Source organism: Muscardinus avellanarius (assembly GCF_963383645.1).
Source record: "Muscardinus avellanarius genome assembly, chromosome: 18".
In the NCBI taxonomy this organism is placed as follows: domain Eukaryota; kingdom Metazoa; phylum Chordata; class Mammalia; order Rodentia; family Gliridae; genus Muscardinus; species Muscardinus avellanarius.
In genome coordinates this window covers 39,136,706-39,207,241 of record NC_137804.1, presented here as the reverse complement: position 1 = coordinate 39,207,241, position 70,536 = coordinate 39,136,706, and the positions used below count along the sequence as shown (strand labels likewise).

General features: G+C 46.2%; 2 protein-coding genes and 1 pseudogene across 3 annotated transcripts; 1 reads left to right on the top strand and 2 right to left on the bottom strand.

Moving 5' to 3' along the window:
- Positions 1-18,808: 18,808 nt before the first annotated feature.
- LOC308276572 (adhesion G protein-coupled receptor E2-like) lies at positions 18,809-50,692 on the bottom strand (the record flags this gene model as incomplete). Its single annotated transcript, XM_080715398.1, has 24 exons — positions 18,809-18,947; positions 19,071-19,132; positions 29,560-29,670; positions 29,744-29,912; positions 31,362-31,453; positions 32,146-32,212; positions 32,854-33,089; positions 34,578-34,775; positions 35,337-35,516; positions 35,687-35,889; positions 36,064-36,171; positions 37,600-37,777; positions 38,079-38,156; positions 38,245-38,291; positions 38,372-38,518; positions 39,215-39,361; positions 41,409-41,564; positions 41,778-41,883; positions 45,356-45,436; positions 45,839-45,994; positions 46,272-46,467; positions 46,580-46,630; positions 46,688-46,694; positions 50,662-50,692. 24 exons carry the CDS (start codon positions 50,690-50,692, stop codon positions 18,809-18,811), a joined length of 2,946 nt encoding a protein of 981 aa, XP_080571524.1.
- A 6,065-nt stretch (positions 50,693-56,757) lies between these two features.
- On the top strand, positions 56,758-57,726 carry LOC308276571 (olfactory receptor 7A17-like; the record flags this gene model as incomplete). The annotated part of the gene is made up of 1 exon (XM_080715397.1): positions 56,758-57,726. One exon carries the CDS (start codon positions 56,758-56,760, stop codon positions 57,724-57,726), a length of 969 nt encoding a protein of 322 aa, XP_080571523.1.
- A 3,039-nt stretch (positions 57,727-60,765) lies between these two features.
- Positions 60,766-65,375, bottom strand: LOC308276570 (olfactory receptor 7A10-like; annotated as a pseudogene). The gene is made up of 2 exons: positions 64,443-65,375; positions 60,766-60,926 (listed from the first exon to the last, which is right to left on the bottom strand). The product of its transcript is annotated as an olfactory receptor 7A10-like (transcript).
- Positions 65,376-70,536: the final 5,161 nt, after the last annotated feature.

Below are 70,536 nucleotides of genomic sequence, written 5' to 3'. Positions count from 1 at the left end.
GAGGCCTTTACTTCATTAATTGCATCCTTGATCTCTTTTTGGCTCTCTCTGAATTCTTTTCGAAGCACCTCTATTATTTCTACAGTTATTTTCCTGATTTGATCTTCTAGAAATCTCTAATTTTCTGTTTTATCGGGTTCTGATGTTGTGGGGTTGTGGGCATTCATTGCTCCAGTGTTATTCCTCTTTCCCATGATTTTGGAAGTTTGTGCCTTCTCTGGGTTCTTCCCTTGGGTCACTATGACTTCACTTTAGGTGCTCTGGATCTCGAGTCTGTAGTATCTCTGACCCCACTACTCCTTTACTGGGTTGTATCACAGAGTCTCCGACCCAGAGAGTCGATAAAGGCTGCTTTAGACCGTGGGGGGTGCCAGGTTGCACGTTCTCCTATGGTGTGATATCTCTGCCACCACCACTCCCCCACTGGGTCAAGTCCCAGGGAGTACAGTACTTGGATTTCTCCTCTGTGGCCCGCAATTTGACTCACTGTTCTTGAGTACGAAGATGTAGCTGTACTGGACTCTGTGAATTCACTGCTGCTGCTGCCGGTGGCAATCTGGCGCTGCTGCCACACCCTCGGCCATGAGGCTGGCGTATTTTTTCTTCTCTGGTTTTGAGTTCCACTCTGAGTCCCTGCAGCGTGTGCTGAGCTCAGCCACTGGGAGCTTTAGATGCTCCCTGCGCCGAAAGATCCCACCTGGCTGTTCCTCAGCGGCTCACCTCGGCTTGCTGTAGCCATCCGGTGAACTCGCCGCTGCCGCCGGCAGTATGGCATTGCTGCCGCATCCTCGGGCGTGAGGCTGGTGTATCTCCTCTGTGGCTCTGAGCTCTGTTCTCAGTCCACTTTCTCTGGAGCCTGATGATTTTTTTGTTTCTCTGGTGATGGTGTTTTCTGGCTATGAAAGTCGCTGATTTTGTGGTAATGGAGATTGGTTCTTAGCGGGGCTCTTAAGCCCCGCTTTTCTTGGTCGCCATCTTCCCGGAAGTCTTTAAGATTGATTTTGTATCCAGATATATTGCTGAATTTGTTAATCAGTTCTATAAGCCTTTTGGTTGAGTTAGTTGGGTTTTCTAAATATAGTATCATGTCATCTGCAAATAGTGAAAGCTTGAATTCTTCTTTTCCTATTTGTACTACTTTGATTTCCTTTTCTTGCCTTATTGCTCTGGCTAGAGTCTCTAGTACTATATTGAAGAGAAGTGGTGATAGTGGACATCCTTGTCTCGTTCCAGTTTTTAGGGGGAATTCTTGAAGTTTTTCCCCATTTAATATGATGTTGGCAGTGGGCTTATTGTAGATTGCCTTAATAATGTTGAGATATGTTCCTTCTATTCCAATTCTCTTCAGTGTTTTTATCATAAATGGATGTTGAATTTTATCAAATGCTTTTTCAGCATCTATTGAGATGATCATGTGGTTTTTGTCTTTGATTCTGTTTATATGATGAATTACATGGATTGATTTTTGTATATTGAACCAGCCTTGCATCCCTGGGATGAACCCTACCTGGTCATGGTGAATGATTTTCTTGATGTGGTTTTGAATGCGTGTTGCTAGTATTTTGTTTAATAGTTTTGCATCCAAGTTCATCAGAGATATAAGCCTGTAGTTTGCCTTCCTTGAACTGTCTTTATTCGATTTGGGTATAAGTGTCATGTTGGCTTCATAGAATGTATTTGGGAGAGTCCCGGTTTTTTTTATTTCCCAAAATAGTTTGAGTAGTATTGGGATTAGCTCTTCTATAAAGGTTTTATAGAATTCACTTGGGAAACCATCTGGTCCTGGGCTTTTCTTTGATGGTAAGCTCTTTATTGCTGTTTCAATCACTTTGATTGTTATTGTTTGGTTTAAGTGTTCTATATCTTCTTGACTCAGTTTAGGAAGGTTGTATTTATCTAGGAAGTTGTCGATTTCCTCCAGATTTTCCATTTTGTTGGAGTATAGTTTTTCAAAGTAGTTTCTGATAACCCTCTGGATTTCTACGCTGTCAGTTGTAATGTCTCCTTTTTCATCCCTTGTCTTCATAATTTGGGTTGATTCTCTCTTTTTTTAGTTAGGTTGGCTAGTGGTTTATCAATCTTGTTAATTTTTTCAAGAAACCAGCTTTTGGTTTTGTTGATTTTCTGTATTGTTTTTTTATTCTCTATTTCGTTAATTTCTGCTCTAATATTAATAATTTCCTGTCTTCTGCTGGCTTTGGGGTTCAATTGTTCCTACTTTTCAAGGGCTTTGAGGTGTGTCATAAGGCTATTTATTTGAAGATTTTCTGTTTTTCTTATGTGAGCACTCAGTTCTATAAATTTTCCTCTTAATACTGCCTTCAAAGTGTCCCAGAGGTTTTGATATGTTGTTTCTTTATTTTCATTTATTTCTAGAAATTTCTTGATTTTACCTCTTACATCTTCTATGACCCATTCTTCATTCAGAAGTGTGGTGTTCAGTCTCCACATGTTTATGTTGTTTCTCTGGGTCTTCTTATAGTTGATTTCTAGTTTCATTCCATTATGGTCTGAAATCACACAGGGAATTATGTAACATTTTTTAAATTTGCTAGTGCTCATTTTGTGTCCCAAGATGTGATCTATTTTGGAGAAGGTTCCGTGAGCAGCTGAGAAAAATGTAAACTCTGCTGTAGTTGGGTGAAATATTCTATATGTGTCCAACAGGTCCATTTGGTTAATGGTGTTTTTTAGTTCTGAGACATCTTTACTGACCCTTTGTCTGGAAGATCGGTCTAGTATTGTGAGAGGTGTGTTGAAGTCTCCCAGTATTATTGTGTTGGGATTTATGTGTGACTTCATGTCACAAAGATTTTGATTTATGAAAGTAGCTGCCCCTATGTTTGGGGCATAGATGTTGATTATTGTTATTTCCTCTTTCTGGACTAATCCTTTTACCAGTAAAATGTGACCTTCTTTGTCTCTTCTAATAAGTTTGGGTTTGAAGTCTAACTTGTCTGATATCATAGTTGCTACTCCTGCTTGTTTTCGAGTACCATTAGCATGGATTACCTTGCTCCAGCCCTTTACCTTGAGTTTGTTCCTATCTTTACTTGTAAGGTGTGTTTCTTGTAAGCAGCAGATGGATGGATTCTGGCTTTTAATCCATTTTGCCACTTTGTCTTTTTATTGGGGAGTTGAGGCCGTTTACATTCAGTGTGATTATAGAGAGATAATTTTTAATTTCTAACATGTTAAGATCTTATTTCTCTTTGAGATACTGTTTATTCTTCTTTGCTTAGTTGTCTGATGGATGGGAATTCTTGTTTCTTTGGTTCTGGCGTGTATTACCCATTTCCTCTTTGCAGTTAATCTCCTTGAGTATTTTCTCTAGTGCTGGTTTTGAAGACATAAATTCCTTCAGTTGCTGTTTGTCATGGAAGCTTCTTATTTCCCCATCTAATTTGATAGAAAGTTTTGCTGGATAGGAAATTTTTTGGCTGGAAGTTGTTTTCTTTCAGAGTTTGGAATATGTTACTCCAAGCCCTTCTGGCTCTCATGACTTTGTTTGGGAAGTCTGGAGTGATTCTAATTGGTTTGCCTCTGAATGTCACGTGGCCTTTTGTTTTTGTTGCCTTTAAGATTCTCTCCTTGGCTTCCACATTAGTCATTTTGACAATTATGTGGCGTGGGGACCCTCTTCTCTGATCCTGTCTAAAGGGAGTTCTATAAGTTTCCTGGACCTGTGTATCAACCTCTTGCTCTATGTTTGGAAAATTTTCTGCTATTACTTCCTTGAAGAGATTGTTGATCCCATTAGTTTCACCTTCTTTTCCCTCCTCTATTCCAATTATTCTTAGGTTAGCTCTCTTGAAATGGGCCCATATTTCTTCAATGTCAGATTCCTGCTGTCGGGTTTTTTTTTTCCTAAATTAGAAACTATGCATTCATTTTTGGAATGATCATCTTCAAGAAGCAAGATTCTATTCTCCACGTGGTCTAATCTGTTGTTTATACTTTGAATTGAGGCCTTTACTTCATTAATTGCATCCTTTATCTCTTTTTGACTCTCTCTGAATTCTTTTTGAAAGTCCTCTATTATTTCTAAAGTTATTTTCCTGATTTGATCTTCTAGAGATCTTTGAATTTCTGTGTTATCAGATTCTGATGTTGTGGCGTTGTGGGCATTCACTGCTCCATTATTATTTCTCTTTCCCATGATTTTGGAAGTTTGTGCCTTCCTGGGTTCTTCCCTGGGTCACTACGAGTTCACTTAAGATGCTCTGGATCTTGAGTCTGTGGTATCTCAGTCACCACTACTCCTTTACTGGGTTTTATCACCAAGTCTCAGACCCAGGGAGTCAATCGAGGCTGCTTAGACCGTGACGGGTGCCAAGTTGGGCATTCTCCAGCGGGGAGTTGTGACTATGATATGATATCTCTGCCACCGCCACTCCCCCACTGGGTTGCACTGCTAAAATTCCGACCCAAGGAGACTATCTGCGCAAGTCCTGGGAGTGCAGTACTGGGATTTCTCCCCTAGGGGCCACAACTTGACTCACGGTTGTTGAGTGCGCTGATGGAGCTGTAGTGAACTTGGTGGATTCGCTGCTGCCACCACTGGCAATATGGCACTACTGCCACGCCCTCGGCCATGATGCGGTGTATTTCTTCTCTGGTTTTGAACTCCGCTCTGAGTCCCTGCCAGGTGTGCTGTGCCCAGCCCTTGGGAGCTTTAGATGTTGCCTTTGCCGAACTGCTGACTGCCGTTCGGCTGTTCAGCACCTGCTCACTTTGGCTCGCTGTCCACCCCTCCTCTCTGGAGCCTGGTGGCTGGTTGAGTGCATTGGTCTTCAGCCATCCGGTGAACTCACTGCTGCTGTCGGCAGTAATGCGCTGCTGTCGCGTCCTCTGCTGTGAGGTTGTTGTAATTCTTCTCTGGTTTTGAGCTCTGCTGTGTCCCTGTGGGGTGTGCTGATCCCAGCCCTTGGGAGCTTTAGACGCTCCTTGTGCTGAAGAAACTGCTGACTGCCACCTGGCTGTTCAGCAGCGTTTCACCTCGGCTCACTGTCCACCCCTCCTCTCTGGTGCCTGGTGTCTGGTTGAGTGCATTGGTCTAGGGCCATCCGGTGAACTCGCCGCTGCCGCCAGCAGTAAGATGCTGCTGCTGTGTCCTAGGCCACGAGGCCAGCGTACCTTCTCTCTGGATTTGAGCTCCGTTCTGAGTGTCCCTCCTCTCTGGAGCCTGGTGCTGCTAGGGAAGATGTAGGCCACGTTGCTCCTCATGGCTCTGGCCGCTCCGGCCACTCTGCGCCATGGCTCTGGCTGCTCCGTGCCACGGCTCTGGCTGCTCCGGCTGCTCCGGCCACTTTGCACTGCAGCTCCAGCTACTCCGCGCCGCAGTTCTGGCCACTCCGGCTGCTCCTGCTGCTTTTTGCCGCGGCTCTGGCCGCTCTGCACCACGGCGGGCACGGCACTTCGGGCTGGTTTCTTTCTGGTGTCTTGTTTTTCCACCCCTTTTACTCTGTCCCTTGTATTTACAGTTTTTATTTCTTTGCTGGTGGTGTTTTCTGGCTCTGAAAGGCGCTGGTTTTGTGGTAATAGAGTTCTATTGTTAGCGGGACTTGTAAGTGCCGTTTCCTCCGTCGCCATCTTCCCGGAAGTCCTGGTTTTGGTTTTGTTTCACTTTGTGTGAGTGTGTGTGTGTGTGTGTGTGTGTGTGTGTGTTTTGCTGTAATGAGGATTAAACCCAGAAGCATTCTACCTCCAAGTCATACTCCCAGCCCTGTTTTATTTTTTATTTTGAAACAGGTCTAGCTAAATTGCTGAGGCTGACCTTGAACCTGCAATCCTCCTATCTCAGCCTCCCAAAAATGGGAGTATAGGCATGTGCCACCACTCCTGGCTTTTTTTTTTTGGAACAGGTTCTCACTACCTTGCTGAGGCTGGCGTCAAAACTTGGCTCCTCCTATCTCAGCCTCCCAAGTTCTAGTCTTACAGCCATGCTCCACTGCACCTGGCTCTGTCTGTATTTTAATTCTTTCTTATTTTACTGGTTCTCCCTCACCTGTGCCTTTCAGCCATTTGTGTCCATTCTCCGCTCTGTGGGTGTCTGAGATACCCAAAGGGGGTTGCTTCATGACCATCTTCCTCTTGTCTTCAGAGAACAGAGTGTAGTAAGAGGGCAGGAAACACCCCCAGTGCTTCAGCCTCTAGCCTCTCTGGCCACTTCCTCACTCCCCGCCCGGGACCCACTCTGATGAGAGGAGATTCCCCGAGAGATGGAGACAGAGTCTCATGGTCACACACTTAGTGTGGCCTTGAAAGAGCCGTCGGTGTCACCCACACTCTGAGTATGGCCTTGGGAGTGAGGGGCGCCTGGTGGTGGTTGTGGGCTGCACTTGGGCGCCTGTGAGGATGGGCGGCAGGGGTGGTACAGAGAAGCTGTCTTGTCCTTACTGCCGCTGCTCGGCACAGACTGGTCTCAGAATCCTGAAGAAATGGGTGCTCTGTAAAGTGGACCACTTCAGCCAGGTTCCAGTGCTGGGCTCTGCAGCATCAGGGACATTTCTGTTGAGGGCAGCCATTGCGGCCCTCCTTCTCTAGAAATCCTGTCTGCTTTCTCCTTCCTTCCTCTCTTGAACTGGCAAGTATAAGTAGAATGGTATAATGACATTTTGCTTTTTTTTGTACTGGGGATTGAATCCAGGGGATATCTTGGATTGAACTCTGAGCTACATTCCCAGCCATTTATTTATTTATTTATTTATTTATTTATTTATTTATTTAATGGTGTTGGGGAGTGGATCCAGGAACATTCTACCTCCAAGCTACACCCCCAGCCCTTTGTTATTTTATAGTTTGAAACAAGGTCTCATTAGATTGCCAAGGCTGAGACTCTAAGTTGCTGAGGCTGGCCTTGAACCTGTGTTCCCCCTGTCTTAGTCTCCCAAGTACTGGAATGACAGGTTTGTGCCACCATGCCTGCCTTAGGATGATTATATATATATAACTGGGGGTGGAACCCAGTGGCTTTTCTACTTCCAGACTATACTCCCAGACCTATTTTATATTTTATTTGGAAACAGGGTCTCACTAAGTTGCTAAGACCCTCACTCAGTAGTTGAGGCTGGCTTTGAAACTGTGCGATCCTCCTGTCTCAGCCTCCCAAGTGCGGGGATTACAAGCATGCACCACCACACCCAGCTAGGATGATATTTTAAAATATGCATCCATTGGTGGACTGGCTAAACTGAGCTGACTGCCATATGCATCACCTAACATACTTATTCTTTGGGTGGTAAGAATACTTTCAATCCAATCCTTGGTGATTTTTCAAAAACACCACACACTGAGCCATATAATTTTGTTCTCCTTTATGGCAGTGCCAAACTCCATTGTGTGTCTACGCCACATCCTCTTTGTCCATGTATCTGCTAATAGCTCAGGTGATTCCTAGGCCATGTGAGCTGAGCTGCTCTGAACATAGCTATTTGTGGATCACTGCTGAAACGAACTTGCTCAGTCCTGGGGGGCAATAAATCTGGCACTGAGTCCGTTTGGGACCAAGATCCTCAGAAAGATGGACAAGGGCTTAGGTTGCAGTTCTGTAGCCACTTATCTACAGCAATTTTTTTCCCTTTTATGAAATAAACTCCTTTAAGTTCCTGTTCACGGCGCTAAAAGTGAAGATTCCTCCCCAGGAAAAAATCTGAAATAATTGACATGGACAACTGCCTTCTGTGAAATTGACAATGTTTTAATTTCCATCACCAGTATTTATCCCCTATACCCTGTGTAAGCACCAAAGGACAATAGTGAGGCAGTAAGTGTAAACAAGATAAACAGGATAAAAGAAAATCCATGGCGTCACGGTTTAAGATTCGTCTGGGACTAGGTAATTGAAGTCAGCCCCCTTGGCCTTTGTCTTTGGAATCAGGTTTCTGGCCTCAGGTGAGCCTTAGGGGGCAAGGTCTGGAGTCCCAAAGAGCATCCGGGACAGGCAGGTGTCCATAAAGGCGGGGGTCACACCCAAAGTCCGTTTTGGGGAAATTCAGTCTTCTAGGATCTCCTTTGATCATTCCAGAGTCTTTTTGTCTCTAGAGCTTAGTCCAGGCCCTCCTTTATCAAGATCCATGGGCTGCATTGCAGATTTGTCTGGTCCTGTTTGCTCCGCCATCCCCTATAAGGCAGTACTTATTTTACAGTTAGTAGACAGGGAAAAAACATTATAACACAGGTGATTGGATTTCTATAATTGTTCTTTAATGCATGATTTTGAGACAGACTTTTGAGTTTTTTGCTGTCCTGCTGCTGAGTCACAAACGGTAGGCCTTTTAAGGCCAGATAAGAGCTTATTAGCATCTCTTAAGAGGAAAAACAAATGGCCCAGGTTCCAGAGACAGTTTTACATCTCTTTGGGAAATGGGGCAAGAGGTGGGTTTGCAGCTTCCCCTGCTGGGAGAGAGGTGCTGGGAGCTAATCTTTATTATTTTATTTTATTTATTTTTTATTTATTTATTTTTATTTATTTTTTAAAAAATTTTTTTATTGGTGCACTGTATTCATACATCATAGTGGGAAACAAACTTTTGTAGACATACATCCACAAATCGCCCAGTCAGCCCCCACCCAATCCCCACCCCATTCTCTCCCCATCCCTCCCTCCCATGCTTGGCTTAGTGGTTGACATCTAGTATTATAGCAATTTATCCAAAATTAAAAATGATAATCTCACATAACAGTTTCATTTGTCTGATACCAAGCTTTTGATGACTTAAAGATAACATTTCAATATTTCTTTTTACTTTCTTTCTTACCAGAGAATATTTTTTTCTATTTTTTTAGGTGAAACTATCATATATTTATATATTTATTTTTCAGAAAAAAAAAATCTATCCTAATATGGAAAATGGACTCTAGATACCCAAAACAATCTTGAAAAAGAACAAAGCTAGGAGATATATATTTTCTGATTTCAAACCATATAAAGCTACAATAATTGAAACAGTGTAGTACTGTTCTAAAGGCAGATATATAAACCATTGGAGTTAAATACAAGCCTAGAGTTAAATTCTTCCCTATATTGTCAAGTTATTTTTGACAAAGTTTCCATGAACATTTGGTGGTGGAAATAATAATCTTTTAACTAAATATTGTTGAAACATAATAATTACATGGAAAAGAATAAAGTTGGACCCTTACCTAATCCCATATACAAATATTAACTCAAAATAGATAAAAGACCTAAATATAAATCTTAAGACTATAAGCTTTTAGGAGAAAATCTGGATCATAAAACCTCACAACATTGAAATTGGCAGTGATTTCTTGGATATGATTTCAGTGGCACAGGCAACAGAAGAGTATACAAACTCCCTAAAAGAAATAAAATATTGTATACCCAAAGACAATGTAAACAGAGTAACAGTTACTAATAGAATCAGATAAAATATTTCCAAATGCTATATCTGAAGGTATATTAATATTCCAACTAGAAATCCTAAAAATTAACAACAATAAAGGCAAACAATACAATTTAGAGATAGGTAAAAGACTAACATAAATAATGAATCTCCACAGATAACCAATCTTAGTTGTCTGTTGGATGGAAAATCTTGTTTCTCTGGTTCTGGTGTGTGTTACCTATTTCTTCTTTGTAGTTAATCTCTTTGAGTATTTTCTCTGGTGCTGGTTTTGAAGACATAAATTCCTTCCGTTTCTGTTTGTCATGGAAGCTTCTTATTTCTCCATCTAATTTGATAGAAAGTTTTGCTGGGTAGGAAATTTTTGGCTGGAAGTTGTTTTCTTTCAGAGTTTGGAATATGTTACTCCAAGCCCTTCTGGCTCTCATGACTTGGTTTGGGAAGTCTGGAGTGATTCTAATTGGTTTGCCTCTGAATGCCACTTGGCCCTTTGTTTTTGTTGCCTTTAAGATTCTCTGCTTGGCTTCCACATTGGTCATTTTGACAATTATGTGGCGTGGGGATCCTCTTCTCCGATCCTGTATAAAGGGAGTTCTATAAGTTTCCTGGATCTGTGTATCAACCTCTTGCTCTATGTTTGGAAAATTTTTCTGCTATTACTTCCTTGAAGAGATTGTTGATACCTTTGGTTCACTTTCTTTTCCCTCCTCTATTCCAATTATCCTTAGGTTAGCTCTCTTAAAATGGGCCCATATTTCTTCAATATCAGATTCCTGCTGTTGGATATTTTTTCCTAGATTAGAAACTATGCGTTCATTTTTGGAATGATCATCTTCTAAGAGCGAGATTCTGTTCTCTATGTGGTCTAATCGGTTGTTCATGCTTTGAATTGAGGCCTTTACTTCATTAATTGCATCCTTTGTCTCTTTTTGCCTCTCTCTGAGTTCTTTTCGAAGCACCTCTATTATTTCTACAGTTATTTTCCTGATTTGATCTTCTAGAAATCTCTAATTTTCTGTTTTATCGGGTTCTGATGTTGTGGGGTTGTGGGCATTCATTGCTCCAGTATTATTCCTCTTTCCCATGATTTAGGAAGTTTGTGCCTTCTCTGGGTTCTTCCCTTGGGTCACTATGACTTCATTTAAAGTGCTCTGGATCTCGAGTCTGTAGTATCTCAGACTCCACTACTCCTTTACTGGGTTGTATCACAGAGTCTCCGACCCAGAGAATCGATAGAGGCTTTTTTAGACTGTGGGGGGTGCCAGGTTGCACGTTCTCCTATGGAGTGATATCTCTGCCACCACCCCTCCCCCACTGGGTCAAGTCCCAGGGAGTACTGTACTGGGATTTCTCCTCTGTGGCCTGCAATTTGACTCACTGTTCTTGAGTATGCAGATGTAGCTGTACTGGATTCCGTGTATTCTCTGCGGCTGCCGCCAGCGGCAATATGGCGCCACTGCTACTCCCTCGGCCATGAGGCTGTCGTATTTCTTCTTGGTTTTGATTTCCACTCTGAATCCCTGCAGCGTGTGCTGAGCTCAGCCACTGGGAGCTTTAGATTTTACCTGCGGCAAGAAATCCCACCTGGCTGTTCCGCAGAGGCTCACCTTGGCTTGCTGTAGCCGTCCGGTGAAGTCGCCGCTGCTGCCGGCAGTATGGCACTGCTGCCGCGGTCTCAGGCATGAGGCCGGTGTATCTCCTCTGTGGCTCTGAGCTCTGTTCTCAGTCCGCTTTCTCTCTGGAGCCTGGTGATTTTTTTTGTTTCTCTGGTGATGGTGTTTTCTGGCTATGAGAGGCGCTGATTTTGTGGTAATGTAGATTAGTTGTTAGCGGGGCTTTTCTCGGTCTCCATCTTCCCGGAAGTCCTCGGAGCTAATCTTTAGATCAAAGGACCTGCCTGCAGAAAAAATCAAAAGGAATTTTTCAGCCCCTGAATTCTGGTTACCCTTTACTAGAAAATTTATCTTTCATGTACTCAACTTCTTTCACAGTCCTAATTCTTGGGATCCTGTTTTAGATCATTGGATCTTATTAGAGTAGAAATCTAAGAGCAGGAAGTATTTTTTTCCAGAAATGATGCCTCCTTCCTCAGGGCGTGGCCTCCTTGGACCTTGCTGATTGATACAAGCATTTGTCACGCTCGTATATGCTGAGGGGTGCCGGTGGCAGATCACTATAGTATCCTGCCTTCAATTCTTGTGGAAAGATACAGAGGAGCCGGGCATGGTGGCGCACGCTTGTAATCCCAGCATTTGGGAGCTGAGACAGGAGGGTTGCAGTTCGCAGACAGCCTCAGCTACTTAGTGTGGCCCTTTGCAACTCAGTGAGACCCTGTTTCAAAATAAAGAATAAAAAATAGGGCTGGAGGTGTAGCTCAGAGGTAGAATGCCCCTGGGTTCCATCCTCAGTACCACAAAAAAAAAAAAAAACAGAAAGCAAGCAAGCAAGCTACACGAGAGTGGTATAGCGAGGTCGTATGGTGGGTCCATTTCTAGTCTTTTAAGAAACCTCCACACTGATCTACATAGCAGCTGTACTACTTTACAACCCCACTAACAGTATATGAGTTCCAATCCCTGTATCTTCACCAGCATTTATTATTGTCTGTATTCTTAATGAATACAAATCTAACTGGACTTAAATGGAATCTCAGAGTAATTTTGATTTGTATTTCTTTGATTGCTAATGATGTTGAACGTGTTTTCATATATTTATTGGCCACTTATATTTCTTCTATGAAGTATCTATTTGGTTCAACTGCCCTTTTTTATTGGGCTCTTTGTTTTTTTTAGTGTTAAAATTTTTAAACTCTTTATATATACTAGATATTGGTCCTTTATCAGAGAACCAACTCTACAACATATAGACGCTGGCAGAGAGTTCGTCATTGAGACCCCCCAAACTCAGGAAATACATCCAATGAGATGGTATCAAGTTAAAAAGCTTTGCTAGGAGCCAGGCATGGTGGTGCAGGCCTGTAATCCCAATACTTGGGAGACTGAGACAGGAGGATCCCAGATTCAAGGACAGCCTCAGCAAGTAGTGAGACTCATCAACCTAGTGAGACCTTGTTTCAAAATGAAAACAAAATAGGGCTAAGGGTGTAGCTTGAAGGTAGAATGTCCTGGGTTTAATCCCCAGTACCATATGCACATACACACAAAAAAAAAACTTCACTAGGCATGGTGGTGCAAACCTGTGATCCTAGTACTTGGAAGGTTAAAAGAAGAAGACTGCAGGTTCGAGGGCAGCCTCAGCAACTTAGCAAGACCCTGATTCAAAATGGAAAATAAAATAGGGCTGAAGATGTAGCTCAGGGATAAAATGCCTCTGTGTTTAATCCCAGCATCACGAAAAAAAAAAAGAAATTAAAATTTTTCTTTCCAGCAAAGGAAACATCAAAAATATGAAAAAAGAGCACACAACGCAGGAGAAAATCTTTGCCAGCAGCTCTTCTGATAGAGGACTAGTACCTAGAATACTCTCAGGGTTGAGGAGGGTCATCCAGGCTGGCACCCTCTTTGGCACCAAGAGTGATCGATCATCAGTGCTACTTTCCCCTTAATGGAGCCTGCCCTTAGCATCCCACACAGGAAAGATCAGCCCTGGGAGGGTCCAGGAACCAGGTCAGCACCCCTCTACCTCTCAAGGATGAAGAGGGGATGCGGATCTCCTACAAAGCCCCATGTGGGACAGCATCTGAACCTAGGCATTCTTGGGCTCAGGGGCAGAGATGAACAGAGGGGTCCCTCAGGACTTCAGAGCAGCCCGGCCCAGCTCAGGAGGGCCCTGAGGTCTGCTGTGTCCAGCTGTTACAGCAGAGTCAGCTTGGAGACCCGGGTCTCTTCCCTGAGAGAAGTCACACCTGCGGGGGTGACCCTCTGTCCCACTGTATTGCAGACATCAACGAGTGTGTGTCGCCCTGGTCGGTGTCCTGTGGAAGACTGGCAGACTGTGAGAATGTGGAGGGGGGCTACTACTGCACCTGCGCCCCGGGATACGAGCCCAGTTCTGGGCCAAGAAACTTCAGGAATGAGAGTGAAAACACGTGTGAAGGTACGAGCCGCCCCAGCCTGTCCCCACCGTGAGGCCCCTGGTGACCAGGGTGCTGGTTGCACTAGCGGCACTGGCTCTGAGATGGGACAGGCATGCACAGGCCTGTCCACCACACACATACAGCGGAGCTCGCAGGTGCCGCTGGCTCCATGGTCCCGCCACAGAAGGTTGCAGCTTTCCACAGCTCCCTGGAAACTGTTCTGTGGTTCCTGCCACGGAAGGTCGCCACTCAAGGCAGCTTCCTGACAAAACTAGTCCCCCACAAAATTGACATGAAGGACTGGAAAAAAGATAGCCTCTTCAACAAATGGTGTTGGCAAAACTGGTTAACCATATGCAGAAAATTGGAAATTAATCCCACTTTTTCACCCTATACAAAAGTCAACTCACAATGGATCAAAGACTTGGAAATTAAACCAGAGACCTTGAAGCTCCTTGAAGAGGGCATAGGTCCAACACTACAACACATAGGCACAGACAAACATTTCCTCAGCAAGACCCCAAAGGCACAACAAATTAAAAGGAGAATCAATACATGGGATTGCATGAAACTGAAGAGCTTCTGCTCAGCAAAGGAAACTATCAAGAACCTCAATCAAGAGCCAACAGAATGGGAGATTTTTGCCACCTACACCACCAATAGAGGACTAATAACTAGAATATACAGAGAACTCAAGAAACTCAACACTAAGAAAACAAACCATCCAATAACAAAATGGGCAAAGGAACTAAATAGACACTTCACAAAAGAAGAAACTCAAATGGCCAATAAATGCATGAAAAAATGCTCAACATCACTGGCAATCAGAGAGATGCAAATCAAAACTACCCTGAGATTTCACCTAACTCCAACTAGAATGGCAATCATTCAAAACACAAACAACAACAGATGCTGGCGAGGATGTGGAGAAGTGGGAACTCTAAGACATTGTTGGTGGGATTGCAAATTAGTGCAACCACTTTGGAAAACAGTATGGAGAATCCTCAGAAGAATAGGAACAAACCTACCATTTGATCCAGCAATATCACTGTTGGGTATCTACCCAAAAGAAAAGAAACCAAACTACCAAACTAATGCATGTGTATCTATGTTCATAGCTGCACAATTCACCATAGCCAAACTATGGGACCAGCCAAGATGTCCATCAACAGATGAATGGATTACAAAACTGTGGGATATGTACACAATGGAATTTTACTCAGCCATCAAACAAAACTCAATTATATCATTTTCAGGGAAATGGATGGAACTGGAGGACATTATGCTAAGTGAGATTAGTCAGTCACAAAAAATAAGAAATCAGATGCTTTCTCTAATATGTGAGAGTTAGGGAGAAATGGGTCATAGGAGGAACTCTTGAAAGAGGAAATCCTATAGAGGAGCAAACAAGACAACCTAAAGGAGGAGAAAGGCGGGGGGAAGAGGAAAATCTCTAAAACACACAATGTACTTAAACATATCGAAGTCAATCACTAAGCCAAGCAAGGGAGGGAGGGACGGGGAGGGAATGTGGTGGGAACTGGGTAGGGGTTAAATCAGCGATGAGTACATGTTTGTACACACAAGTTTTTTTACCCCAATTAGTTGTATGAATATAATGCACCAATAAAAAAATTTTTTTAAATATAATAAAAGCTGGGCGTGGTGGCGCACGCTTGTAATCCCCGTGCTTGGGAGGCAGAGATAGGAGGATAGCACAGGTTTGAAGCCAGCCATGCATGCTGGCTTAGGAGACCCTGTTTCCAAATAAAAATGTAAAAATAGGACTGGGAGTGTAGCCCGGAGGTAGAAGGGCTTCCAGGAACCTCAGTAACACCAAAAAAATAGAATAAAAAATAGGGCTGGTGGTGTTACTTGGAGGTAGAATGCCCTCAGTTCCATCCCCAGTACTGAAGGAAGAAAAAAAACATGAACAACAACAAATGCTGGCAAAGACGTGGAGAAGTTGGAGCTCTAATACACTTTTGGAAGGGTTGCAAATTGGTGCAACCACTTTGAGAAACAATATGGAATATTCTGAAAAGAATGGAAACAAAACCACAAGACCACATCTGGGTATTTACCCCAAAGAATGGAAACCAAACTACCAAACTAATGCAATTGCAGCATATCTATGTTGATAAGTGCATAATTCATAGTTGCCAAACTATGGAACCAGCCAAGAAGTTTATCAGCATATTCATTTTAAAGCTGTGGGTCATATATGCAATAGAATTGTACTAAGCCATAAATAAGAACAAAATTATGTTATTTGTGGAGAAATGAAAGATACTGTAAAACATTATGCTCAGTGAGATTACTCAGCCACAAAAAGTAAGAAATTGGATATTTTTCCTAATATGCAAAAGCTAGGGAGAAAAAGGGTCATAGGAGGAACTCTAAATGAAGGAGAAAATGTAAGTAAGCAAATAAGGAGACCTAACTGAGGGGGAGGAGAGGAGGAAGGGAAATTCCCAGATGTACATGACATTCACAAACATATCAAGGTCAATCACGAGGCAGGTTCTGGTTCGAAAAAAAAAAAAAACGGTTGGACAAGAAAAAACAGCTAAACCAGAAAAACAGGAAAAACCGATTCAACCAGAAAAAAAGGTTTGACTAGTTCAACTGGAAAAACCGGTTCAACCAGAAAAAATGGTTCCACTGGAAAAACAGAAAAAACTGAAACATCTGGAAACACCGGTTCGACCGGTTCAACCAGAAAAACCGATTCAATCAGAAAAAACGGTTTGACCAGTTCAACCTAAGCTCGCTGTCCGCCATTCCTCTCTGGAGCCTGATAGGCTGTAGAGTGCGTTGATCTGGTGCTGTCCGGTGAGGTTGCTGCTGCCATCGGCAGTACAGCACAGCTGCCACATCCTCGGCCGTGAGGCCGATGTATCTCCTCTCTGGCTCTGAGCTCCGTTATGAGTCCCCCTCCTCTCTGGAACCTGGTGCTGCAAGGGAAGATGGCGCCCGCACTGCTCCGCGCCACAGCTCTGGCCACAGCACTGCGTGCTGGTTTCTTTCTGATGTCTCGTTTTTTCCAGCCCTCTTTTTCTCTGTCCCTTGTATTTACATTCTTTGTTTCTCTGTCGATGGTGTTTTCTGGCTATGAAAGGCGCTGGTTTTGTGGTAATAGAGATTGGTTGTTAGCGGGGCTCGCAAGCCCCGCTTTTCTCCGTCGCCATCTTCCCGGAAGTCTCCAAAGGCTGGTTCTTAATCAAAACCAGTCTTGAAGAGCCTACCTACTGATTATCAGTAATCTAAACCTAAGTTATTTAGGTTTCGGTACCTAGAAAATATTTTCCTAAATTTTGGTGTATATCTATTCTTCTGTGTTATCTTACCCTGAATGTTTGAACTCTGCATATGTGATACAGGTCCTGGTATGGATAGTACAACTCAAGAATTAGTTTTAATTTAGATTTTTTAAATTGCAACTGTAGCCGGGCATGGTGGGGCATGCTGTAATGCCAGCATTCGGGAGGCTGAGACAGGAGGATTGATGTTTGCGGACAGTCTCAGTTACTTAGGGAAGCCCTTTGCAACTCAGTGAGACCCTGTTTCCAAATAAAGAATGAAAAATAGGGCTGGGGTATAGCTCAGATACAGAATGCCCCTTCGTTCCATCCCAGAACCACAAAGAAAAAGTAACTGTAGCCCAGCCCCAATTTGTGTGTCTGCTGGTAGTATATTTTTCATGCCTTGGTAGTAACAGCCTAATCTCATGCTGTTGCCTCCAAAAAAAAAAAAAAAAAATCTGGAGTCATAAGGATTAAATTAGTTCAGGTAAAATGATTGCTCATATGCAGTGCTACTTGGAGAAATTCTTTACTGACTTGTATTTGATGTGGAAATTGTATAATTTCATTGATTTGACTACATTTTATCTAAGACATAGAAGCGGTCCTCAGCAAATCTCGTTTGATTTTTTTTTATTTTATCCTGTTGTTGTTGTTGTTATACTCTGGTTCTCAATACCCAGAAAGAAAATAAAATGTTTGAATCTAAACAGGAGGTCGATCAGTTGTCCCTGTGGCACGAGGTCGACCAGTTGTCTCTGTGGCACGAGGTCGACCAGTTGTCCCAGTGACAGGAGGTCGACCCGTTGTCCATTTTGTAGGAGGTCGACCAGTTGTCCTTATTAAAGGAGGTTGACCAGTTGTCCCTGTGGCAGAGAATATTTTTTCTTTTTTTTTCCCTTTGGGTGAAACTATCATACATTTATTTATTTATTTTTCAGAAAAAATCTATCCTAATATAAAATATGGAATCTAGATACCCAAAACAATCTCGAAAAAGAACAAAGATAGAGGATGTACATTTTTGACAAGGTTTCTACGAACATTTGGTGGAGGAAATAATAATTTTTTAACTAAATATTGTTGAAAAATAATAATTACATGAAAAAGCATAAAATTGGACCCTTACCTGCTGAGATTACTCGCTTCTCCTCAGCATCTGTGTGATGGTCTCCCATGCAGTTAATTGGCTGAGCCTCAACGTGAGCAAAAGCCCTGAGAGAAAGTGTTGTCTCTGGCCAAAGTACTCCTCCACTCTCGATTAAATGAGTTCAGGTAAAATGGTTGCTCGTATGCAGTGTTACTTGGAGAAATTCTTTACTAACTTGTATTTGATGTGGAAATTATATAATTTCATTGATTTGACTACATTTTATATAAGACATAGAAGTGGTCCTCAGCAAATCTCATTTGATTTTGTTTATTTTTTCTTGTTGTTATATTCTGATTCTCTATACAATGCTCTAAGTAATACCCAGAAAGAAAATAAAATTTTTGAAATCTAAACAGGAGTTCGACCAGTTGTCCCTTTTGGAGGAGGTTGACTAGTTGTTCCTATTAAAGGAGTTCGATCAGTTATCACTGTCAGGAAGTCAACCAGTTGTCCCTTTTGGAGGAGGTCGACAAGTTGTTCCTATTAACAGAGTTTGATCAGTTGTCCCTATTTTTCTGTTAGAACCGTTTTTTCTGGTTTAACCTGTCAATCCGAATTTTCCAGTCGATCCTGCTTTTCTGGTCGAACCGGTTGAACAGGTATTTCCAGTTGAGTTGGTCAAAAACGGTTTTTCCTGTTGAGCCAGTCAAATCGGTTTTTGTGATTGGACCGGTTTATCCGGTTGAACCAGTAAAACCAGTTTTTCCGGTTGAACTTGTCGCACCTGGGTTTCCAGTCAAACTGGTTTTTCTGGTCAAACCAGTTTTTCCAGGTAAACCGCTTTTTCTGGTTGAGGTATTCGAGCCAATTTTCCGGTCAAAACGCTTTTTCCAGTCAAACCGGTTATTTCAGTTTTTCTGGTACAACCCTTCGAGCCAGGGTTTCCAGTCAAACCAGTTTTCCGGTTTTTCCAGTTGAACCGGCCAAACCGGTTTTCTTGTTGAGCCAGTCAGCTGATTTTCCGATCGAATTGGTTTTTCCGGTTTTTCTGGATGAACCGGTTTTTCTGGTTGAACCGGTTGAACTGGTTTTTCTGATAGAACATGTTTTTCCCATTGAGCAGGTTTTTCTGGTCGAACGGGTTTTTCCTTTAAACTGGTTTTCCGGTTGAACCGGTTTTTCCGTTTTTTTCTGGTTGGACCGGTTTCTCTGATTGAACCAGTTTTTTCGGTCGAACCATTTTTCCAGTCGAACCGTTTTTCCAGTCGAACCGGTTTTTCCAGTTGAACTGGTCGAACCATTTTTTCCAGTTAAGCCGGTTTTTCCCATTTTTCTGGTTGAGCCGGTTTTTCCGGTCAAACCGTTTTTTTCCGGTCAAACCAGACCCTGCCTCTTGATTGGCCTTGATATGTTTATGAATGTCATGTACATCAGGAAATTTCCCTTCCTTCTCCCCTCCCCCTCAGTTAGGTCTCCTTATTTGCTTACTTACGGTTTCTCCTTCATCCAGAGCTCCTCCTATGACCCTTTTTCTCCCTAGCTTCTGCATATTAGGAAAAGCATCCAATTTCTTACTTTCTGTGGCTGACTAATCTCACTGAGCATAATGTTTTCCAGTACCTTTCATTCCCCCACAAATAACATAATTTTGTTCTTATTTATGGCTGAGTACAATTCTATTGTGTATATGTCCCATAGCTTTATAATGCATCTGTTGATAAACTTCTTGGCTGGTTCCATAGTTTGGCAACTATGAATTATGCAGTTATGAACATAGATACGCTGCAATTGCATTAGTTTGGTAGTTTGGTTTCCATTCTTTGGGGTAAATACCCAGATGTGGTCTTGTTGTTTTGTTTCCATTCTTTTCAGAATATTCCATATTGTTTCTCAAAGTGGTTGCACCAATTTGCAACCCTTCCAACAGTGTATTAGAGTTCCAACTTCTCCACGTCTTTGCCAGCATTTGTTGTTGTTCATGTTTTTTTTTTCCTTCAGTACTGGGAATGGAACCCAGTGCATTCTACCTCCAAGTAACACCACCAGTCCTATTTTTTATTCTTTTTTTGGTGGTACTGGGGTTCCTGGAAGCCCTTCTACCTCTGGGCTACACTCCCAGACCTATTTTTACATTTTTATTTGGAAACAGGGTTTCCTAAGCCAGCGTGTGTGGCTGGCTTCGAACTTGCACGATCCTCCTGTCTCTGCCTCCCAAGCACGGGGATTACAAGCGTGTGACCCCACACCTGGCTTTTATTCCTTATTTTGAACCAGGGCCTCACTAAATTGCAGAAGGCCTCATTAAGTAGCTGAAGCTGTCTGCGAACCAAGGTCTTCTTGTCTCAGCCTCCTAAATACTGGGATTACAAGCATGTGCCACCATGCCTGGCTACTTGCCCATTTTTTGATTGGGTTGTTCTCTTTGCACTGTTTCCTGAGTTCTCTGTATATTCTAGATATTAGTCCTTCCTCTATCGGAGGAATAATTGGCAAAAATTGTCTCTCATTCTGTCGGCTCTCTGTTGAGGTTTTGATAGTTTACTTTGTTGTACAGAAGCTCTTCAGTTTCATGCAATACAGCATATGGATCCTTTGAGTTTCTTCTGCCTTTGGGCAAAAATCTTTTCTTTCACCTTTTGACTAGTACTGCCTGGATTCTCCCAAACACTAGACGCTGGAGTACTCTGGTCAGCAGGGAAGTTCAGGCTCCAGGATTCTTTCCTCCCTTTCTCTTCCTCCTCCACCACCAGTGAACCCAGGGCATTCTACCTTTGAGCTGCACATCTAGTCCTTTTAAATTTTCAAACAATCCTTCTGTCTCAGCCTCCCATGGGCTTGGATTGCAGATGTGGGCCTCTACACCTGGCTCTGATGCTTTTAGTCTTGCGATTCCTGACTTTTGAACCTCTTGTCCCACAATATACAGGCACCTAACTTCTGGGTTCTGGCTTCCCGGAGTTTCTAGTTATGGCTTTCCAGTTTCCCTACCCTGTGTCCCCAAAGAGAGGTAATTCCTGAATAAGAAAGGTTCGTCAGGTGTTTGGTGACTGTCAGGTTCGGTGGGAGCCCCTGGGAGCCAATGAAAGAAGCTACTCACCACGGACTGGCCAAGGGGGAAGGAGGGACGACCCCGACTTCCTGGCTCTGCCCCTCATCTTTGATAGGCATGGATTTGCACTAGAAATCCAGTGTGAAACTGGGCATGGCTTGTAATCCCAACATTCGGGAGGCTGAGACTGGAGGATCGCGGTTCACGGACAGCCTCAGCTACTCAGTGAGGTCCTCTGCAACTTTGTGAGATCCTGTTTCAAAATAAAGAACAAAAATAGGGCAGAGGGTGTAGCTCAGAGGTCGAATGCCACTGGGTTCCATCCCAGACCTGAAAAAAAAAATCCAGCATGAAATGCAGGACTTAGAGGCTTGTTTCATGGGCTTTCTTCTTTGATGATATAATTCTAGGGAAATGAGCTGAGACACCCCCAAGCCCTCTTGCATGGGTTACCCCCATTCCTACTTAACTCTTTACTACATTCCTACTTTATCTTTGGGGTTCTTGCTAAATACCAGACCTTAATCTTTATTTTCTCATGGACTACTAAAAGACAACCCACAGGAAAATTAGTATTGTTCTTGTTTTATAAATGAGAATTTTAGCCAGGCATGGTGGCGCATTTTCGTAATCCCAGCATTTGGGAGGCTGAGACAGGAAGATTGCAGCTCATGGACAGCCTCAGCTACTTAGGCCCTTAGCAACTCAGTGAGACCCTGATTCAAGATAAAGAATAAAAAATAGGGTTAGGGGCGTAGCTCAGAGGCAGAATGCTTCTGACCTCTATCCCCAGTACCTCAAAAAAAGGAATTTTTTGGGAGGCTTGAACCTGGGGACTAAGCCACACCCCCATCCCTTTTTTATTTTGAAGCAGGGTTTAACTAAGTTTCTGAGGCATATGTTTATGGAGTACAATGATTATATATATATATATATATATATATATATATATATATAATGATTATATTATTACTATATAATATATAGTTGTATATATTATGTATAATACAATATATAATATATTGGTATAATAAATACAGACAGGTTCCATATATATTATATACTATTTAGTAAATATAGGTATCATACATATGTCAATATGTATTACATATATGTTAATATCTTATAACTATATAATTATAATATATATTATGCAATATATAATAGTATAATATAGATATATATGGAACCTGTTTCAGTATATCTGAGATATTTCTCAGATGGAATATATATATATATATATATATATATATATATATATCCTTAATATATATTGAAATACTTAATATATATGTTAAGGGAACCTGCAGTCCTCCTGTCTTAGCCTCCCAAGCACTGGGATTACCAGAATGCACCACCATGCAGGCTGATTAGGAGAATAGGTTTGGAATGTTAAATTAGAAAGGATACTATTGGTCATGGTTTACATCCAGAATGTTCGCATCCAGAGGCGGGGTTTCAGAAACTGATGGATCGTGAGGGCTCTGGCCCCTCAGTGTCCATCCTTGTGATGATTAACAGTTTGAGTGGACTCCTGGGTTGTAACTGTAGGCAGGTGGTGTGTCAGCCCCTCCATCGCTCTCTCTGCATCCGGACTCCATGATATAAGGGCAGCATCCCTGGGCACTCCCTGCCCCCACTGACACCCTGTGCACCAGCTGCTCTGAAACCAGGAGCCCAGGTCAGTCTTTCTGCCCTAAGCATCATGCATGGTGGATGCTGACTGCAAGTCTGCCTAGCTCAGCTCTCTCAGCTCAGCATCATGACCTGCCTAAAACTATTTGGCGCTCACCAAATACCAGATGAGGCCCTCCATGCCCCAGGTGGCATAGACTATGACAGACCAGAGGGTCACACTGGGCCCACCACCTGTTTGTGCACATTCCCCAAGCTAAGAATGGCTTTTACATGACTTCCAGGAAGATGGCGACTGAGAAAAGCGGGGCTTAAGAGCCCCGCTAACAACCAATCTCCATTACCACAAAATCAGCGCCTTTCATAGCCAGAAAACACCATCACCAGAGAAACAAAAAATTCACCAGGCTCCAGAGAGAAAGCGGACTGAGAACAGAGCTCAGAGCCACAGAGGAGATAACTGGCCTCACGCCCGAGGATGCAGCAGCAGCGCCATACTGCCGGCGGTAGCGGCAAATTCACCAGACGACTACAGCAAGCCGAGGTGAGCCGCTGCGGAACAGCCAGGCGGGATTTCTCGCCGCAGGAAAAATCTAAAGCTCCCAGTGGCTGAGCTCAGCACACGCCGCAGGGATTCAGAGTGGAAATCAAAACCAAGAAGAAATACGCCAGCCCCACGGCCGAGGGCGTGGCAGCGGCGCCATATTGCCACCGGCGGCAGCAGCAGTGAATTCACCGAGTCCAGTACAGCTACATCTGCGTACTCAAGAACAGTGAGTCAAATTGCGGACCACAGAGGAGAAATCCCAGTACTGTACTCCCTGGGACTTGACCCAGTGGGGGAGTGGCAGTGGCAGAGACATCACACCATAGGAGAACGTGCAACCTGGCACCCCCCCCCATAGTTTAAAGCAGCCTCTATCGACTCCCTGGGTCGGAGACTCTGTGATACAACCCAGTAAAGGAGTAGTGGGGTCTGATATACTACAGACTCGAGATCCAGAGCACCTTAAGTGAAGCCATAGTGACCCAGGGAAGAACCCAGAGAAGGCACAAACCTCTGAAATCATGGGAAAGAGGAATAATACTGGAGCAATGAATGCCCACAACCCCACAACATCAGAACCCGATAAAACTGAAAATCAGAGATTTCTAGAAGATCAAATCAGGAAAATAACTGTAGAAATAATAGAGGTGCTTCGAAAAGAACTCAGAGAGAGCCAAAAAGAGATCAAGGATGCAATTAATGAAGTAAAGGCCTCAATTCAAAGCACAAACAACTGATTAGACCACATGGAGAACAGAATCTCGCTCTTAGAACATGATCATTCCAAAAATGAACGTATAGTTTCTAATCTAGGAAAAAATATCCAACAGCAGGAATCTGATATTGAAGAAATATGGGCCTATTTTAAGAGAGCTAACCTAAGAATAATTGGAATAGAGGAGGGAAAAGAAAGTGAAACCAAAGGGATCAACAATCTCTTCAAGGAAGTAATAGCAGAAAATTTTCCAAACATAGAGCAAGTGGTCGATACACAGGTCCAGGAAACTTATAGAACTCCCTTTAGACAGGATCGGAGAAGAGGATCCCCACGCCACATAATTGTCAAAATGACCAATGTGGAAGCCAAGCAGAGAATCTTAAAGGCAACAAAAGTAAAGGGCCAAGTGACATTCAGAGGCAAGCCAATTAGAATCACTCCAGACTTCCCAAACCAAGTCATGAGAGCCAGAAGGGCTTGGAGTAACATATTCCAAACTCTGAAAGAAAACAACTTCCAGCCAAAAATTTCCTACCCAGCAAAACTTTCTATCAAATTAGATGGAGAAATAAGAAGCTTCCATGACAAACAGAAACTGAAGGAATTTATGTCTTCAAAACCAGCGCTAGAGAAAATACTCAAAGAGATTAACTACAAAGAAGAAATAGGTAACACACACCAGAACCAGAGAAACAAGAGTTTCCATCCAACAGTCAACTAAGATTGGTTATCTGTGGAGATTCATTACTTATGTTAGTCTTTTACCTATCTCTAAATTGTATTGTTTGCCTTTATTGTTGTTAATTTTTAGGATTTCTAGTTGGAATATTAATATACCTTCAGATATAGCATTTGGAAATATTTTATCCCATTCTATTGTCTTTGGATATACAATATCCAAAGGGAGTTTGTATACTCTTCTGTTGCCTGTGCCATTGAAATCATATCCAGGAAATCACTGCCAATTTCAGTGTTGTGAGGTTTTATGACCCAGATTTTCTCCTATAAGTTTATAGTCTTAAGATTTATATTTAGGTCTTTTATCTATTTTGAGTTAATACTTGTATATGAGATTAGGTAAGGGTCCAACTTTATTCTTTTCCATGTAATTATTATGTTTCAACAATATTTAGTTAAAATATTATTATTTCCCCCACCAAATGTTCGTGGAAACCTTGTCAAAAATAACTTGACAATATAGGGAAGAATTTAGCTCTAGGCTTTTATTTAACTCCAATGGTTTATATATCTGCCTTTAGAACAGTACTACACTGTTTCAATTATTGTAGCTTTATATGGTTTGAAATCAGAAAATATATATCTTCTAGCTTTGTTCTTTTTCAAGATCGTTTTGGGTACCTAGAGTCCATATTCCATATTAGAATAGATTTTTCTCTGAAAAATAAATATATAAATATATGATAGTTTCACCTAAAAAATAGAAAAATAATATTCTCTGGTAAGAAAGAAAGTAAAAAGAAATATTGAAATGTTATCTTTAAGTCATCAAAAGCTTGGTATCAGACAAATGAAACTGTTATGTGAGATTATCATTTTTAATTTTGGATAAATTGCCATAATACTAGATGTCAACCACTAAGCCAAGCATGGGAGGGAGGGAGGGGGAGAGAATGTGGTGGGGATCGGGTGGGGGCTGACTGGGCGATGTGTGCATGTATGTCTACAAAAGTTTGTATCCCACTATGATGTATGAATACAGTGCACCAATAAAAAAAAGAATTAAAAAATGGCTTTTACATTTTAAATGTGGAAAAATCCAGAGAAGGTTTTTTGTGTCACAGATAATTTATTTGTTGAAAAATAAAAAATACATTCCAATTCCTTTGGATGTTGTTAATACACTTTTGGAGGCCGGTATTGTTCCATACACAACAATCCTGATTCTTTTTTTGTGTGTGTGATACTGGGGTTCCTGGAAGCCCTTCTACCTCTGGGTTATATTCCCAGACCTATTTTATACTTTTTAGTTGGAAACAGGGTCTCTTAAGCCAGCACGGCTGACTTTGAACCTCTGTGATCCTCCTGTCTCCGCCCCCCAAATGCTGGGAATACAAACGTACACCACCAAGCCCAGCAACAATCCCGATTCTGCAGGAACTGGAATCAGTCTGCACTCCACAAATAACTAACTCCATGACCAATACCACGGACTTCTTAAAACACACAACTCAAAGGCTTTTTTTGTTTTTTTTTTTCCTCTTTCTGGATGGTTCCAAGAATGGCAGTGCAGATTTTCCATAGGAAAAAGGATGTAGCTCAGAGAATCTTTCTAATTAACCTGAAATCATAATTATTTAGAAGTGATACATAAGACTGTAGAAAGACAGTTTACAAATTCCATTTGTAGGCTGGGTGTGGTGGCACATGCTTGTATTCCCAGCATTTGGGAGGCTGAGACAGGAGGATTGCTGTTTGAGGACAGCCTCAGCTACTAGTGAGGCCCTGTGCAACTCAGTGAGACCCTGTTTCAAAATAAAGATTAAAAAATAGGGCTGGGGGCGGGGGGTGTTGCTTGGAGGTTGAATGCCCCTGGGTTCCATCTGTCACAGACTAAACTCAGTCGGGTCGTAATTGTCCGCTCCCGGTCAAATCCTCAGAAAGATGGGGCAAAAGGCAGGTGGAGTTCTGCAGAATCTTATCTGCAGCGGTTCTTTCCCCTCTATGAATTCCTTAAGTTTTTAGGAACGACGCTTTGGAAAAGAACCTGAGATGGACAAAGGCTTCTTGAGCCAATGACACTTTATTACAAAAACCCCAAGAAATTTATACCCTTCACCAGTAAAGTTAATAATAATAGAAAAAGGGGGGTGGGTGTCCTTCAGCTGGCTGTTGACCTTCGAGAAATTCCTGATCCTCTCCAAGGTCTTGCAGATAAGCAGTTCCAGGTGGCACCCTCCCAGAATAAACAGGCATAGTCAAGGCTTGGGTGCTTCTCGGGGAATCTTCTTTAACTTTTCCTGGAACTTTCCATCTTTTGGGCTCAGTTCATATAGCAAGTGTGGGGAGATGTGGTGATTCAGGTGGAAGTGATGGAGTTTCTTCAGGTGTTGGCATCTTATCTTCTAAGTCTGAAAGCTTAAGCATACTCACAACACAGTTTGGCAGACAAAATACCACAAACAACACCACAAGTTTCTTAGTTCTAATTGTCAGATGTATTTCCTTAACTGCTGAGCACTCTTCTTTAGACAACAAGCCTATTAAAAGCCTACTCGTCTTTAATAATCCACTTCCCTGTCACAAACTCTCTGCAGCCTGCTTCTAACTTTCTAATTCCTTTCTTTCCCAGTTGGGACTTTCTTATGATAAGCTCTTCTTCATGCAAAAATGCTTTTCCTACTCTTACGGTATTTCCTTTCCTTCATACATATATATTTAGAACGTCTGTCCTTTATTTTGTCATAATTATTTCTAACCATGCAGCCAGTTTTCCTATCTCCAGGAATGCTCACACTGAGGTAAAAGTCAACAATCTTTTTCCTTGGGTCTATTGTATTTGGGCAGCTAAGTTGTTTATCAACTAAATTGCTTTAAGGCCACACACAAGGTCTTCTCTGTCTCTAGGCAGGATTTCAAGGGTAGGAATGAGGGTCGGAGGCCATTTGTGATTGCTGCAGCTGGAATGCTTATCACAGCGTCTGAGTTCTGGCCAGTTTTTCATTATTATTGAGCAGAGCCAAGGACGTTTAGACAAATTATTAGAGAATTTATTCATAGTCCTGTTCTCACATCACTGGAGCAATTCGTGTAGAGAGTTAAAAGGAATCATTACCAAGAAAATAATAGTCATGAAGGGTATCTAAAAGTGGGGGGTACTTTGGCCAGAGACGACACCTCCTTCTCGGGGCTTGTTGCCGATTAACTATGTGGAGTGGGGTCTCAACACATAGATGCCGAGGCAGCAGGCAGTCTCGGCATCCATCCTTAGTAGTGCAAAAAAAATTCATTTGTGTATGTGTCTGGCCCTGGGCATGAACTCAGGGGCATGCTACCTCTGAGCTGCTCTCACAGCCCTGTTTTTTATTCTTTATTTTGAAACAGGGTCTCACTGAGTTGTACAGGTCCTCGCTAAGACTAATTTTTAAGTATTCTTTTTAAAACTGAGTAGTATATACATATACATTGTCTTAAGGATACACATTTTCTTAAAGATCCCTTAAAGTATATATATTCATTGTACCCCATAAATGTATGATAATCATTTGTCAGTTAAAAATAAAATCCAGGGAGCACAAGGGGAGCTAAGATGCACCAGTGGTCATCTCCCTACAGGCACAAGTTGGACAGCTGCGATAAAATAATAAATTTTATTGTGTGTATTTGAGGTTGTGACATGGTGTTATGGGATAGCTGTAGATAATAAAATCATCACTACAGTGAAGCAAATTAGCTCATCCATTATCTCAGCTATTTTTTTACATGAGAAACTAAAATCTACTTCTCTAACTTATTCCTTATTTCCTTTACCAAAAAGGAACTTGTAAAGCCATGTGTTGCTATGCACCCTTGTAATCCCCATGCTTGAGAGGCTGAGACAGGAGGATCGCACATATTCGAAGCCAGCTTCAGATGGTTTAAGAGACCCTGTTTCCAAATAAAAATATAAAATAGGTCTGGGAGTGTAGCCTGGAGGTAGAAGGCCCCTGGGTTTCATCCCCAGTACCACCAAAAAAATTTTTTTTTCTTGAATTTTTCCTTGCCAGATGGATTTTCCAGCATGTGACCAACATGCCATATCAGATTTTATTTTTCTAGAGTCTGATCTTTCTCAAAAGTCCCTCAAAAGTCTCTCTATCTTCTCTCAAGTTACAAAGATAAGAGCAAGAAAATGTGTTACAAATATATATATATATATTTTTTTTTTTTTGCAGGGTCTAGGGATGGAACCCAGGGGCATTCGACCTTCAAACTACACCCCCTGCCCTATTTTTTATTCTTTATTTTGAAACAAGGTCTCACTGAGTTGCAGAGGACCTCACTAAGTAGCTGAGGCTGTCCCTGAACCACGATCCTCTTGTCTCAGCCTCCAGAATGCTGGGATTACAAGCATACGTCACCGTGCCTGGATATATATATATATATATTATATATATATATTATATATATATATATTATATATTATATATATATATAAAATATATATATATCCACAGACTATATATATATATATATATATATATATATATATATATAGTGTGTGTGTGTGTGTGTTACCAGGGATGGAACCCAGGGGCATTGTACGTCTGAGCTACACCCCCAGCCTTATTTATTTAGTTTTCTTATTTTCTGAAACAAAATCTCACTGAGTTGCAAATGGCCTTACTAAGTAGCTGAGGCTGTCTGCGAACCACCATCCTCCAGTCTCCGCCTCCCGAGTGCTGAGATTACAATCGTGCTCCACCACGCCCAGCAGATCTATCTTTTAATACACATTAACTTCCACAGGGCACGGCAGCACATGCCTGTAATCTCAGTACTTGGGAATCTGAGACAGGAGGTTGCAAGTTTGAGGCCAGCCTCAGCAACTTAACGAGTTCCAGAGCAACTTAGGGAGACCCTTTTTGAAACCAAAAATAAAATAGGGCTGGGGGTGTAGCTCGGAGATAAAACACCCCTGGGTTCAATCTTCCAGTACCACAATAAATTTTTTTTTAATGAAAGAAAATTAAAACCCCCATGCATTTAAACAGAGACCATTGCTAATGGTTGATGAGTGAGACCCAGCGTGAGCCCTGCAGGGTGTCCCCATGTCCCCAGCCAGGGGGCTCTTGGGACTGTGAAGGACCTTACCATGCCAGGGCTGCCAGTGTCAGAGGCAGCCTTGATGGACAGTGTGTATGACTCTGGCTCAGCTGTCCATTTCCGGATCCTTTTGAACCAGTGCCTGTACTGCTCGCGGACCTGCAGAGGCAGAGGGCCCAGGTGGGCGCTGGGAGGGCCAGGCTCGGGGAGCCGGGGTGAGCCTCTGTGGTACCTGCTGGCTGAGGATGCAGTACACCAGGAAGATGAAGGCTCCTTGGGTGGTGTTGACGATGGTGAAGAGATAGGCCATGACAGGAGCAGCTGAGCCCACCTGCAGGATGCCCAGACCCCAGGTACACCCCAGGATGAAGAGCTGAGCCGTCGCCTTAAACGTCAGCATCCTGTGTGGGATGAGAAAGGGAGGCAAAACGTGAAGAAGCAACAGGACCGGGCTGTTCTGTCTCCGCCTATGATGCCCCTACTCCCTGTGATGGAGTCTCGACGGGGCTGTGTTCACTGCTGTAAACGATGCCCCCACACAGAAAAGCCAATTGGGCCCAGGAGAGGATTTTGACTTCAAACAAGAAGGGACAGTGACATCTGTACTTTAAGGGTTTTTTTTTTGGGGGGGGTACTAGGATTAAACCCAGGGGTGTTCTACCTTCAAGTGTCACCCCCAGCCCTATTTTTTACTTTTAAACAGGGTCTCGCTAATTTGCTAAGTTGCTGAGGCTGGCCTCAAACCTGTGATCATCCTGTCTCAGCCTCCCAAGTATTGGGGTTGAGTCTGTATTGATTGGTAATAAAGGCTGTATTAATTGCTAATAAGAACAAGCTTTCATACTTAGGTGGAACAGTAAAATCCTTTTCTTTTTCTCTAAGTTGTCAGTCAGCTAAAAGTTGCCTGTTAGCCCAGCCAAACACTGAATGCTGATTTTACAGACACCTACACTTGGAAAAGAATTATGCAAACTCTCACAAAAGTTTGGACTAAAATTAAAAGATGAAAAGCAAGCTGTCTTAACCCAATATTAATTACTAATAATACAAAATAGTTAAAGCCCTAAAACCTCTATACTTAAAAAGGCTTTTAAGTATAAAAGCTTTGCCTTTTCTTTGCTATAAAACAGGCTTTTAACATAGTAACTTCTAGTAGATAGAGATAAGAGAATGCTGAGAACTTACTAAGGACACAGATGTACAACAAGCTTTAAACTTTAAGAGGAAATCTGGGCTTGGTGGCGCATGCTTGTAATCCTAGTACTTGGGAGGCTGAGACAGGAGGATTGCAGCTAATTAGTGAGGCCCTCTGCAACTTAGTGAGATCCTGTTTCAAAATAAAGAATAAAATATAGGGCTGGGAGTGTAGCTCGGAGGCAGAATGTCCCTGGGTTCCAACCCCACTACCACAAAACAAACAAATAAACCACCTTTAAGGGTAAAAGTAAACAAAGGACAGAGTGGGCCTCTACCCCGCAGCACCTGACCTTGCCCACTGAGTGGTGCCTTTGGTTAGTGATGTCAGACCTGGAAGCTAACCCAGGGGCCAACATGGAAGAGATAACTAATGGGCCAGCACGGTGGGAAAAGATTATTGGCTAGCAGGATAGGAGGGATAAGATAAAAAATTCGTATAAAAAGGCTTCATTCTCTAGGGTGTCAACTTAGTGAGACCCTGTTTCAAAATAAAAAAAAAAGGTCTGGAGGTGTAGCTTGGAGGTAGAATGCCCCTGGGTTCAATGCCCAGTACTACCAGGGGAAAAAAAAGGCCCCCAAGGTAGGACATGTGGGAGGGGCGCTGAGCGCATCCTTTGCTCTGGGGATCAAGTGTGTCTGTGGGTCCATCTCACCTTGTGTTCTTGAGGGTGGACACATCGCCACTGAGGGAGGAGAGTTTGCTTTTCACAATCCAGAGGGTCATGAGAAAGAGACCCAAGTTGACCTTCAGGACAACACAGAAATTTATTAATACTTTCTTTTCTTTGCAGTGCAGATGAGACCCAGGCCCCTGAGCCTGGCAAGCAGTCTACTGTGCCCCACTCACCGAAGGTTCACTGAATACAGTTTTAAACCTGTTCCAGCTCTCTCTCTTGTAGTACTGAGGACTGAACCCAGGGGAATTCTACCTCCAGGCTACAGACCCATCCGTATTTTTCTTTTCTTTTTTGGTGGTACTGGGAATGGAACCCAGGGCCTTCTACCTCTGGGCTACACTCCCAGACCTATTTTATATTTTATTTGGAAACAGGGTCTCTTAAGCCAGCTGTGCGATCCTCCTGTCTCAGCCTCCCAAGCGCGGGGATTACAAGTGTACACCACGAGGCCCGACCACCCATCCCTAAATTGCTGAGGCTGGTCTTGAACCTGTGATCTTTCTGCTTCAGTCTCCCACATACTGGGACTACATGCACCTGGTTTGTCATCTTTTGATTCTAGCTGGTCTTACATAAATTCTCCACTTTTGTAGCTTCCACCGTTTGGCAATAGTGTTAGAATTGGTGAATTCAGGGGAAGCCCTGGGAAACCCAACCTGACCCGGAGCAGGGACACTTCTGCTATCATCGCCACCTATATAATCCTGCTCTTGTAACGACCCTCAGACGAATGGCAAGGACTTCTTACAGCTTCACTCACAAGGATGATGGCGTAGACAGGCCCGAGGAAGCCCCACACAAACCCCTCTTCTGGGTTGAGCCAGCAGCTGAGCAAGAGAGAGAGGAGTCATTGGTCTCTGAAGATAAGAAAGGTTATTTAAATCTCTTCCCTCCCTCCTTCTGTCCCCTCCTCCTTTTCTCAACAAACACTGAATACCTCTGTAACAGGCTCTGTGTCTGGCTATGAAGAGGCAGAGGAAACAAACACAGTTTAATGGTAAATGATACACACCATCCATCCTTTTCTGATCACACATCCTTCCTATCACAGAGGTCAACGCAATCCTGAATCTTTTTTTATTTTTTGGTGGTACTGGGGTTCCTGGAAACCCTTCTACCTCCGGGCTACACTCCCAGACCTATTTTATATTTTTATTTGGAAACAGGGTCTCTTAAGCCAGCGCGATCCTCCTGTCTCTGCCTCCCAAGCGCGGGAATTACAAGCCTGCGCCACCACGCCCAGCTTTTATTTTATTTTTTAAAATTTAAAACAGGCCACTCTAGGTTGCTGAGGCTGACCTCCAGCCTGCGAGCCTCCGGTCTCTGCCTCCAAGTCCTGGGATTGCAGGCGTGGCCACCACACGGGGCCCCTGTCTGTATTCAGCTTGGAAATCCTGGGCATGCTACTCTGGTTCTAGCAGTGGCCGCAGGCAGGCTCCGCGGGCAGGACGGTCGAATCTACACTCACCGGGCCCGAGTTCCATAAAGGTGAGGCCTGCAGGCGGCAGAGACGGCCACAACGACGGCCGGGGCCCCATAGCCCAGCGGGAACATGAGCCAATTCATGGGTCTGTTTCTGCGGGAGTAGCTGAGCACCGTGAGGTTCCGCGCGGTGAGGAAGAGGTGCAGCCCCTCCAGCAGCATCCAGCAGAAGGCGGCCAGGTAGAGGTAGTGCAGCGCGCCCGCGGTCACCGCGCACAGCACCTGCGGGGAGGGCGTGCGTGCGGGCGGAGCGGCCTCCTCCGAGGGCCACTCGTCGGGGCAATTCTGATCTACACGCATGCGCGCACAGTGAGTCACCAAGGGTGGGCTGCACTTGCGACGGTGGGTGGGTGAGATTACAGCACAGAGCGTGCAATCCCTGCTGCCTGGGGACGGTACTGCCAAGAAAGCACAGCCCCAGGCCTCACCCACCTTCGGGATGCGGGCAGAAGCGAAGCTACTGCCAGTCCTATGGTCCTGTGCCGGTGTAGTGATAAGGCTAAGTACAGTAGGTGGCAATGATAACATTTGCTGTGCCTCTGTACCCTTTTCATGATTTTATTCAGTTATTTTTGGTACTGGGGATTGAACCCAGGAGCATTTCCCCAAGCTACATCCCCAGACAGATTTTCCTTTATTTGGAAACAGTATCTTTCGTCACTAAGTTGCTGGAAACCTCTCTAAGTTGCTGGCTTCAAACTTGCACTTCTCCTGTCTCAGCCTCCCAGGTACAGGGATTACAGGGGCGAATGGTCACATCTGGGGGTTTTATTTTTAGTAGGTTTAGTGGTGCACTGTAACCGCACATCACAGTGCGGTTCAAAGGGATGCCTTCATACATGCACACAGCACCGGGTGTATCCCCTTTGCATCCCTCTCAACTTCTGCCTCCTCCCTCCCGGTACAAGTTAGTGAGACTAGCTTCATACCATGGACATGACATTTGAACTGTTCCCTTCCTTAGTCCCCACATCCTCACCAGCATTTACTATTATTTGTATTCTTGACGATGCCAATCTAACTGGAGTTAGAATCTGAGTGTAGTTTAGTTTTTGGTTTTTTTTTGCATTTTCGTAATTGCTAGTAATGGCAAACATTTTTTTTCATATATCTGTTGGCTAATCTGTATGCTTTTGAGAAATGTCTATTCAGTTTTTTGATGTGGGTTTCTTTGTTATTTTAGTATTTAAGCTTTTGAGTTCTTTATGTACACAAGATACTAGTCCTCTATCAGAGGAGAAGTTGGCAAAGACTTTCTCCCACTCTTTAGGCTCTCTTCAGACTCGTGGAAATTTCCTCTGCTCTGCAGAAGCTCTTTCTGCTATATGAACACATTTACTCTAAAATATTCTGCTCTGTGACACCAGCAGCAAGCTCGTGTTTACTGTGTCTCTTGATGGCATCAGGAGGCCGTGTCTCACGACTGAGACACGTGTGAGACTGAGCGTGTGTGTATGTTCTGCAATGTTCACATATGATTACATTCCCTGACAATGTGATCTCTGTTGCTAAGCAACACATGAGTGTATCCAGTGGGGTTGTGGACAGAGGATTTGTTTTCTAGTTGAATCAGTTGATGTCAGATTGGCATCTGTCCCCTCTAAACTTCCCCAGGACCCACGGCCATCTTATTAAGGAATCTGACCAGCCCGGCTCCATAAGCCTCGCATCTCTTGGGGCATACGGGCTTCTTTGAGACACCATCAGTACCTGGGGTTGTGTGCGGTCGATGGCCGTGAGGAAGAGGAGGTGGGCCAGGAAGAGGCAGAGCGCGAGCTGCAGGTGCAGTGAGGTGCTGGTGTTCTGGATGGTTCTGCAGAGGAGGAAGGTGGCGGCCGCCAGGGCAAGGCACAGCAGAGAGAGGCCCAGCCCCACACAGGTGACGACGTGCAGCGCGGGGTCCTGCTCCTGCGCCCAGGGAGTCACGGTCACGCTCCCTGCGCTGGAGCAGTGACCTCCCCAACATTTTTATCATTTGACTTAGCAGATTCAAGAATGGAGGGACCACGTGTAGGGGTGGCAGTACTTGGGAGACTGAGGCAGGAGAATTGCAGCTCTGTGGGTGAGGCAAGACGAGCCCCTGTGTGGGGCAGGAGGTGGGCGACTCCTTAATGTCCCCCTTCTTCCGTTTGAATTTTTATTTTTTTATTATTTATTTATTTACTTATTTTGCGGGTCTGCGGGTAGAACCCAGGGGGCATTCGACCTCTGAGCTACACCCCCAGCACTATTTTTTATTCTTTATTTTGAAGCAGGGCCTCACTAAGTAGCTAAGTCCGTCCAGTCTCAGCCTCCCCAATGCTGGGATTACAAGCGTGCGCCACCACGCCCGGCTCTTCAGAAGGATTTTGCAGGTGGAATTTAGGTCCTTATCTGTTGACCTTCAGCTAGGGAGTTTGTCCTGGTGGCCAGACCTGTTCACGCCATCCTAAAGGGATGCTTGCTGGAAAAACACTCCTGGGCCCTCACCTGTCCGTCCCAGTGGGCCATGAGGACGGCAAAGCTGCTTAAGTGGGAGCAGCGGCACGTGGTGCTGGCGTCTCTGGTGCCTGCCACCTGGCAGCCGGCGGTGGTCCAGTGACCACAGCCATGTTGGCTGCGCTCCCAGAAGACACAAAGCACCTGGAGCCTGGGGTCTGCGGCCACTGGCTGGAGAAAGAGGGCCCAGGTGGAGCGGGTACATCCTGGCGCTGACCCGCAACTAGGTTAGGGAGGGCTGACTCCTAGGAGAGGTGATTTCCGGGGGGGGGGGTGTCCCACTGAACCCCAAGGTTATGCCTGGGACTCTTCCCCCGCCATGCCCCTCCCCCAGCACTCACACGATGGGAGAAGGTAAAGGTGACTGGGGAGTCGAGGCTCCGTGTGTCTTGGCTGCTTAGAAAGGCTGAGGTGACATCAGACAGCAGGACAGGGGAGACGCTCTGCCCGGGGGCCGCCTGCCTCTCGGGCTCCAGGATGAGGGGGGCCCCAGCCAGCAGCCTGCCCATCCCTGGGCTGGAGACGAAGCCCACCACCGAGGGGCCTGCGGGCCAGGCCAGGGTGAGTCTCGGACCCATGCCAGGCTGGTTCCCAAGGCAGACTCGCCCTCTGGCCTCGGCCCTCCCAGCCTCCCGAGCCTCTGATGCTCCACTGTACGTCCCTGGGCATCGGTCCCACCATGAGGCCTCGGCGACCTTCTCCCCATCTCAGACACTACCTATGTGGCCAGGGTCCTGCGCCGCAGTCCAGTCCAGCTCCATCTCTGCCCTGGACAGATTCAAGGTGACGCTTCCAGTTCCGTGATCCTGCACCTCCAGGGACAGTTCTGTGAGTTGTGGGAATTACGTAAGAGGAGTTAGGTTAGCACTCCTACACTTGCAATGGATATATATAATCTATAACATATATGTAAAATAGATAGCCGGGCATGGTGGTGCATGCTTGTAATCCCAGCATTTGGGAGACTGAGACAGGAGGATTGGGGTTCTCGGACAGCCTCAGCTACTTAGTGAGGCCCTCTGCAACTCAGTGAGACCCTGTTTCAAAATAAAGGATAAAAAATAGAGCTGGGGTGTAGCTCGGAGGTCGAATGCCCCTGGGTTCCATCCCCAGACCCGAAAAAATATAAATAAATAAATAAATGTATATTATACATATAGCATATGGATGGATATGTCATATAACATACAATATATACATATAGCATACACATATGCACATATTGCACACATGACTTATACATGTACATGTGCACATTTCATATACACATAGCATACATGACACAGACAGCAATATGACACCCAAAGGTGGGAACAACCCAGATATTCATCAGTGGATGGGTGGCTAAACAAAACATCCATACAATGGAATAATAGTCAGCCATGAAAAGGGCGATGTGTCATACATGGATGAACCTCAGAAACATTATAGCAGGTGGAAGAAACTAGAATAGGTCACATATTGTATGATTCCATCTAAACTAAGTATTAGGACTAGGAAAATCCATGGAGGCAGAAAGCAGGTTAGTGGATATTGGGGCTGGGGTGATCGCTTAGGAGGTACCTGCTTACTTTGGGGGGTGGTGAAATGTTCTAGAAAGAGAGGTGACGGTCACACAAGTGTGTGAATGTGCTTCACTCCACAGACGTGGAAAGAGTGAGTTTTAAATGGTGTGTTAAAAAGGCAAATTGTATGTTAAGTGCATTTTGTGCACGTGTGGTTCTGGGAGTCCAAGCCGGGGGCACTCTACGTCCTCAGCCCTTTTTGTTTAGAATCAGTGTCACGCAGCCAGGCGTGATGGCGCAGGCTTGTAATCCCAAAAAATAAAAAAAAAGTAAAAAGAATTAGTGTCGCGCTAGGCTGACGTGAGCTCGCTTTGTTGCTGAGGCTGTCCCTGAACCTGTGATCCTGCTGTCTCATCCTCACAAGTACTGAGCTTACCGTGTGCACCACCACTCCTAGCTTGTTAGGTGGGTTTTAAAACAATAAAACCATTAAATAGGATGAATTCATATTCTTTTCAATTAAATTGTTTTTGAAGCAGTTTCTATTGTGCAGTGTGAATTTCCTCATTGATTCTTCACTGCTGATAATTTATTACAATGAAAATGTTTATTATTTTTATGCATTTGTCTTAAATATTTTGACGTCCTTATGAGAGTAACACAGGTGCATGTGGGTCTCTGCTCTGGAGGGCTCTGGAGAGGAAGGAGCCGGGAACGTGGGCCGGGAGCCTGGGGAGACTGGGGCTCACCAGTGCTTGCAGAGTAACTGAAGGTCGGTGAGCCCTGGGGCAGAGCCTGGCTCAGCGCTCGCAGGGCATCCTCCAGGCCCACGAGCAGGTGGGTGGCCACGCAGTGCTGCTGTGGCTGGGGCAGGGTCTCCAGGTCCCCGGGGGTCTCCAGCAGCTCATCCAGACTGTGCACAAGCCCCTGGAAGGAAGGGGATACAGAGCCAGCGGCTGGCCAGAGGGGCGGCAAGAAGAGACTGACCCTGAGAACAGGCCCCAGAGAAGCGCAGCTGGGGAGGAAGCATCCAGCCGAGAGGTCCTGCCTTCAGTGAACTCCTGAGGACCCTGGTCAGAGCAGGGGAGAGGAGAGGAAATGCGCTTGGGTGTGTCACTCTAGGACCACCGGGGTCCTCTCCCTCAGCCCTGGGAGGGGCGGGGCGAGCGCGGGACCCCAGACCCATGCTGCACGGAAACCTCAGCCTGGCCCCTGCGGCCGCCCTCACCTGGATGGTGTCCCTGGCCTCGCCGGGCTGGAAGTCTCTGTGCAGATCCTGGACTTTGTCAAAGAAGCTCGAGAGACTCTGGGGGAGGGAGACGAGGGCCACGGGTGGGCGGGGGCTCAGCGCAAGGGGCGAGGGGTTCCCGGGCTGCGGTCAGGGCACCACTCACCTGGCTGAGGATTCCGGGCGGCAGGGGCCAGGTGAAGAAGGGTCTGGCTGCGGGGACAGGGCAGGGGCTGGTCAGGCTGAGTGCCTGCGGGGCGGGGCGGGGCGGGGCGGGGCAGGGCCGTCGGTACCTTTGCAGCTAGTATTCTTCTGGCCATCCACAGACCCGGGAACCAGCTCCCAGCCCGATCCGCATCGGCACCAGAAGGAGCCCGGGGTGTTGACGCAGACCGCGGAGCTGTGGCACCCAGGCTGCCCCGGGCCGCACTCGTCCACATCTGGGGAGCGAAGACCTGGTCAGTTCCAGCCCCAGCAGGGTCAGCGACCTCCCTCCTGTCCGAGCCTCGCCCTTTCTAAGGGGGGTGGGGGGTGCTGGCCGCATGTGCCTGTACCCCCCACCCCCACCCCGTAGTGCTGGCCCTAGGTTATGGAAGCGGGTGGTGCACGCCTGTAACCTCAGACTTGGGAAGCCGAGACAGGAGAATGGCAGGATGGAGGCCAGCCTCAGCAGCTGATCAGGATCCTCAGTATCTTAGTGAGACCTTGTTTCAAAATAAAAATAGAATATGGCTGGGGGTGAAGCTCAAAGGGGTTCAATCCCCAGTACCAAATAATTGATGATGATGACGATGATGAGGATGAAGGAGGAGGAGGAGGAGGAGGAGGAGGGAGAGGAGGAGGAGGAGGAGGAGGAGGAGGAGGAGGAGGAGGAGGGAGAGCAGAGCCAGCAGGTCTGCCCTACACAGACGCCCAGTGTGAAACCCAAGCCACCTTCCTCTCAGGCGTCAGCACAAACAGCTGACCCATCCTGAGCCCTGCCTGGGGTCCCTGGAGCCAGCGCTGGCTCCCAGCTCCCTGCGGGCCCAGGTCTTCACATCTAGCCCTCAGGCCTGGCCCAGCAGGGCGCTCCCTGTCTCGGTGTTGGGGGGCAGGCTTGGCACTGTGGGTCCCTGGGCGCGGCCTGGGCTGCGGACCTTCGCAGACGGTGCTGTTGGGGCCGTGAGGGGACCCGGGAGCCGGCCTCCAGCCGGGCCGGCAGCGGCACTGGTAGCTGCCCACGGAGTTGAGGCAGTGCGTGGAGTTGTGGCACGGGCTCTGTCCAGACCTGCACTCGTTCACATCTGAGGACGGAGCCGAGGGTCAGGGCGGCCCTGACCAGCTCGCCACCACCTCCCGTCTCCTCTCCACCCCTAACCCAGGACCTCGGCGGCCCCACTGCCCTGGCGACCTCATCTCCACCGCGAGGTGGCGCGGCCAGGCCACTGAGTCACGGGGGCGGCGCCCGCGGCTCCCTCCTGGCCACCGGCCTTCTCAGAACTACACGTGCCACCTCCTCTCTGCTCCTTCACGGGGTCTGGGCGCTCGACCTCGCGGGAGGCCGGGATGCTCGGCGTCCCCGCCCCGCGGCCTCCTCTTCCCGGGCCTCTACCTGCGCACTGCCTCCGGTCCTCCGGGTCGGGCTGGAAGCCGGGCGCACACTCGCAGGTGTAGTTGCCCGCCGTGTTGATGCACGTGCCGCGGCCCCTGCAGATGTGGGGGCTCCGCTCACACTCGTCCACGTCTGCGGGAGGAAGCAGGGAGGCTGAGCAAGGGGCCTGTGTCCCACCTCACCCAGCTCATCTGAACCTCTGCCCACCCACCCAGCTGAGCCCCACCCAGCCCCGACTCAAGGTAACCACAGGCCTTCCGGCTAGCAGGAGAATGGTCCCTGAGCGCCACTGGAGTGGTGGGGGCTCCTGCATCCCAGGGCGAGCCCCAGGTGAGGAGGGGCTGAGGCCAGCCCACTCTTCACCCCCAATGCACCCCCACCCTCAGCTCAGCCTCCTTACCTCTGGCGTTTGCTGACCTTTCATATTTTGGACCCCAGGGCCCGACCCCAGAAGCATTGCACCTCTGAGCTATGCCCCAGCCCTTTTTTAGGTTTTTTTTTTTTTTTTTTTGAAACAGGGCCTCACTAAATAGCTGAGGCTGTCCATGAACCTGCAATCCTCCTGTCTCAGCCTCCCAAGTACTGGGATTACAGGCATGTGCCACCACCATGCCTGCATTCTGGAATAATATTTTAAACACAGAGGTGCATGCAACACCTACTCTGTGCCGGGCTCTTGAAGGCTTAGACTGTTCTCGATCCTCCTAGAAGATGCAGGAGGTAGACACTGTGATTATCATCGTGTGATTTTGCGAATGCCGTGCAGCTGGCAGGTGGCAAAGCCAGGATGTGGGTCCAGGCAGCTGGCTGAGAGCTCACCCTTGGTTCTCAGGTTCTCTCTCCTCCCTCCCTCTGTGTGTGTTGAGGGAATCTTTTTTGTTGTTGTTGTTGTTTAGTGGTACTGGGGATGGAACCCAGAGGCTTTCTACCTTTGGGCGACACTCCCAGACCTATTTTCTATTTTATTTGGAAACGGTCTTACTAAGTAGCTGAAGCTGGCTTCAAACTTGTGCAATCCTCCTGTCTCAGCCTCCCAAGCATGGGGATTACAAGCGTGCGCCACCACACCCGGCTTTCCAGGGTTTCTTAGGACGTACACTGAGATTGTCATCTTGGACCGGCTCAGTTTGGATACATGGAATTTGTCTGGGTGGGATTTGTCCACAAGAGGACAGATTGCAAGGGACCTGGTGTAATCTCTGAGGTGCGGTCGGTCTTTGGTGTTGTCTGTACTAAGTAATGTTTAATCTGTCCTTCCTCCAAGCTTGCCACGTGCCTGCCTTATCGTAACCTGTGACAAGTGCTAGCTTCTGTGTTTGATTAACTTTTATGATGCGTTGTCTAAAGTTTCTATAAAAGTAAGGTGCTGGCTCCAGATGGTCAAGGCAGATTTGTCATCTATCTCCTGCCCGAACCCCCCAATTATTAAATACATGTTCTCAAAATTATTATGTCAGACTCCTTCATGTCAATTTTGTGGGAGACTAGTCTTGTCAGGAAGCTGCCTTGAGCGGTGACCTTCCGTGGCAGGTACCACAGAACAGTTTCCAGGGAGCTGCGGAAAGCAGCAACCTTCTGTGGCGGGACCACGGAGCCAGCAGCGCCTGCGAGCCCCGCTGTATGTGTGTGGTGGACAGGCCTGTGCACGCCTGTCCCGTCGCAGACCAGGTGCCGCACGTGTAACCCGTCCCCTGGCCACCAGGGGTCTCACGGTGGGGACAGGCTGGGGCGGCTCATACCTTCACACGTGTTTTCACTCTCATTCCTGAAGTTTCTTGGCCCAGAACTGGGCTCGTATCCTGGGGCGCAGGTGCAGTAGTAGCCCCCCTCCACATTCTCACAGTCTGCCAGTCTTCCGCAGGACACCGACCAGGGTGACACACACTCGTTGATGTCTGCAACAGAACAGGGCGAAGGGTCACCCCCGCAGGTGTGACTTCTCTCAGGGAAGAGACCCGGGTCTCCAAGCTGACTCTGCTGTAACAGCTGGACACAGCAGACCTCAGGGCCCTCCTGAGCTGGGCCGGGCTGCTCTGAAGTCCTGAGGGACCCCTCTGTTCATCTCTGCCCCTGAGCCCAAGAATGCCTAGGTTCAGGTGCTGTCCCACATGGGGCCTCGTAGGAGATCCGCATCCCCTCTTCATCCTTGAGAGGTAGAGGGGTGCTGACCTGGTTCCTGGACCCTCCCAGGGCTGATCTTTCAAATGTGGGATGCTAAGGGCAGGCTCCATTAAGGGGAATGTGGCACTGATGATCGATCACTCTTGGTGCCAAAGAGGGTGCCAGCCTGGATGACCCTCCTCATCAACCCCGAGAGTATTCTAGGTACTAGTCCTCTATCAGAAGAGCTGCTGGCAAAGATTTTCTCCTGCGTTGTGTGCTCTCTTTTCATATTTTTGATGTTTCCTTTGCTGGAAAGAAAAAATTTAATTTCTTTTTTTTTTTTTTTTTCGTGATGCTGGGACTAAACACAGAGGCGTTTTATCCCCGAGCTACATCTTCAGCCCTATTTTATTTTCCATTTTGAATCAGGGTCTTGCTAAGTTTCTGAGGGTCTCCCTAAGTTGTTGAGGCTGCCCTCGAACCTGCAGTCTTCTTCTTTTAACCTTCCAAGTACTAGGATCACAGGTTTGCACCACCATGCCTAGTGAAGTTTTTTTTTTGTTTTGTTTTGTTTTTGTTTTTGTTTTTTTGTATGTGCGTATGGTACTGGGGATTGAACCCAGGGCATTCTACCTTCAAGCTACACCCTTAGCCCTATTTTGTTTTCATTTTGAAACAAGGTCTCACTAGGTTGATGAGTCTCACTACTTGCTGAGGCTGTCCTTGAATCTGGGATCCTCCTGCCTCAGTCTCCCAAGTATTGGGATTACAGGCCTGCACCACCATGCCTGGCTCCTAGCAAAGCTTTTTAACTTGATACCATCTCATTGAATGTATTTCCTGAGTTTTTGGGGTCTCATTGACGAAGTCTCTGCCAGCATCTATATGTTATAGAGCTGGTTCTCTGATATCTAGTATATATAAAGAGTCTTAAAATTTTAACACTAAACAAAACCAAAGAACCCACGAAAAAAGGGCAAATGAAACCAAATAGATAGTTCATAGAAGAAGAAATATAAGTGGCCAATAAGCATATGAAAACATGTTCAACATCATTAGGAATCAAGGAAATACAAATCAAAATTACTCTGAGATTCCATTTAAGTCCAGTTAGATTGGTAATCATTAAGAATACAGACAATAATAATAAATGCTGGCAAAGATACAGGGAAACAGGAACTCATATTCTGTTAGTGGGGTTGTAAATTAGTACAGCTGCTATGTAGATCAGTGTGGAGGTTTCTCAACAGACTAGAAATGGACCCACCACAGGACCTCGCTATACCACTCTCGTGTAGCTTTCTCCCTCCCTCCCTCTCTCTCTCTCTCTCTCTCTCTCTCTCTCTCTCTCTCTCTCTCTTCCTTCTGGTTTTTTTTTTTTTTGCAGTACTAAGGATGGAACCCAGGGGCATTGTACTTCCAAGCTACACCTCCAGCCCCATTTTTATTCTTTATTTTGAAACCGGGTCTCACTGAATTGCAGAGGGCCTCACTAAGTAGCTGAGGCTGTCCTCGAACCGCGACCCTCCTGTCTCAGTCCCAAATGCTGGGATTACAAGTGTGCGCCACCACGCCCGGCTCCTCTGTATCTTTCCACAAGAATTGAAGGCAGGATACTATAGTGATCCACGAATAGCTATGTTCAGAGGAGCTCAGCTCACATGGCCTAGGAATCGCCTGAGCTATCAGCAGATACATGGACAAAGAGGATGTGGCGTAGACACACAATGGAGTTTGGCACCACCATAAAGAAGAACAAAATTATATGGCTCAGTGTGTGTTGTTTTTGAAAAATCACCAAGGATTGGATTGAAAGTGTTCTTACCACCCAAAGAATAAGTATGTTAGGTGATGCATATGGCAGTCAGCTCAGTTTAGCCAGTCCACCAATGGATGCATATTTTAAAATATCATCCTAGCTGGGTCTGGTGGTGCACCCTTGTAATCCCAGTGCTTGGGAGGCTGAGACAGGAGGATCGCACAGGTTCGAAGCCAGCCTCAGCTACTTAGTGAGGCTCTCAGCAACTTAGTGAGACCCTGTTTCCAAATAAAATATAAAATAGGTCTGGGAGTATAGCCCGGAGATAGAAAGCCTCTGGGTTCCACCCCCAGTAATATATATAATCATCCTAAGGCATACATATATATAATCATCCTAAGGCAGGCATGGTGGCACACACCTATCATTCCAGTACTTGGGAGGCTGAGATGGGAGGAACACAGGTTCAAGGCCAGCCTCAGCAATTTATAGTCTCAGCCTCAGCAATCTAATGAGACCTTGTTTCAAACTATAAAATAACAAAGGGCTGGGGGTGTAGCTTGGAGGTAGAATGTTCCTGGTTCCACTCCCCAACACCATCAAATAAATAAATAAATAAGTAAGTAAATAAGTAAATAAATAAATAAATAAATGGCTGGGAATGTAGCTCAGAGTTCAATCTAAGATATCCCCTGGATTCAATCCCCAGTTAAAAAAAAAAAAAGCAAAATGTCATTATACCATTCTACTTATACTTGCCAGTTCAAGAGAGGAAGGAAGGAGAAAGCAGACAGGATTTCTAGAGAAGGAGGGCCGCAATGGCTGCCCTCAACAGAAACGTCCCTGATGCCGCAGAGCCCAGCACTGGAACCTGGCTGAAGTGGTCCACTTTACAGAGCACCCATTTCTTCAGGATTCTGAGACCAGTCTGTGCCGAGCAGAAGACAGCTTCTCTGTACCACCCCTGCCGCCCATCCTCACAGGCGCCCAAGTGCACCCCACAACCACCACCAGGCGCCCCTCACTCCCAAGGCCACACTCAGAGTGTGGGTGACACCGACGGCTGTCTCAAGGCCACACTAAGTGTGTGACCATGGGACTCTGTCTCCATCTCTCGGGGAATCTCCTCTCATCAGAGTGGGTCCCGGGCGGGGAGTGAGGAAGCGGCCAGAGCGGCTAGAGGCCGAAGCCCTGGGGGTGTTTCCTGCCCTCTTACTACACTCTGTTCTCTGAAGACAAGAGGAAGATGGTCATGAAGCAACCCCCTTTGGGTATCTCAGACTCCCACAGAGTGGAGGATGGACACAAATGGCTGAAAGGCACAGGTGAGGGAGAACCAGTAAAACAAGAAAGAATTAAAATACAGACAGAGCCAGGTGCAGTGGAGCATGGCTGTAAGACTGGAACTTGGGAGGCTGAGATAGGAGGAGCCAAGTTTCAAGGCCAGCCTCAGCAAGGTAGTGAGAACCTGTTCCAAAAAAAAAAAGCCAGGAGTGGTGGCACATGCCTGTACTCCCATTTTTGGGAGGTTAAGATAGGAGGATTGCAGGTTCAAGGTCAGCCTCAGCAATTTACTTAGACCTGTTTCAAAATAAAAAATAAAACAGGGCTGGGAGTTTAACTTGGAGGTAGAATGCCTCTGGGTTTAATCCCCATTACAGCAAAACAAAACACACACACACACACACACACACACACACACACACACACACACAAAGTGAAACAAAACCAAAACCACAACAACAATAAATCAAAGCGACTGGCAGAATGGCCCTGTATGGTCCAGTGAGGGATCAAAAACTCTTAGAAACCACAGGAACTCACCATCACGATGGGGCCGTGCAGGCCCTGGTCTACCTGATCAATTCTTCGCACCCTGGAGCCCCTGCTGGTGCCCTCCCCTGGCTGTACAAGTCAACAGGAGGACGGCAGGGCGGGGGTGATGCCCGCCTCAGCGTCAGGCGCAGCCACCTGGTGAGGGGACACTTCCTCCTCTGTCCCCAGGACGGGGCCATGGCTGGAGAGTGTCCTCGAGGCTGGGAGGTGGGTGGAGCTGAGTAGGGGCTGGTTGGAGTGAGGCACAGCAGCACCCCAGGGCCCCCAGGCACTTTACCCGGGGACTGTGGGCTCCCGTTCCCCTCCCCATCTCACTCGACTCCCCAAGAAGTCAGGCCCCAAGAGACACCGCCCATGTGGGGTCCCTGGGCTCCAGGCTCATGCAGAGGAAGTGTCTGGCTGATTCCAAAGGTGAGCAGGTGGCCAGGGTGGAGTGGACCCGACCTGACCCAGCCTCCAGCTCGGCCTCACCTGCCTCTCTTTGCTGCTGGGATGGACCACGCTCGGCCTCTGTCTCCGTGTGTAACCAGGGCCCTGCCCCGGGACCACTGTTGGCCCCAGGCGGTGTGGGGAAGGACGTGGGTGCTCCCACTCATCTGTCTGCCAGCTTGGACACAGCGGGCAACGCTAAGGTGGGGCAGGCTCAGCACCCGGCCCCAGTCCCAGGGACAAGCTGAGGCCTGGCGTGCCCCCGGGAGGCCACGCTCCTTCCTACTCCCCACCTTGAACCTGCGATCCTCCTGTCTCAGCATCCCAAGTACAGGATTACAGGCGTGAGCCACTAGCCAGCTTCCCCTCTCTTTTCCTGTCTTTGATGAGGGTCTCAGGCCGGGGGGCTGAGGCCTCCAACCTCCACCCGCCCGGCCTCTTTACCGACCTCCACCCGCCCGGCCTCTTTACCGACCTCCACCCGCCTGGCCTCTTTACCGTCACAGGTCTCCTGGTGGCTGGTGATGGCCTCCACCTCCGTGTAGGTGCTGAATCCCGGCTTGCAGCGGCAGGCGGTGGCGTTGATGCATTGGGAGTTTGGGGGGCACCATGGGGCGCAGCCTGGGGGCGAGACCGCGGCAGGTGAGCCGGGCCAGGGGCTGGGGAGGGCCCTGGGTCCCCAGAGGAGGGGAGGGGCCCGCGGAGCCCTCCATGGCCTCTCCCCTCGGGGTGAGGGCGCTGAGGCCCTTCCTGGGCTCAGGGGCCACCCTGCCCTGGACTCACCGCCGGGGCTCTGGGTTCTGACTGCGAAGACACTGAGGGAGACGCAGAGAGCTGCGGAGAGAGCAGAGAGGGGGTCGGCAGGGCAAAGGGGGCACAGGCCCCACCCACTCTATTCCTGCAAGAGCGGGGACCAGCAGGCTGTCCTGCGGACTAGCCTCCACAGGTCTAGGGACTGGGGGTGGGGGATGAACCTGGGGCTGGAGCCTGGTCACCTCTGTCCAGGCCCTGCAACGCTGCAGGTGGCCTCACCACTCCTGCCTCAGTTTCCCCTTCTGTGGAATGGGCACGGTAATTGTACCCACTGGAGCAGCAGTGGAGTGAACCTAGTTTGCACATATGACATCTCCTTCATGTTTTGGGCAAATATAAAGGCCTAGTCCAGGTGCTCACCCTGTACCCTGGTGAAGAGTACCCTGCCCCTGGGCCGGGATGTAGCTCAGTGGCAAAGCACAGGTGTGGCGCGCTGGGTTCGATCCTCGGTCCCAAAAAGAAAAAAAAAACTTCTTTAAAAGAGTATCCCCCTACACACACACAGAAAGACACCCTGTGCTTGGCTGGAGCAGGCTGGTGTCGCCTCTTGCTGTTCCTCCTGCTCAGGGTCCCTCCCTGGCTCATCTTGGGGGCCGCGCCTCAATTCACCTGGAGCCTCAGACTTGGGGCCTCCCTGTAGTCACCAGAAAGAGTCAGGTCAGGAGACAGGTGGAGAGAAAGTAGAGATGAGAGAAAGAAGGAGGGAGGGAGGGAGGGTGAGGGAGGGAGAGAGGGAGGGAGAGAGAGAGATAGAAGCTAGGTATGGTGGTCCATGCCTGTAGTCCCAGTACTTGGGAAGCCGAGACAGGAAGATCCAAACTTCTTTGAGGTCAGCCTCCGCAGTCTGGTGAAGCCCGCCGTAACTTATGTAGCTCAGAGGTAGAATGACCCTGGGTACACACACACACACACACACACACACACACACACACACACGAGAGAGAGAGAGAGAGAGAGAGACAGACAGACAGACAGACAGACAGACAGACAGACAGACAGACAGACGGATGAAAGAAGAGAAGGTAAAGATGAGGAGAGGGTAGACATGAGGGATGAGACAGAGGTGAGGGAGAACAGGAGGAGAAAGGAGACAGCTAGAGAGAGAGATGGGGAAAAAGAGAGAGAGGTCAAAGATGGAGAGAGAATGAAGAGAGAAGAGAAAAAGAAACAGGGAGAGAAGGAGTTAAAGAAATAGAGAAACAGAGGGAGGCAGAAATTAAGACAGGGCTGAGAGAGGGGAACCAGGAGGGCACAGACGAGAGGCAGAGGCAGGAGGCGGGGAGCTCGGAGAGAGAGCATCCCCGTTCATTCATGACAGGGAGAAACTGAGGCCTGGTGCCAGAGAAAAAGATCAGGATGAAGCCAGGCGTGGTGGCGCACGCTTGTCATCCCAGCATTCGGGAGGCTGAGACCGGAGGTTCGCGGTTCGTGGACAGCCTCAGCTACTTAGTGAAGCCCTCTGCAACTCAGTGAGACCCGATTTCAAAATAAAGAATAAAAAATAGGGCAGGGGGTGTAGCTCGGAGGTCGAATGCCCCTGGGTTCCATCTCCAGACCCGCAAAAAAATATATATATATCAGGATGAGTCCAGTGAGCAGAGGGACTGGGAGGGTAGCTCTGAGAGGTGGGTCCCCAGGTCCCCCGCCTGGGGAGGGCCACTGTGCACCCATCCCGTCTGCCCAGCCTGAAGTGCCAGGCCAGGCCGCCTCCATCCAGGGACCTGGGACTTCACCAAAAAAGAGCCAGAGGGGAGCTGCTGGGCCCCGAGGACCTGGGGTGGGCAGTCCTCATGCCTCCTGCTAGGCACTCCCAGACTTGCCAGTGTCTTTTTTGTGTGTGTGTGTGTGGATCTGGGGATGGAGCCCAGAGGCTTTTCCACCTCCGGGCTACACTCTCAGACCTATTTTATATTTTATTTGCTGAGAGCCTCACTAAGTAGCCGAGGCTGGCTTTGAACCCATGCGATCCTCCTGTCTCAGCCTCCCAAGCTCAGGGATTATAAGCGTGCGCCACCACGCCCGGCTGCCAGTGTGTGTGTGTGTGTGTGTGTGTGTGTGTGTGTGTGTGTGTGTGGTTGGTACTGGGGACTGAACCCAGGGGCGTTCTAGCTTTGAGCTACACCTCCAGACCTTTTTTAGTTTTTGTTTTGAATCAGGGTCTGGCTAAGTAGCCATGAGTCTCATCAAATTCCTGAGGCTGGCCTCCTGTCTCAGCCTCCCAAGTACTGGGATGATAGGCATGTTCCACCGAGGCAGCTTCACTAATATTTTCCTCAGACAGAAATGAGTAATTGTCATCACAATAATAAAATATCACTTACTTAATTCTTACCATGCACTGAGAAAGGCAGGCCTCAGTGCCCAGCTGTCCCCACCCAGCGGGCTCTGCAGGACTCCTGCTCTTGCTCCCCAGCGCAGGGGGCACCGAGCTGCCACCCGCCCCCGAGGATGGCACAGCCGGCCCCTCAGGTCCCCAAACCACTTCTCTCTGTTGCTGATAACAGAGCCACCGTGGGCGGGCGGGAAGGGAGGCCCCAAGGGGAGTCACCGACTGCCGAGTGAAACCCACAGCCTGAATCACTCTGATTTTCTGACTTTAGATCTTTACTGTTGTTAGTGCCACAACTCATAATAGCCAAAGGATGGAACCAACCCAGGAGTCCATCGACAGAGGAACAGGTATAAGGAATGTGCTCCATACACACAGTGAATGCTACTCAGCCATGAGGAAGAACACAATTGTCATCTGCAGGACAACGGATGGAACTGGAGGATATTACGCTAAATGTGATCAGCCAGTCTCAGAAAGTCAAGGGCCGAGTGTTTTCTCTCATTGTGGAAGCCAGAGAGAAAGAGAAAGCAGGGAACAAAAGAAGAGAGAGTTCTATGTCCGAACTACTTTTTTTTGGTACTGGGAATTGGACCCAGGGGCATTTCTCTCTGTCTCTGTCTTTTTGACACACACACACACACTCTCTCTCTCTCTCTCTCTCTCTCTCTCTCTCTCTCTCTCTCTCTCTCTCTCTCTCTGTCTTTCTCTCTGTCTCTCTTTCTGTCTCTCTCTGTCTCTCTGTGTGTCTCTGTCTCTCTCTTGCAGGTCTGGGGATGGAATCCAGGGGCATTCTACCTCCAAGCTATTTTATTTTTTTAACAGGGTCTTGCTAATCTCCCAAGGCTGTCCTCCAAACTGTGCTCCTCCTGTCTCAGGCTCCTAGTACTGGGATTCCAGGAGTGCACCATGGCACCCGGCATGTCCACATCAACTCTTCTCTGGGCACCTTGCTTGTAACCTACCCTGGAGATTTTGGACTTTCCGTTCTCCACAAGTGCACAAGCCATGTCCTTAATCTAACTGTCTTCCTCTCTCTGTATGCACGTCCTGTGGGGTTTGTTTCTCTGGAGAACCCTGAGGAGCACAGGTAGTATGATGACAACTCCCTCTTCAGTCCTAAGGTCTGCCCTAGGAAAGAAGTTTCTAGGATTAATTTTCTCCTTTGAGGATGTAGGAGAATAAGAGCCAGTATCCTTTAAAATACCTTAGCTGGGCATGGTGGTGCACGCCTGTCATTCTAGTACTTGGAAGGCTGAGATAGGAGGATTGCAGGTTCGAGGCCAGCCTCAGAAATTTAGCTAGGTTCTCAGCAACTGAGTGAGACCCTGTTTCCAAATAAAAAATAAAATAAGACTGGGGGTGTATCTCAGAGGTGGAACATTCCTGGGGTTCCATTCCAAATAATATATATATATATTATTATTATTATATATAGTATATATATTATTATATAATATATATTATAGTATAGTATAGTATATATATTATTAATATATATATTATAGTATTATAGCATATATTATATATATTAATAATATATATTATAGTATATTATAGTATATATATTATTATATACATAATAATATATATTATATATATAATATATATATATAGTGGGAAAACAAGACAGAAACCAAGCAGAGGGAAGGCTGGGCAGACTTTCAGCATGGAAACAGTGCCTCGCTGTCCTGTCCGCCACCACTGCCAGAATTCCACTTACCTGGCAGCACTCGTAGACAGCCGTCTCTCATGGCGCAGGGATGAGCAAGCCCAGCGATGCAGGGCTTTCAGTTCTGGTCTGGGTGAGTTAAAGATGCTTCCGGTTTTAAATCTGTCTTGTGACACACATGAGTAGGTTTAGGAAGCCACGGGTGCAGGGGTTTCCTCACCCAGTCGGTCCTGTCGTCATTTGTCAGGAACTCACGAGTCCCTTGTCGAATATTTGCTTAGTATTTGCAGTAATTATACTGAAAACCTTGGGGGCAAGTATTAAATCTTTTATTTATTTATTTATTTATTTATTTATTTATTTATTTATTTATTTTGGTGGTAGTGGGGTTCCTGGGAGTGTGGGAGTGTACCTCCGGGCTACACTCCCAGACCTATTTTTACATTTTTATTTGGGAACAGGGTCTCTTAAGCCAGCACGGCTGGCTTCAAACCTGCGAGATTCTCCTGTCTCCACCTCCCAAGCGTGGGGTTTACAAGCATGCGCCACCACGCCTGGCTTAAATCTTTTAATTTAATTTTATTTTTTTGTGGTACTGGAGATTGAACCCAGAGGCGTCCATCTCTGAGTACACCCCCAGTCCTATTCTATTTTTTCATTTGGGAACAGGGTCTTGCTAAGTTGTTGAGGGCCTTGCTAAGTTGCTAAGGCTGGCCTTAGATCTGTGATCCTCCTGTCTCAGCCTCCCAAGTACTGAGATGACAGGTGTGCACCACAGAGCCCAGTTACTATTAAGTTTTTTAATAATAGAATATGAAGCCAGGTGTGGTGGCGCACGCTTGTAATCCCAGCATTCGGGAGGCAGAGACTGGAGGATCGCGGTTCACAGCCTCAGCTGCTTAGTGAGGCACTTTGCACAATTTCAAAAATAAAAGGAGTAAAAAATAGGGCTGGGGGTATAGCTTGGAGGTAAAATGCCCCTGGATTCTATTTCCAGTACCGCAAAAAAAAAAAAAGAATATATAATACTATGTCTTACAAGACCTCTCAAATATAAAGAATCATTCTATTGATCTTTTGATTTTTTTGTAAGAACATTGGTTTACAATGAATAAACTTACTTACATAATTTCAAGGTTTTTTTTATTTTTGGTGGTACTGGGGTTCCTGGGAGTGTGGCTGGGCTACACTCCCAGACCTATTTTATACTTTTTATTTGGAAACAGGGTCTCTTAAGCCAGCGAGGCTGGCTTCGAACCTGTGCGATCCTCCTGTCTCTGCCTCCCAGACAGATTACAAGCGTGTGCCACCACGCCCAGCTTTAAGTTTTTATTTTGAACTATAGATTGATTCATTGGAAGTTGTGAAATAGCACAAAGAAGTCCTGTGTAGCCTTCACCCAGTCTCTGTAAAAATCACTCCTTAGAATTAAAGTCAGAATACTAGAGTGATACATGTCTATCTTTGTTATAGCAGCACAGCTGACACTGTCTCAGTTATGGAACTAGCCTAGGTGTTCATCAAGAGATAAAGAAAATGTGATATATATCTACACAATGGGATTTTACTCAGCTATAAAGAAGGACAGACTCAATGTCATTTGCAGGAAAATGGATAAACTAGAGAACATTATGGCAAGTGACATCAGCCATCTCAGAAAGTCAAGGGTTGTATGTTTTTTCTCATTTGCGGAAGCTGGAGAGAAAATAGGAAACCAAAGAGACTTTATGTAAATGAGGAGAGAGAGAGAGAGCAGGAGAAAAGGGGAAGGAGGTTGGGGAGGGAGGGGGAGGGGAAGAGAAGAGCTGAGGAGGGGAAGGGTTCAGATAATGCTCTGGCATATAGGAAGGTACCATGACCAATGTCACTCACGTGTACGGCGAGAGGAGAAGATGGACCCAGATCTGTGTGCATGTTTGTCTGTATCACTTTGATTCGCATTATGATATATATTTATGATGCACCAGTAGAAATACTTTAAAAGCTGGGTGTAGTGGTGCACACCTATAAGACCAGTACTTGGGAGGCTGAGACAGGAGGATCACAGGTTCAAAGCTAGCCTCAGCAACTTAGTGAGACCTTATTTGAAAACAAAATAAAAACTTTAAAAAAGGTCTGGAGGTATACCTTGGAGGTAGAAAAGTCCTGGATTCAATCCTCAGTGCCAAAAAAGAGTATCAAAAAGATTCCTTTTTTTTTTTTTTTTTGCGGATCCTGGGATGGAACCCAGGGACATTCAACCTCCAAGCTACACCCCCTGCCCTATTTTTTATTCTTTATTTTGAAACAGGGTCTCACTGAGTTGCAGAGGGCTTCACTAAGTAGCTGAGGCTGTCTGTGAACCGCAATCCTCTGGTCTCAGCCTCCCGAATTCTGGGATTACAAGCGTGCGCCACCACGCCCAGCTAAAAAGATGACCTTTTACCTAACAATACTTCACTGTCAAGACCAAGAAATTGGTTTAACGCATATGTATAGTTCCGTGGCATTTATGTGTAGATTGCTGTAATTTTTACCGTGTTCAAGACACATCAGTGTCCCAGCACCACAGAGATCATCTTACATTACTCCAGTGTCGCTCCTCTTGGCAGGGGAAGTGATAGACTGGTTAGGGTTAGACGGTTCCCCGAGAAAGCTCCAGCCCAAGGCTGAGAGCCCCAGCCCAAGGCCAAGCCTAGACCCCTATCCTTGCCCCCATACTCAGCTTTGGTTTCCTGGAAAGGTCCAGCCCCTTCCCAGAAATCAGCAAACAGTCACACACCATTTCTGTCAACCAATGAGTTTAAAGGCCATACAACCCTCCAATGGGATGCAACATCTGGCCCTGTCAGCCAATGGGAAAGTGCCAACTCAGCCTAAAACTGTATCTAACCCCAAGCACGGGCCACATTCTCTCTCTCTCTCTCTCTCTCTCTCTCTCTCTCTCTCTCTCTCTCCCCTCCTCCCTCCCTCCCTCCTCCCCCCCCCTCTCTCACTGCTCCTTTGGACCCCGCTGCCTGAATAAGTCTCTTGGCTGTATGGTTATCTCTGGTGTAGTGTTTTGCTCTTCAGGAAGTCAGCTTGTGACCGTGAAGCTTCACAATATGGAGCTGGGCCATGTGAGGCCACAGTCCAGCTCTACCGCTCACAAGCTCTCTGATCTTTAAGAAAACGATCCCATCTCACTCGAGTTAAAATGACAACCACCAAGAATACAAACCATAGTAAATGCTGGCAAGGATGTAGGAAAATAGAAATCCTAATACACTGTTGGCGGGACTATAAATTAGTACAACCACTATAAGCCCAGTATGGAGGTTCCTCAAAAGACTAGGGATGGGACCACCGTATGACCCAACCATACCACTCTTTGGTGTCTTTGCAACGGAATCCAAATCAGAATACTATCGTGATACTGAGATGGCAGTTAAATAGTTAAGTAACAATTGCTGCAGAAAATGACTAAAAGGCCTTACCTAAGGGCTATTTTCAATCCCCTGACCCAAGGACTAAAAACAGGATGTCCTTGGTGGTCTGGTGGTCCCTCCCTGACCAGGTCAGGATGACATTCTGTGGGCTAGCAGTTATGGTAATATTCTGGAAAGTTAAGAAAAATATGTCAAAATATAGACCCCAGCCTTGAGACAGTTGCCCAGAGACATAGTAACCAATCCCCCATGGACAGCTAATGCTATAGGTCTTCTAAGCCAATCACAGTAAACGCCATGAGAACTGTCCAATCAATAGAGGCTCTGTCTAAAAGGGTATAAAAATGGAAACCAAATTGTGCTTGGGGTCCCCGTACTGAACCGCTGTGTCGGTTTATGTCGGGCACCCAAGCTTAAGCTTGAATAAAGGCTCTCTGCTTTTTACATACGGTGACAGTCTCCCTGGTGGTCTCCCTGGGACAAAGGAACTGGGCATAACAATACATGCGTACCCAGGTTGCTAGCAGCACAATTCGCAATAGCCAAATTAGAAAACCAGCCTCGGTGTCCGGCACCAGATAAATGCAGAAAGAGAATGTGGTGTCTCCACACAATGCCACTTTACTTAGCCGTAATGGAACTAGAAAATAAGATGCTAAGTGATATCGGCCAGTCTCAGAAAGTCAAGGGTTGTATGTTTTCACTCATATGTGGGAGCAAAAGAGAAAACGGAAGCAAAAGGGACTCTAGATAATTGAGGAGAGAGAGCAGGAGAACAAGGGGAGGGGGTTTGGGAAGGGAAAAGGAAGAACGGACGAAGGTAAAGAAACGCTGTGTCCATCTATGAAGGGCCACCAGCCGTTCACTGACACACAGTGAGGGCCTGAGTGTCGGGGGAAGCACATCTGGGCCCGGGCACATGCACTGTATGTTCGTGTCACTTTGAGCCTCACTATAAGCTGTAACTACAATGCACCAATAAAGTATAAAAGAAAAACTAGACTGGAGAACCCTTATAAGTCGCTACACTCAGGGAAATGCCCGTAAAAAGATCTGAACATATCTCTTTGAATTATCAAGCATTTAAAAAATACATGCCTATGGAACCAGCCAAGATGTCCATCAACAGATGAATGGATTACAAAACTGTGGGATATGTACACAAAGGAATTTTACTCAGCCATTAAAAAAAAAATCAGTTACATCATTTTCAGGGAAATGGATGGAACTGGGGGGCATTATGCTAAGTAAGATTAGTCAGTCACAAAAAATAAGAAATCAGATGCTTTCCCTAATATGTAAGAGCTAGGGAGAAATGGGTCATAGGAGGAACTCTAGATGAAAAAGGAAATCCTATGGAGGAGTAAACAAGACAGCCTAAAGGAGGGCATGAGAGGGGGGAATAAGGACATTCTCTAAAACACAAAAGTACTTAAACATATCAAACTCAAGCAAGGGAAGGAGGGACAGGGAGGGAATGGGGTGGGAATTGAGTAGGGGCAAAATGGGTGATGTGTACATGTGTACATGTATGTCCACACAAGTTTTTTACCCCAATATTATGTATGAATATAATGCACCAATAAAAAATTAAAAATAAAATAAAAATACATGCTAGTTCTTCATGTGGGTCATAAGCATGGTATTTTTTTTTTATCAGTTTGGAAAAAGGATCATAGAGCCAAGGATTGTAGCACTCATGGTTTTGTGAGGAGGGATCACAGTTACCCCCCTTGTGGAAGACAAGAATAGCACCGGTTCTCTGGAGAAATCGGGGCTGTGTCACCAACACAAACAGAACTGTCGTACTCATGGGACAAGACGGGTTCATCAGTCTTAGACTTTGGAGAAAGATCTGGGATAAGGGGTTAGGAGGCTAGGTCTCTGGAGGCCAAAAGAGTTCATGGAGAAGTAATAATAAAGCCTGAGTCCCCCTGGCATTGAACCTCTTGTCTTGGGAACAGAGAATCAACAAGACAAATTGCTTTTGGTGTGGAGCTGCGTCCCCAGGGCAGTGATGGCTCAGGGCTGGTAAAGCAAGAGTCAATGAGTCTCCTGAGCAGACACAGCTGCACTTAGCTCCCCGCCTGCATCCCCAGTGCATGCAGTCTCCTTGGTCTGGGTGGGACGTGGCTGTTGTCATCGTCCAGTCCTGCATCTGGCTTGAGTCAGGAGGTTCCTGATTCCTCCCAGCTGTCTCCTCTGGCAACACAGATCCTGTCTCCAGCATTGACCATCCGGGGAGGAGCGAGGGCTTCTACGAGGGCTTTCCATTAAGAAAACCATCCAGGTGAGTCTGAGAACCAGGCAGGTGCTGGAAAAGCTTCCCAGAGGCTGGAAGCAGAGGACATATACCTGAGGTCACCAGAGAGCCTGGCCAGCCTGGTTCTGAGCCCAGAGCCGGCGGTGGGTGTTTGCAGGGTGCCCTGGAGTCGCTGCCCTGTTTATTTAGCTTCTCAAAAGAGAATTTCTCTCCGGATCCCGCCCCACTTCCCCCACCATGTTATTGAAATTAGCATTGATAGTTTCTTACAAACAATGCTAGATTTGATGTTTCTTGATGTTCCTTTAAAACATATTGTTAACTGTCTTATGGAGGGGACTCATTAAAGGGGAGTAAATTCGTACACAGATGCAGGAATTTGCACCTATAGAAGAGCTGCCAGAGCATTTCTGCAGGGTAGCATTGCATAATTGTGTCTTGTTTCTTACTCCTGTTTTTGGTAGTCACGACAACCACATGGGGCCACAGAATGACACATGGATTATAGAATTTCTCCTTCTGGGATTCTCAGAGGACCCGAAGCTGCAGCCCCTCGTCTTTGGGCTTTTCCTCTCCATGTACCTGGTCACGGTGCTGGGGAACCTGCTCATCATCCTGGCCATCGTCTCAGACGCCCACCTGCACACACCCATGTACTTCTTCCTCTCCAACCTGTCCTTTGTGGACATCTGCTTCACCTCCACCACCGTCCCAAAGATGCTGGTCAACATCCAGACGCACAGCCAGGCCATCACCTATGCAGGCTGCATCGCCCAGATGCAGCTTTTTGTGCTCTTTTCAGGTTTAGACATCCTTCTGCTGACCACAATGGCCTATGACCGCTTTGTGGCCATCTGTCACCCCCTGTACTACATGGTCATCATGAGCCCCCGGCTCTGTGTGCAGCTGGTGCTGGTGTCCTGGATCACGAATGTCCTGCATTCCATGTTACAAAGCTTAACTGTGTTGCAACTGTCCTTCTGCACAGACTTAGAAATCCCCCACTTCTTCTGTGAACTGAACCAGGTGGTCCACCGCGCCTGTTCTGACACCTTCCTCAGTGATGTGGTGATGTATATTGCGGCTGTGTTGCTGGGTGGTGGCCCCCTGGCCGGCATCCTCTACTCTTACTCCAGGATAGTTTCCTCCATCTGTGCAATCTCCTCGGCTCAGGGCAAGTACAAAGCCTTTTCCACCTGCGCCTCTCACCTCTCCGTGGTCTCCTTGTTCTACTGCACGGGCCTGGGTGTGTACCTGAGTTCTGCTGTGACCCAAAACTCTCGCTCCACGGCCACAGCCTCGGTGATGTACAGCGTGGTCACCCCCATGCTGAACCCCTTCATCTACAGCCTGAGGAACGAGGACGTCAAGAGCGCTCTGGGAAGACTCCTGGGGAGAGAAGCTCTGGGGACATCCGTGGTACTGAGACTGAAGATGCGCCCGTGACTTGGGGCTCAGAGCCTCAGAGCCAGAAACAGGGATTCTGCCCTCAGAGGCCGGGGAGAGCCTCTCTTCCTATTTAATTCCTGGAGTTTCCTTTTCTTTCATTTCAATTTCTGACTACAATGTACTTGCATGACTCACTCTGTGACTTTCTGCTCCTGTAACACCTGGTTCTCTGCATGGTCTCATTTTCCAGCTTTGCCAAAGTTATTTCCATCTTGGAATCAGAAAGACTTGGAAATTTTAATTTATCCATAGAACATATTTTGGGGGATAGCTTCTTCTCAAATGATACATATATCATACCAAATAAGTTTTTTTTTTGTTTGACTAAAAATAATCATAAGTTTTACTCCTGCAACGAAAGACTGTCTTAAAAAAAAAAAACTCAGAGCCTTTAGATACATTTTTTGGTGGTACTGGAGGTTGAATCCAGGGGCCTTCCACCTCTGAGCTGACCCCACCCCTACTTTATTGTTTATTTTGAAACCGAGTCTCAAGGTTGATGACAGTCTTGCTAACGTGCTGAGGCTGGCCTCCAACTTGTGCTCTCCTGTGGAGCCCCTCAAGTACTGGGATTACAGGTGTGCACAGTGGCGCCTGGCTTAGATAATTTTGTAGGGGTGGAAAGGCAAGGCTGCAGTTTTTATCTGTGTTTTTTTTTTATCACCACATGAGTCTCTCCCTTCACTTCCCTTCCTGATCATGTCTCTTGTGACCCATGTGGGTTCTTTATTCTCACCTTTACAATCTGAGCTGTTCCAACCTGGGGTCCAAGGTGCCTCGCAGAGCCATGAGCCAAACAGGCCCTTTGGTGATTACTCCACCCTTTCCCCTAGGTGGGTATTTTTATATTCTAGACACAAAATTTGAAATGCTAAGAAGATATAAATGGTCAGGTTCTGGGAAGGGAGGATGGTGCATATAACTTTAAAAGTTTCACACTTTGGCGCAGCGTGATGGCGCACACCTGTAATCCCAGGACTTGGAGATGGAAACAGGAAGATCACGGGTTTGAGGCCAGCCTCAGCAATTTGTCAAGACCCTCAGCAACCTAGTGAGACCCTGCTTCAAAGTGAGAAACAAAAAGGGCTGGAGGTGGAGCTCAGAAGTAGATTGCTCCTGAGCTCAATCCCCAGCGCCACAAGAACAACAAAAAAGGCCCACACTTCAGCTCTTTGATGGAATGATCCTGTATTTTATTTTTGATTGGCATGTAATCTTATACATATTAATTGATTTGGGGTGATATTTCAACACATATTTCAACATATAGCAATAAAATCCAGCCTCCCTTTATCTACCTCCTCTTCCCAATTTCCAGAAATCACATTTCTACATTCAGGTTGATTTATAAAAAAACAAAACTTCAACATAGGAGGGAGAAAGTATAAGACTTGTCTTTCTACATCTGGCTTATTGCACCTAACAGAATGTCCTCCCTTCATTCCAGGTTGCCACAAAAGAGAATATCATTTTCTTCATGGCTGAATAGTATTCCGTGGTGTACATAGCCCACAGTTTCTTTATGCGCTCATCTGCTGAAGGGCACTAAGTTGACTCCATCTCAGCTGTTGTGAATACTCAGTGCACACAGGCATTCCGGTATCCCTGTGGCCCGCTGATTTAATTTCTTTCTTATCTGGATGAATATCCTCATTGTGATAATTCACTATAACTTTGCCTGATATTATCATCTTGGAAGCTGAATCAAGTCCACATGGGTCCCTCTGTGTCCTTTCTCGCTCTTACATGTTCACCTGTGAGTATCTCAAAATAAAAGCCCAATTCAAAACCATGAATTAAAAAAGTAAAAGTTCCCTGAGCAAGGTGTCTGTCAGCAGTTCAGATTCCGACCTGCGTTCCTTTTTTTTTTTTTTTTTTTTTTTGTGGTACTGGGGTTTGGAAGCCCTTCTACCTCCAGGCTACACTCCCAGACCTATTTTATGTTTTTATTTGGAAACAGGGTCTCTTAAAGCCAGCGAGGCTGACTTTGAACCAGCACGATCCTCCTGTCTCCGCCTCCCAAGTACGGGGATTACAAGCGTGTGCCACCACACCCAGCCCTCTTCCTCTTGGACTCCTATTTCCCTTTCACCCCTACATGGCTGTGTGCTACCAGAGTGGATCCTGGCTCCACGTTACTGCCTGCAGTTTCTTCTAATGCAAGCAGGTACCTTAAAGAGACTGTAGATGTGCCGGGACTGCCAGTGCCTCTACGTCATCCTAGGGGAGCTGGGACCCTCAGGTGCACAGCAGCCTGTGATAAAGCAGGTTTTCAGAGCAATGCAAAACGTGAGTGGGATAATCAGAAAAGCATGATAAGAATCGCTGTGCTCACCTTGAGTTGTTAACCCATCGACCGCAAGAGGCCAGGGAGACAAGACAGATGGATGTGTGGCCTAGAAATGTGACTTTCTCACAAGTGAACACCTTCTACCTCTTCCCTGCTGTGCAAACATGGAAATTCCATCCTTATTTACTTACTTTGTGATCTCCCCCAAACCCTGGGCCTCCGTTATTCAGCCCATGCCATCAATTACACAGCAGCACCTTTAGTTTCTATCATCTTTTGTGTTTACCGTCTTCCTGGGGTCCTCTTCTCTCATTCTCATATTTTCTCCTCCATCCCGAGAACCTGATCATCCAGGGGCAGGCACAAAGCCTTTTCCACTGAGGGCCTCGTTGTTTGGAGGTCTCCTTGTTCGTGGCACTGGCTGTAGTCGTCAGCTTCCTGTTACTGCATTGAGATACCTGAGATAATCAACTTATGAAGACAGAAGGTTTACGGTGGCTGGGTTTTGTAGGTTCTAGCTCATGATGAGTTGGTGCAGTGACTTTGGGCCTGCGGCAAGACGCCCCTCATGAGGGGTGGGGAGCACCGGGGAAGCAAAGTGCTCACCTCATGGCCGGGAACAAAAAGAAAGCAGAGACTGGGGTTCCACGCTCCCTTCCAAGGGCACGACCCAGTGATCTGCCACAGGCCCCACTTGTGAAAGTTTCCGCCATTTCCCAGCAGGGCCAAGCTGGGGACCGAGCCCTTCACGCATAGGCCATGGGGGGACATTTAGGATCCAACCTGTAGCACAGGCCTTGGGGTCTGTTCAGTTCTGCCGCCACGCTGTCCTTGGAGATGAATCTGATGACCTTCGTCTTATATGCCATGGTCACCCCCATACTGAGGAGCAGGGACACCTGGGGTCCTGGGGAGAATTCTCAGCAACATGGTGTCTCTCGGTGAAGGGACTTTTGCAAGACCCTCATGAGTGACCCTGAGTACCATACTGAGAACGAGGGAGCTGGCCTCCTCCTAACATCTGACTACTTCTGCATTTACATCTCAAATCTTATTTATTTATTTATTTATTTATTTATTTATTTATTTATTTATCAGTAGTTGGGATTGAACCCCGGGGCATTCTACCTCTGAGCAATAATTCCAGCCCTTTTTATTTTGTTTTTATTGCTGTATTTATTCATTTATTTAGTACTAGGGATTGAACTCAGGGACTTATTACCCTCAAGCAACACCCAGTCCTTTTTATTGTTTATTTTGAAACAGGGTCTTAAGAAGGTTGTTGAGGTCCTCACTACCTTGCTGAAGCTGGACTTGAACCTGTGATCCTGTCTCAGCCTCCCAAGTGTTGGGATTATAGACACGTGCCACCATGCCTGGTGGTCTTTACATCTATAAAGTACCCGTTAGGGAAAGGGTTGCATTTTCTTAGCCTAGGCTATTGAGATAGAAGCAAGGGGCAAAGAGGAGTATTTCCTTGGTTTAGGAGGAACATGACCTCTTAGAATGGCATTTCTTTTCTTCCTTTCCTTTTCTCTTTCTTTCTTTCTCTCTTTCTGTACTGGGGATGGGACCAAGGGGCATTCTACCTTCAAGCTATACCCACAGCCCTATTTTTTATTCTTTATTTTGAAACAGGGTCTCACTAAGTTGCAAAGGGCCTCACTAAGCAGCTGAAACTGTCCTCAGAATGGGCGATCCTGCTGTCTCAGCCTCCTGAATGCTGGGATTACAAGCGCGCATCACCACACCTGGCTTTGGAGTGACATTTCTATAGCTGTGCACTGAACACATACTGACACAGTCAGACTTCTTTATCCATGGGTTCAATGCAGCTCAGATAAAAAATCTCAAAAAATTTGCATCAAGCTCTGCCGAGACTGCCTGCTGCCTCGGCATCTATGTGTTGAGACCCCACTCCACATAGCCAATCAGCAACAAGCCCCGAGAAGGAGGTGTTGTCTCTGGCCAAAGTACCCCCCACTTTTAGATACCCTTCATGACTATTATTTTCTTGGTAATGATTCCTTTTAACTCTCTACACGAATTGCTCCGGTGATGTGAGATCAGGACTACGAAAGAAATTGAGTCCGTGGAAATAAATTCTCTAAAAATTTGTCTAAACGCCCTTGGCTCTGCTCAATAGTAATGAAAAAACTGGCCAGAACTCAGATGCTGTGGTCAGCATTCCAGCTGCAGCAATCACAAATGGTCTCCGACCCTCATTCCTATCACTAACTTAGGTTAAGCCATTAACTCCAGTAAGGTAGCTCAGTTTAAGGTAACTCTGTTTACCCTTGAGATCCTGCCTAGAGACAGAGAAGATAAAACTTTGTGTCTGACTTCGAAGCAATTTAGTTGATGAACAACTTAGTTGCCCAAATACAATAGAGCCAAGGAAAAAGATTGTTGACTTTTACGCCCAGTATGAGCATTCCCGGAGACAGAGAGACTGGCCGCATGGTTAGGAATGAATATGACAAAATAAAGGACAGACATTCTAAATATATATGTATGAAGGAAAGGAAATACCATAAGAGTAAGAAAAGCATTTTTGCATGGAGAAGAGCTTATCATAAGAACGTCCCAACTGGGAAAGAAAGGAATTAGAAAGCTAGAAGCAGGTTGCAGAGGGTTTGTGACAGGGAAATGGATTATTAAAGATGAATAGGCTTTTAATAGGCTTGTTGTCTAAAGAAGAGTGTTTAGCAGTTAAGGAAATACATCTGACAATTAAATCCAAGAACTTTGTGGTGTTGCTTGTGGTATTTTGTCTGCCAGACTGTGTTGTGAGTTTGCTTAAGCTTTCAGATTTAGAAGGTAAGATGCCAACACCTGAAGAAACCCTATCACATTCACCTGAATCACCACGTCTCCCCACACTTGCTATATGAACTGAGCCCAAAAGATGGAAAGTTCCAAGAAAGTTAAAGAAGATTCCCCGAGAAGCCTCCAAGCCTTGGGCGTGCCTGTCTCTTCTGGGAGGTCGCCCTTTGGAACTGCTTATCTGGGAAAGAATCCAGAGTTAATCTCTCGAAGGCCAACAGCCAGCTGAAGGTCTAGTTTTATTACCTTTGTTTACATGTCATTCATTATTATTTCACAGTGATTGCATTCACTCCCTTTTCTCTTATTATTAACTTTACTGGTGAAGGGTATAAATTTTGGGGGGTTTTTGTAATAAAGTGTCATTGGCTCAAGAAGCCTTTGTCCATGTCAGATTCTTTCTAGAGAGCGCCGTCACTAGGAACTCTTAGTTCCCAGAAGGGAAAGAATCGCTGCAGAGAAGAGGCTGAAGTACTTCACTCTAATCCTTCCCCATCTTTGCTGAGGTTTTCAACGCGTGGACTCGCGCCCCAACAGGACTGAGCCGGTCTGCGACAAAGCTGGGTATAATGGTGCACGTCTGTAATCCCAGTACTTGGGAGGCTGAGATAGGAGGATCACAGGTTCAAGGACAGTCTCAGCTACTTAGTGACATCCTGTTTTAAAACAAAATCCAATGTGCTGTGAGTATGGCTCAGAGGTAGAATGTCCTTGGTTTCTATCCCCAGCATCAAAACAAAATAGAATTGGACAGTGCAGAAGGAGGGGAGCCAGTGATGAGTGATACACCACAGTCACTGTCCAAGGATCCCCTCACAGCCTGCATGGTCAGGAAGAGTAGCTGAGACACCAATATTGAGTTGTGCAGGTACAAAGGGGTGATGGACGCAGAAGTGCCAATCTACAGCCCAGAGCTTCCTCTTGGAAATCTGATGGCGACCTCAGTGTCACGCGCTGTTTCCCATAGTGGGAGTACAACACACGCCTACCCCCTTTGATAAAAATAAAATGAAAATCACCCAGCATGATCTCTGTCATTTGAGAAGAAATTATTCTGAAGAAATGCATGTTGTCCCCTGAGCTAAGTGTGATTTCCAATCCACAACTGCAAATAACTTTGAGGAGCAACGTAAATGATAGACAGGACACTGTTTAAACATCAGAGAGAACAGAAAATGTAACAAGGTGAGTTATATACTTTATTCCTGTGTGTGTGTGTGTGTGTGTGTGTGTGTGTGTGTGTGTGTGTTTTACTGGAGCTTAAACCCAGGGGCATTCCATCTCTGAGCTACACCCCCTGCCCTTTTTATTTTTTTGTTTTTAAACAAGGTCTCACTAGGTTTATTAAAGTCTTGCTAAATTGCTGGGGCTGGCCTCAAACCTGCAATCCAGCCTTAGACTCCCAAGTACTGGGATTACAGGTGTGCACCACCATGCCCAGCTGAGTTACATAGACAAATTGGAATCAAAGAAACAGAAACTCTAGATAATAAATAGGAGGAATAGCCTGAAATTTGATCCAAATGTTGTAATTTCTTGCCCTGAAGTTTGGAACCCTGTGATTAAATGCACATTTTAAGGCCTAGGCTGGTGGGACCTTTTGGAGCTTCTCTCCCCAGGAGTCTTCCCAGAGCGCTCTTGACGTCCTCGTTCCTCAGGCTGTAGATGAAGGGGTTCAGCATGGGGGTGACCAGAGTATACATCACCGAGGCTGCTGCACTCGAGTGTGCGTTTTGCACCACAGCAGAACTCAGGTACACACCCAGGAGTGTGCCGTACAACAAGGAGACCACGCCGAGGTGAGAGGCGCAGGTGGAAAAGGCTTTGTACTTGCCCTGAACCGAGGAGATTGCACGGATGCAAGAAACTATCCTGGAGTAAGAGTAGAGGATGCCGGCCAGCGTCCCGCCACCCAGCAGCCCAGCTATAAAATACATCACCAGATCATTAGGAAAAGTGTCAGAACAGGCTAGTTGAACCACCTGATTGAGTTCACAGAAAAAGTGTGGGATTTCCACATCTGTGCAGAAGGACAGCCGCAGCACCATTAAGCTGTGTAACAGGGCATGCAGGACACTCAGGATCCAGCACACCAGAACCAGCGCATGCAGAGCCGGGGGCTCATGATGACCGTGTAGTGCATGGGGTGACAGATGGCCACGAAGCGGTCATAGGCCATCACTGCCAGGAGGAAGTTGTCCATCCCTACGAATAATGTAAAAAAGTACATCTGGGCGATGCAGCCTGCATAGGTGATGGCCTGGCTGTGCGTCTGGATGTTCACCAGCATCTTTGGGACGGTGGTGGAGGTGAAGCAGATGTCCACAAAGGACAGGTTGGAGAGGAAGAAGTACATGGGCGTGTGCAGGTGGGCGTCCAAGACGGTGGCCAGGATGATGAGCAGGTTCCCCAGCACCGTGACCAGGTACATGGAGAGGAAAAGCCCAAAGACGAGGGGCTGCAGCTCCGGGTCCTCTGAGAATCCCAGAAGGAGAAATTTGGACATGTGCGTCTCGTTTCTCAGTTTCATGTTCTATAAGGAGAAATATATCATGATTAATTTTTGCATCGGGTCCCTTTTAGGACATCCCTCTGCCATCTCTGATTTAGAGTTGGAATCCTTCTCCACCTTTTCTTATATATTGTATATTCTATAGGTTTTTTTCTGTGGTACTGAAGATGGAACCTAGGGGCATTCTACCTCTGAGCTACACCCCCAGCTCTATTTTTTATTCTTTATTTTGAGACATGGTCTCACTAATTTGCAGAGGGCCTCACTAAGTAGCTGAAGCTGTCCAAGAATCTTGATCCTCCCAAGTACTGGGTTTACAAGTGTGTGCTACTACCCCCAGCTATAATATATATATACATATATATACATATATATATATATATATATATATACACACACATACACACACACACATACACACACACACACACACATATATGTGTGTGTGTGTGTGTATGTGTGTGTGTGTGTGTGTGTGTGTGTGTGTGTGTGTGTGGTTTTGGGAATAGAACCCAGGGACATTCAACCTCCGAGCTACAAACCCTATCCCTATTTTTTATTCTTGATTTTGAAACCAGGTCTCACTGAGTTGCAGAGGGCCTCACTAAGTAGCTTAGGCTGTCCGTGATCCTCTGGTCTCAGCCTCCCAAATGATGGGATTACAAGCGTGCGCCACCACGCTCGGCTATATTCTATAATTTTAATGAGCAATTTGTGCCTTAAGGAAGCTCAGTTGAATTCCTAACATATTCCTGGGATCGTCTAGGCAGTGAGCAAGGCTCATGAACAAATAAAAAACAGTCCAGACATGGAGAGAGAATAGAAGCAGGTAAATTATCTTAACAATTAGAACTATAAGAGGATCCTTGGTGTTTTACCACAAAGAATGAGACATTCATAGGAGATAGCTCTGGACACCATACAATACATCACACATGTGCATTAAAACACCACACAGCACCCCACAAACATGTACGATGTTTTTTACAAAGAGCAAGAATAAAATACTTGCAAAAATGTTCTAACTAGTAGACTACAAAGGACATCATGATAAATGACTATGGAGATGGCTTTCTCTGAGAACAATGCAATTTAGATAAAATCAAACAACAAAATCAAATGAAATAAAAAATAAAAACAAGCCGGGTGTGGTGGCGCACGCTTGTAATCCCCGTGCTTGGGGGGCAAGACAGGAGGATCGCACAGGTTCAAAGCCAGCCATGCTGGCTTAAGAGACCCTTTTTCCAAAAGTAAAAATAGGTCTGGGAGTGTAGCCCGGAGGTAGAAGGGCTTCCAGGAACCCCAGTACCACCAAAAAAAAAAAAAGAGAGAGACTTCCGGGAAGATGGCGACGGAGGAAAGCGGCACTTACAAGTCCCGCTAACAATCCAACTCTACTACCACAAAACCAGCACCTTTCAGAGCCAGAAAACACCACCAGCAAAGAAATAAAAACGGTAAATACAAGGGACAGAGAAAAAGGGCTGGAAAAACAAAACACCGGGGAAAAAAACCAGCCCGAAGTGCCACGCCCGCACGGCGCGGAGTGGCCGGAGTGGCCAGAGCCGCAGCGCGGATTGGGGGGAGCCGTGGAGCAGAGTGGCCTGAGCAGCCGGAGCACCCAGAGCTGCCAGAGCCGCGTCGCGGAACAGCCGGAGCTGCCGGAGTGGCCAGACCCGCTGTGCAGAGCAGCCGGAGCCGCAGTTCAGAGCAGCCGAGCAGAGCGGCCAGAGCAGCCGAGTGGAGCTGCCAGAACAGCCGGAGCAGCCAGAGCCGCAGCGCGGATTGGCCGGAGCGGTGGCGCGGAGTGGCTGGAGCCGCGGAGCGGAGCGGCTAGAGCAGCCGGAGCAGAGCGGCCAGAACAGCTGAGCGGAGCAGCCAGAGCAGCCGAGCAGAGCGGCCAGAACAGCCAGAGCCGCGTCGCGGAAAGGCCGGAGCGGCCTAAGTAGCCAGACCCGCGGTGCAGAGGAGCCAGAGTCGCGGTGCAGAGCGGCCGGAGCAGCCGGAGCGGCCAGAGCCGTGGTGGAGAACAGCCAGAGCCGCGGCGCAGAGCGGCTGGAGTGGCGCGGCCCACATCTCCCCTAGCAGCACCAGGCTCCAGAGAGGAGGGAGACTCAAAACAGAGCTCATATCCAGAGAGGAGGTACTCTGGCCTCGCGGCCTAGGATGCAGAAGCAGTGTCTTACTGCTAGCGGCAGCGGCGAGTTCACCGCACGGCCCTAGACCAACCCACTCAACCAGCCACCAGGCGCCTGAGAGGAGGGGTGGATAGCAAGCCGAGGTGAGCAGGTGCTGAACAGCCGGGCGGCAGTCAGCAGTTTTCTTGGTGCAGGGAACATCTAAAGCTCCCAAGTGCCGGGCACAGCACAACTGGCAAGGACTCAGAGCGGAGTTCAAAACCAGAGAAGAAATACGCCGCATCACAGCCAAGGGCGTGGCAGTGGTGCCATATTGCCAGTGGCGGCAGCAGCGAATCCACCGAGTTCACTACAGCTCCATCAGCGCACTCAACAACCGTGAGTCAAATTGCGGCCCCTAGGGGAGAAATCCGAGTACTGCACTCCCAGGGACTTGCGCAGATAGTCTCCCTGGGTCGGAGATTTTAGCAGTGCAGCCCAGTGGGGAAGGGGCAGTGGCAGAGATATCATACCATAGTCACAACTCCCCGATGGAGAACGCCCAACTTGGCACCCCCCACGGTCTAAGCAGCCTTGATTGACTCCCTGGGTCTGAGACTTTGTGATACAACCCAGTAAAGGAGTAGTGGGGTCTAAGATACCACAGACTCGAGATCCAGAGCATCTTAAGTGAACTCGTAGTGACTCAGGGAAGAACCCAGAGAAGGCACAAACTTCCAAAATCATGGGAAAGAGAAAGAACAATGGAGCAGTGAATGCCAACAAGCCCACAACATCAGAATCTGATAACACAGAAATCCAAAGATCTCTAGAAGATCAAATTAGGAAAATAACTTTAGAAATAATAGAGGACTTTCGAAAAGAATTTAGAGAGAGTCAAAAAGAGATAAAGGATGCAATTAATGAAGTAAAGGCCTCAATTCAAAGTATAAACAACAGATTAGACCACATGGAGAATAGAATCTCGCTTCTTGAAGATGATCATTCTAAAAATGAACGCATAGTTTCTAATTTAGAAAAAAAAAACCAACAGCAGGAATCTGACATTGAAGAAATATGGTCCCATTTCAAGAGAGCTAACCTAAGAATAATTGGAATAGAAGAGGGAAAAGAAGGTGAAACCAAAGGGATCAACAATCTCTTCAAGGAAGTAATAGCAGAAAATTTTCCAAACATAGAGCAAGAGGTCAATACACAGGTCCAGGAAACTTATAGAACTCCCTTTAGACAGGATCAGAGAAGAGGATCCCCATGCCACATAATTGTCAAAATGACTAATGTGGAAGCCAAGGAGAGAATCTTAAAGGCAACAAAAACAAAAGGCCACGTGACATACAGAGGCAAACCAATTAGAATCACTCCAGACTTCCCAAACCAAGTTATGAAAGCCAGAAGGGCTTGGAGTAACATATTCCAAACTCTGAAAGAAAACAACTTCCAGCCAAAAATTTCCTACCCAGCAAAACTATCCATCAAATTAGATGGGGAAATAAGAAGCTTCCATGACAAACAGCAACTGAAGGAATTTATGTCTTCAAAACCAGCGCTAGAGAAAATACTCAAGGAGATTAACTGCAAAGAGGAAATGGGTAATACACGCCAGAACCAAAGAAACAAGAATTCCCATCCAGCAGACAACTAAGCAAACAATAAACAGTACCTCAAACAGAAATAAGATCTTAACATGTTGGGAATTAAAAATTATCTCTCTATAATCACACTGAATGTAAACGGCCTCAACTCCCCAATAAAACGACATAAAGTGGCAAAATGGATTAAAAGCCAGAATCCATCCATCTGCTGCTTACAAGAAACACACCTTACAAGTAAAGATAGGAACAAACTCAAGGTAAAGGGCTGGAGCAAGATAATCCATGCTAATGGTACTCGAAGACAAGCAGGAGTAGCAACTATGATATCAGACAACTTAGACTTCAAGCCCAAACTTATTAGAAGAGACAAAGAAGGTCACATTTTACTGGTAAAAGGAATAGTCCAGCAAGAGGAAATAACAATAATCAACATATATGCCCCAAACATAGGGGCAGCTACTTTCATAAATCAAACTCTTTGTGACATAAAGTCACACATAAATCCCAACACAATAATACTGGGAGACTTCAACGCACCTCTCACAATACTAGACCGATCTTCCAGACAAAAGGTCAGTAAAGATGTCTCAGAACTAAAGAACACCATTAACCAAATGGACCTGTTGGACACATATAGAATATTTCACCCAACTACAGCAGAGTTTACATTTTTCTCAGCTGCTCATGGAACCTTCTCCAAAATAGATCACATCCTGGGACACAAAATGAGCACTAGCAAATTTAAAAAATGTTACATACTTCCCTGTGTCATTTCAGACCATAATGGAATGAAACTAGAAATCAACTATAAGAAGACCCAGAGAAACAACATAAACATGTGGAGACTGAACACCACACTTCTGAATGAAGAATGGGTCATAGAAAATGTAAGAGGTGAAATCAAGAAATTTCTAGAAACAAATGAAAATAAAGAAACAACATATCAAAACCTCTGGGACACTTTGAAGGCAGTATTAAGAGGAAAATTTATAGCACTGAGTGCTCACATAAGAAAAACAGAAAATCTTCAAATAAATAGCCTTATGACACACCTCAAAGCCCTTGAAAAGCAGGAACAATTGAACCCCAAAGCCAGCAGAAGACGGGAAATTATTAAAATTAGAGCAGAAATTAACAAAATAGAAAATAAAAAAACAATACAGAAAATCAACAAAACCAAAAGCTGGTTTCTTGAAAAAATTAACAAGATTGATAAACCACTAGCCAACCTAACTAAAAAAAAGAGAATCAACCCAAATTATGAAGATAAGGGATGAAAAAGGAGACATTACTACTGACAGCGTAGAAATCCAGAGGATTATCAGAAACTACTTTGAAAAACTATACTCCAACAAAATGGAAAATCTGGAGGAAATCGACAACTTCCTAGATAAATACAACCTTCCTAAACTGAGTCAAGAAGATATAGAACACTTAAACCAACCAATA